Below are 71,878 nucleotides of genomic sequence, written 5' to 3'. Positions count from 1 at the left end.
TCTGTGCTGTATGATTCTATGATTCCCAGGAAGATACACAGTGTCACTGCATGGTTCAGTAAACTTTGAAGTATTGCAACACCACACCCAAACCTGCGACCTCCATCACCTAGAAGGACAAGGGCAGCAGGTGCATGGGAACACCATCATCTCCAAATTCCCCTCCAAGCCACACACCTTCAAGACTTGGACATACATTACCATTCCTTCATTGTTGCTGGATCAAAATGCTGGAACTCCATATCTAATAGAATTGTGGGAGCACCTTCACCACATAGACTGCAGTGGTTCAAGAAGGCAGTTCACCATCACCTTGTAGGGCAACAAATGCTGGTATTGCTAGTGATGCCCATATCCCGAGATTGTGTTTTTTTTTAAAAAACTGGCTTCTTACCAATTGTGTAAGCACAGCATACACTCATTAGCGAACGTTATGCCATTTGTTCCGCAGACTGGGTCCCGAACCCGTGAGCATACTGGGGCAGAGTACTCCACACAGTTAGGCTAAAATCAAAAACAAAAATAGAAGCATGTTCAGCAATACACAAAAAACTGGGATAAAGATCAACCTTCAAGAACAATTTGAAAGCAGGCAGAGCTTAAAAAGCCAGGAAAAGTCAGGCCCATTTAAATAAAATAGTCAGGTCAGGCAGCATCTGAAGAAACTGAAGCCAGTCAGTCAATGTTATGTTTGCCTTTATTAGCCAAGGGGTTTATGCTTGAATTGTATAAAACACTGGTTAGGCCACAGCTGGAGTACTGTTTGCAGTTCTGGTCACCACATTACAGGATTGCACTGGAGAGGGTATAGAGGAGATTTATGAGGATGTTACCAGGAGTGGAGAATCTTAGCTATGAGGCAGATTGGATAGGCTGGGTTTGTTTTCCTTGAAACAGAGGAGGCTGAGGGGAGGGGGAGGGGCAGGGGGAAGGAGACCTTATTGAGGTGTATAAAATTATGGAGGGGCCTAGATATAGTGGATAGAAAAGGCATATTCCCCTCAGCAGAGGGGTCAATAACCAGGGGGCATAGATATAACGTAATTGGTAGAAGGTTTAGAGGGGATTTGAGAGGAAATGTTATCACACAGAGGGTTGTGGGGGTCTGGAACTCACTGCCTGAAAGGGTGGTAGAGGCAGAAACCCTCACCACATTTAAAAAGTACTTGAATGTGTACTTGAAGTGCCGTAACCTGCAGGGTTACGGACCTAGAGCTGGCAAGTGGGATTGGGCTGGATAGCCTCTTGTTAGCCGGCACAGACACGATGGGCCGAAATGGCCTCCTTCCGTGCTGTAAACTTTTATGATTCTACGACTAAGATCCATCAACGGCAGCAACTTGCATTTACATAGGCCCAAAGCTTAGGGCCTAGGTAGCTGAAAGCACAGCCAACAATGGTGGAGGGAAAGAAATTAGGGATGCACAAGAGACCAGAACTGGAGGAGTGCAGAGATCTTGGAGGTTGTAGGGCTAAAGGTGACAGAAAGAGAGGGGCTGGCTATGGAGGGATTTGAACACAAGGATGAACATTTTTTAAATTGAGGCATTGCCGAACCTTAGTCCTGTTTTCTATGCAGAGGCTGCTTGAGCAGTCAGAAAATTACTAGGTGGGGGGGGGGGGGGGGGGGGGTGGGGGGTGGGGGAAAGGGAGAGAAATTCAGGTAATTTACACCGTTAGCATCCCGTCGGGCACAAACAACTTTGCGACCGGGCGCAATGCAATTAAAGACTTCCACTAGATTCTACGTGAGTTTAGCGGCGGCGGTAACACGTAGCGCCCCCCTCCCCCTTCCCACTGTGCTGGCGATGCAGACCTCATCACCGTGCGCAGTGTCCAGTTAGTGCCCTGGGCCGTAAATTGGGTACTGCTCCCTGAAGCTGCCTGGACGATGACAGCAACAGTTTCAGGGGACACGTATTGTCCACCGGCCACTAGTGGGGCAAAAGTTAAAGGGGAGGTGGGCTGCCGTTTGTAAAAAAAAAACACAATGGGCCCGTTGCTGCTTTGGACGCGGGGTCTGTACCTTGATCGGTCAGCCCCTCTCACTGCTCGAGTGCCAGGCTATTGGTGTGGCACCCCCGCTCCCCGGTGGTCCAGGTAGGACCCTTTTTTTTTCCCCTGTAGAGTATGCAGCTCAGGCCCTTCCCTTTAATTCAGGGATGAGCCACTCCTACGCGGCCCAGTGCGTAGTGCTGCTGAGCGTACACACCACTCCAGAGGCGTCCGTCCCGCTTCCGTCCTAGAAAAGGAAGTGGAGCTCTTGATTTAGCGCTCTACTTCCTTTCGGGGGCGCTAACCCCAACATCTCATGGGAAGCTAGACTTCACGCCTGGCGCAAAGTCTCACACGTGTCAGGTGGTACCGAATTTTTACCCCCCGAGCTTCTATAATTAAGGATAGAGTGACTGAACACCTTGAAAATTTTCAGTTGATCAGAGAGAGCCAGCATGGATTTGTGAAAAGTAGGTCAATCCTGACAAACCAAATTACATTTGTGAAGGGGTGACTAAAGTAGCGCACAGGAGAATGTCTATGGATGTTATTTATATGGGCTTCCGGAAGGCATTTGATAAAGTCCCAAATAAGAGACTATTAACGAAGATAGATGCCCATTGAATTGAAAGCAATTATTGACCTGGTTAGGAAATTGGCTGAGCAGTAGGAGACAGAGAGCAGGGATAATGGGCAGTTACTCTCATTAGCAGGATGTGACTAGTAGTGTCCCGCAGGGATGTGTGTTGGAGCCTCAACTATTCACAGTATTTATTAACAACTTAGATGATGGCATAGAAAGCCATATTTCCAAATTTGTTGATGACACAAAGATAGGTGGCATTGCAGGAAGTGTATTTGAAAGCATAAAATTACAAAGGAATATTGATAGATTAAGTGAACAGGCAAAACTGTGGCAAATAAATTTTAATGTAGGCAAATGTGAGATCATCCACCTTGGACCTAAAAAGGATAGAACGGGGTACCTTCGAAATGGTGAAAAGCTAAAACAAACAGCAGAGGTCCAAAGAGACTTGGGGGGTCCAGGTACATAGATCATTAAAATGTCATGAACAGATACAGAAAATAATGAAAAAGGCTAATGGAATGCTCGCCTTTACATCGAGGACTAGAATACAAGAGGGTAGAAGTCATGCTGCAGCTACACAAAGCCCTGGTTGGACCACACCTAGAGTATTGTGGGCAGTTCTGGGCACCACACCTATGGAAGGATATTTGGCCGTGGAAGGATTGCAGCGCAAGTTAGGTCGCAGATCAGCCATGATCTCTTTGAATGTCAGAACAAGCTCGAGGGGCTAAATGGCCTAATCCTGTTCCTATGAGCTGCTGAGTACTTCCAGCTTCTTCTGCCTTTGTTTAAGACTTCAGCATTTATTATTTTGCATTTTGTACATTTTAAAGAGTAAAGTTTTCAGTAAAGTTTCATTCACCAAGAGTACAGAGAACGGGACATTGCGGTCAGTGCATCCTGTTCCAATTTTCTGGTCATAATGACTAGGGGAGGGTGAAGGGAAGAAGGAGAAGGACAGAGCAAAATCCGAGCAGAATCTTACAGTTTGTGTTGTGTATCTGTAAAGCATGCACTCCCATGTTCCGCCACCAGGGAGCTCATCCCCTGAAGGCCCAAGGGATCCCAGCATCCCTTGGGAGCACTGTATATAAGCCGGCCCCCAAGGCCTGTTCCTCACTCTGGAGTGTCTTATTAAATACTGAGGTCACTTATTTTAACCTCATCTGTGTTAGGAACACAATAACTGGCGACGAGAATACGAATCCAACGCAAAGATGCAGCAAACTGTGGGCATCCTGGAGAAGTTCTCGGAGGGTGAGGACTGAGAAGCCTATGTTGAACGGCTAGACCAGTACTTTGTAGCCAACGAGCTGGACGGAGAAGGAAGTGCTGCAAAAAGGAGAGTGGTCCTCCTCAGACTGCGGGGCACCGACCTACAGCCTCAAAGAATCTTCTGGCTCTGGTGAAACCCACAGATAAGTCGTATGAGGAGCTGTGTACACTGGTTCGGGAGCATCTTAACCTGAGGGAGAGCGTGCTGATGGCAAGGTATCAGTTCTACACGTGCCAGCGATCTGAAGGTCAGGAAGTGGCGAGCTACGTCGCCGAGCTAAGGCGACTTGCAGGACAATGTGAGTTTGATGGCTACCTGGAGCAAATACTCAGACTTTTTTGTACTGGGCATTGGCCACGAGACCATCCTATGAACATTTTTGACTGTAGAGGCACCGACCCTCAGTAAGGCCATTGCGATAGCACAGGCGTTTATGTCCACCAGTGATAACACCAAACAAATCTCTCAGCACACAAGTGCTAGCAGTATTCATAAATTAACTGGAACTGTGTTTGCGAGCAGTAATGTACAGGGCAGAACCCACGAGTCTGCAACTGCCAGCAGGACTCAGGTGACCCAGATGACTGAGTCCGCAACAAAGGATGAATGCAAGGCAATTCACACCTCGTTGGTGTTGTGGAGGCTTCCATTCAGCCTATTCATGCCGCTTCAAAGGATATGTTTGCAAGAGCTGTGGAACAATGGGGCACCTCCAACGAGCTTGCAAACGAGCTGCAAGCTCTGCAAAACCTGCTAACCACCATATGGCAGAGGAAGATCGGTCCATGGTGGATCAAAGCAATTTCGCGCCTGAGAGAGGAGGCAGATGCTGAAGTACACGAGGTGCACACATTGGACGAAATGTCCACCTATAATGCTAAACGTAAAATTGAATGGCTTACCCGTAGCCATGGAACTGGACACTGGTGCTAGCCAATCCATCATGAGTAAAAAGATGTTTGAGAGACTGTGGTGCAACAAGACAAAGACATTCAGACCAGCCCTGAGCCCCATCCACACGAAACTGAGAACGTACACCAAAGAGCTTATCACTGTCCTGGGCAGCGCCATGGTCAAGGTCACCTACGAGGGCATGGTGCACGAACTGCCACTCTGGATTGTCCCGGGTGCTGGCCCCGTACTGCTTGGAAGGAGCTGGCTGGGCAAAATCCGCTGGAACTGGGATGACATCCGAGCGCTATCACATGTTGATGAGGCCTCATGAACCCAGGTTCTTAACAAATTTCCTTCCCTTTTTGAGCCAGGCATTGGAAACTTTTCTGAGGCACGACCCATTCACCACAAGGCGTGAGTGGTACCTCACATGATGAGGGAGAGAGTGGAAATCGAGCTCGACAGGCTGAAACGCGAGGGCATCATCTCCCCAGTGGAATTCAGTGAGTGGGCCAGCCCGATTGTTCCAGTACTCAAAAGTGATGGCACGTCAGGATTTGCGGCGATTATAAAGTAACTATCAATCGTTTCTCGCTAAGGACCAATACCCGCTACCTAAGGCAGACGACCTATTTGCGACGCTGGCAGGAGGCAAGACGTTCACCAAGCTCGACCTGACTTCGGCCTACATGACGCAGGAGCTGGAGTCGTCTTCAAAGGGCTTCACCTGCATCAACACGCACAAGGGACTGTTCATCTACAACAGATGCCTGTGTGTTCGGGGTAAAGAAAATGCATCAGTACCTGTTTGGCCTCAAATTTGAGCTGGAAACCGATCACAAGCCCCTCACATCCCTGTTCGCTGAAAACAAGGGCTAAATACTAATGCCTCAGCCCGCATAGAAAGGTGGGCACTCGCGCTATCAGAGTATAACTATACCATCCGCTACAGGCCAGGCACCGAGAACTGCACGGGGGTGGACATGGCGCAGCCTGCAAACTTGTTGATGGTGGCGCAGCCCGCAGGCTTGTTGATGGTCATGGAAGCGTTTGAAAATGATAAATCACTGTGACGGCCCGCCAGATTAGGACTTGGACCAGCTAAGATCCTCTGCTGTCACTAGTAAAAAAAACTGTACTGCATGGGAGCTGGGCCAGCATCCCCGTTGAAATGCAAGAGCCAATCAAGCCATTCCAGCGGCGAAAAGACAAGCTGTCCATTCAGGCAGACTGCCTGTTGTTGGATAACCGCATAGTATTACCAAAAATGGGCAGAGAGACGTTCATCTCGGATCTCCACAGCACACACCCGGATATAGTAATGATGAAAGCGATAGCCAGATCCCACATGTGGTGGTCCGGTATCGACTCTGACTTAGTGTCATGTATCTTCCATTATTATATATAACTGTATCCTAACATGCTATACATGACTGCAATAGGATATGACCTGTAACCACCAGCATACCTTACCACCAGGGGTGCACTTGCAAGAGACAGGTATATAAGGACAGGTCTCAGGCAAGTGCAGCATTCCAGAGCTGTGAAATAAAGGTGCAGGTCCAGAGTGACCTTGACTTCACAACATGCCTCGTGTGAATTTGTACTGAGGGGACAGGACTTTACACTTAGAGTCCTGTGTACGGCAATGCAGCGTATGTGCTCAGTTGAGCAACGCGCCCAGAGAGGCACCACTAAGTTTGTGGTTCTGGCCCTCCAGACCATGGTCGAGGATCCATGTCAACTATGCAGGCCCGTTTCTCAGTAAAATTTTCCTGGTGGTGGTGAATGCTTTTTCAAAATGGATTGAATGTGAAATAATGTCGGGAAGCACCGCCACCGCCACCATTGAAAGCCTGAGGGCCATGTTTGCCACCCACGGCCTGCCTGACATACTGGTCAGTGACAACGGGCCATGTTTCACTAATGCCGAATTTAAAGAATTCATGACCCGCAATGGGATCAAACACCTCAGCCCCGTTTAAACCTGCCTCCAATGGGCAGGCAGAACGGGCAGTACAAACCATCAAACAGAGCCTTAAGCGAGTTACAGAAGGCTCACTCCAAACCCGCCTGTCCTGTAAGGGGTGGTTTGCAGGGGGTCAGCTTTCCCTTCTGACCTTATATGAGCGGTTCCGAATCGCTCCCACACCCTTGGTTCTAGACACTGGAATTATGAAGGGACTGTGGCAGACTTGGACAGACAATCGGTTTCAACGTAGGAAGCAGGTATGGCTTTATTGTGTTTAATAAGTAAAAGGCACACCTTTAATAACACACACACAGACCAATACACACTGAAGGGTACAACGCATTGAATAAAATGTCAAATTACAGCCTGTGGGGAAAAGAATACAGCTTCAACTCTAAATGGGGTAAAAAGGAGAATGCAGATACATTTACACAAGTTATCCCAGCCTCTCCCCTCCCAATTCCCCTAACTAACTAAGTTATAGCTCTGGGGATTCAGGGACCATGCTCACCAATCCCTTTAGACAGTTGCCGGTGAATCACAGTTTCAGGGTTCGCTGCACTTGGCCGGACGGAGAGAACTTCGGACTGCGTCGTCTTCGGTTGGGGTGCGTCCGTTGATGCGCTAAGTTGTGTTTTGGATGTATGGGGTAAGTATCCACTTTCTTTGGTTAGGAATAGTTTTAGTTAGTCCCTTTTGGGAATTTCTCCCCCGTTGGGTTGTTCAGAAGTAGATTGTAGAGTGGTTGTCAATTTGGTTTCTGACAACCTTCCGTTTCGTGGGCCTCGTGCTCGGTCAGTTCCTGATGAGTTCTGGTCGTTTCCTTCACTATTCCATTTCTTCACTGTAGAGCAAACAGGCTGCTTGTGTCTGTCTGTGTTCCTTTCGAGTCTGTGTTCTGCTTCGTTCTGAGTTCTGCTCGTCTGTGTTCTGCTAGCTTTGTGTTCTGCTTCTCTCCTTGTAAAACTGGGGGATAGATATATCCCCAAAAAACGGCTCCGTTATCTCCCATCAAATCTCTTGGGCTCTGTTTAAACTGTTCTGTCCATTGATTTTCAAATGTCTCCTTTGTCAGCAGTAACTCGATTAGGGTGTGAGAATGTGCTATCACTGGTTTTGTATTGTTTTAGGATTGTCCAGTTTTTCTGACCATGATTTCCATTGTGCTTGATTGGGTAATTCGATTATCTCTTAGAGGGTGAATAGCCTGGGATCCTTAATGCAAGAATTTGGCCCCACCTCCTATATTTGGTAACTCTTTTTCGCAGCCAAAATGTTGTAGAATCTTAAAATTGATATGCTCCTTCCCATAGATGTTTAGGGGATCTCAAGCTTCTGTAATTTCGGTCCATTTTGAATTCCCTTTCCTATGAGTCCAAACACTGGGGGGGGGGGGGGGGGGTCTCCATGAATGCATCCCCTTTTATCCCCCGCAGGCTTCGTCTGCCCCTTTAAACTCATTTTAAAAGCCCAGAAAGGGATTCTTCTCCTCTGCAGGGGAAAGGTACCTGGAATCTTTGAGAGATATTGCTAAATTCTACAGTCCCGTGTACTGCTCAGCTACCGCGCGAGACCCCACTCGCTCACAGGGGTGCCCCGAGCTGAGCTATTCATGAAAAGGACACTTAAAACCAGACTCTCGCTGATTCACCCTAACCTGCATGATCAGGTAGAGAGCAGGCAGCAGCAACAAAATGTAAACGATGGTCGCGCCACTGTGTCACGGGAAATTGATCTGAATGACCCTGTGTATGTGCTAAACTATGGACATAGTCCCAAGTGGATCGCGGGCCCGGTGATAGCTAAAGAAGGGAGTAGGGTGTTTGTAGTCAAACTAGATAATGGACAAATTTGCAGAAAGCACCTGGACCAAACGAGGCTGCGGTTCACAGACTGCCCTGAACAACCCACAGCAGACACCACCTCTTTTGAGCCCACAACACACACCCAAAGGATCAACAACACCATGCCGGACCAGGAAATCGAACCCATCACGCCCAACAGCCCAGCAAGGCCAGGCTCGCCTAGCAGCCCTGCAGGGCCAACAACACGCCAGCCCAGCGAGGGCACAGCCATCACACCAGAACAGACATTTGTACCTTTTGGGGGGGGGGGGGGGGAGTGATGTTGTGTATCTGTAAAGCATGCACTCCCATGTTCCGCCACCAGGGAGCTCATCCCCTGAAGTCCCAACGGATTCCAGCATCCCTTGGGAGCACTCAATATAAGCCAGCCCTTAAGGCCTGTTCCTCACTCTGGAGTGTCTTAATAAAGACTGAGGTCACTGTTACTTTAACCTCACTGTGTGCAGCCTCATCTGTGTTAGGAACACAATAGTTTGCTTCTACAATTGAACTATTTATATCATTCATAATTTAAAAAATATGCACTGTAAATAGCAGTATACATCTCCTCACTGAAGTAGCAAGATTTTGAGCAAGGATAAATATTGTTGCAATCCATAACAGTGGGGGGGAGGAGGAGAGGAGAGGAGAGCGTTCGAGCATGCTTGGGGGGGGGGGGGGGGGGGGGGAGATCGAGCGAGCTTGGGGGGGGGTGGGGAGCGGCGAGCGAGCGAGCTTGGGGGGGGGTGGGGAGCGGCGAGCGAGCGAGCTTGGGGGGGGGTGGGGGTGGGAAGCGGAGAGCAAGCGGAGAGCTAGCGAGCTTGGGAGGGGGGGGTGGGGAGCGGGGAGCGAGCGGAGAGCTAGCGAGCTTGGGAAGGGGGGGTGGGGAGCGGAGAGCGCGCGGAGAGCTAGCGAGCTTGGGAAGGGGGGGGTGGGGAGCGGAGAGCGAGCGAGCTTGGGGGGGGAGGAAGGGGAGAGAGAGCGCGAGCTTTGGGGGGGGAGGAAGGGGAGAGAGAGCGCGAGCTTGGGGGGGGGGGGGGGGGAGGAAGGGGAGAGAGAGCGCGAGCTTGGGGGGGGGGGGGGAGGAAGGGGAGAGAGAGAGCGCGAGCTTGGGGGGGAGGAAGGGGAGAGAGAGCGCGAGCTTGGGGGGGGAGGAAGGGGAGAGAGAGCGCGAGCTTGGGGGGGGGAGGAAGGGGAGAGAGAGCGCGCGAGCTTGGGGGGGGGAGGAAGGGGAGAGAGAGCGCGAGCTTGGGGGGGGGGAGGAAGGGGAGAGAGAGCGCGAGCTTGGAGGGGGAGGAAGGGGAGAGAGAGCGCGCGAGCTTGGGGGGGGGGGGGAGGAAGGGGAGAGAGAGCGCGAGCTTGAGGGGGGGAGGAAGGGGAGAGAGAGCGCGAGCTTGGGGGGAGGGGAGGAAGGGGAGAGAGAGCGCGAGCTTGGGGGGGGGGAGGAAGGGGAGAGAGAGCGCGAGCTTGGGGGGGGGGGGGGAGGAAGGGGAGAGAGAGTGCGAGCTTGGGGGGGGGGGGGAAGGAAGGGGAGAGAGAGCGCGAGCTTGGGGGGGGGGGAAGGAAGGGGAGAGAGAGCGCGAGCTTGGGGGGGGGGGAGGAAGGGGAGAGAGAGCGCGAGCTTGGGGGGGGGGGGAGGAAGGGGAGAGAGAGCGAGCTTGGGGAGGGGGGGAAGGGGAGAGCGAGCAAGCTTGGGGAGGGGGGGGAAGGGGAGAGAGAGCGAGCTTGGGGAGGGGGGGGAAGGGGAGAGAGAGCGAGCTTGGGGAGGGGGGGGAAGGGGAGAGAGAGCGAGCTTGGGAGGGGGGAAGTGGAAAGAGAGCGAGCTTGGGGAGGGGGGGGAAGGGGAGAGAGAGCGAGCTTGGGGAGGGGGTGGGAAGGGGAGAGAGAGCGAGCGAGCTTGGGGAGGGGGGGGAAGGGGAGAGAGAGCGAGCTTGGGGAGGGGGGGGAAGGGGAGAGCGAGCGAGCTTGGGGAGGGGGGGGGAAGGGGAGAGCGAGCGAGCGGAGAGGGGGGGAGGGGAGAGCGAGCGAGCTTGGGGAGGGGGGAGGGGAGAGCGAGCGAGCGAGCGAGCTTGGGACGGGGAGGGTAGATGAAGAGAGAGAGCGAGCGAGCTGGGTGGGTGGGCAAAGAGAAAGAGGAATGCTTTTTGAGATGGTCCTTTTCACGAACCTATGATTGCTATGTCTGATAGCTCCCCACATTGAAAACTGGTAGCTTGCATTCGAATGTGAATTTACCCTTTGTGTTTCGCATATCCTCCAACATCCTAGATTTGTTTTAAAACAGCTTAATTGAGCATTGTACAGTTCTTTCACCCCCTTACAAACAACCCTGTGGGTACAATATCCTTAATTATTTCTTAATCCTACTTTATAGAGAGTGGCCCAAACTTATAGCTTTAAAACCATTTAGATTATTAGCTTAATCTCTATGAGCAATACCTTCCATACTCATCTCAGTGGCTTCTAGCCTTGCGGTCACACTTATCTACTGCAGGGTCCCAGATTTTACACGTTGGCTTGATGCAAGGCATTTGACTTCAACGCGCAACTCTATAAGCATTCTGTTGTACTTACGGTTTTAACGGATCTCTCATACTTTGCACCGATTGGCTGAACAGCGAGCACTGGAAACAGATAAAGGCGTTAGTTGGGCCCCGTGTGTATTAGACTCTCATATTCAGCAAGGCTCCCATCCAAATCTAGAAGGCGCATTACCCCATTCAGTGAGAGCTGCATTAAACCAATCACCATTCCTAGCCCGATGACTAATGTGCCCAAACTAAGTGACAATATCCCTTCTCTTGCAATATTAGAGCCCCGGATCAATTGCTCCATTAATCATTACATCCACAGTGATTGTCCCAACCGCTCACAATACAAATATTTGCATATGCATCGCAGAGACGAAATAAATTTATATCCCTCAGTTCCAGCTTCCAGCTTCCACTCTTACACTGTCCATTTAAACACGCCCGTCACCACCAGATCCGATACCTGCAGCAAAAACCACCAACATCACAAATAGCCCCATCCTCAATCCACTGACTGAGCTGCAACGGTGATGCCCGAGGTTCCTTATATCCGGGGAGGCGCGGTCCGAACGCCACGACCCAGCAAATCACACAAAGGCAACGATTGCCAATTGAATTAGATTGACAGGGCGAATGTCAAGGACACATCGACCACAACAAACCAATGTGAAACCTAAAGATCCAGATCTAGCCAGCACCATATTCACAAGACCAGTTTTTTACAAATAACGCAATGGATTATTTCTGAGCCCAATACCGACAACAGGTGACCAGTGGTAATGGTTAACGGGACTAAAAAGAGAAGAAAGACTTGTATTTATATAGCGCCTTTCACAACCTCAGGATGTCCCAATGCACTTTACAGCCAATAAAGTACTTTTGAAGTGTAATGTGGGAAATGTGGCAGGCAATTTTCACACAGCAACCTCCCACAAACAGCAATGTGATAATGACCAGTAAATCTGTTTTAGTGATGTTAGTTGAGGGATAAATATTGCACTGGGGGCACTCCCGAGTTCTTCTTACATTCACCCGCGAGGGCAGATGGTTTTGGTAATGTAATGGGGTTTAACTTCTCATCTAAAAGACGGCACTTCAGGAAATGTGGCACTCCCGCATTTCTGCAACAAAAGTGGCAACCTGGATCATGTGCTCCAGGCACAGGAGTGGGGTTGAAACCCTAATCTTCTGACGCATAGGTGAGGGTGCTAAGGCGAACATCCAATTTTGTATGTGTGATATTTCACTGTTGCCGATTATAAGGCTCAAGTTTCCCCAATGTTGTTTTTTGGCATATTATCAGAGTTAAGCCCGTTTTTTCTGATCCCAGCTACTCCAAAAAAATAAGTACCAAGTTTCCCCATTCTATTTTTTGAAATTGATGCCGCGCAGCCTGGCCTGCAGCTTCGGGGTGGGGGGGGGGGGGGTGGAGCCTAATGTCTGCAACGAAAAAATTGCATTCCCTCTTCTGCGTATGCGCGAAAAAAAAGGACGTTTTTGACATGATTCCTATGGTGCGGATGCCTAGTACAGCTCCGGGTCTGCATTCGGCCATTTTTAAAGAGCCAGTTGTGTGTGAGAACTTTAATTCTCATTGGAAAAATCGGAGCTGCAATACAGGATGCAACGCAGCTCAAGGACCAAGAATTTCTTACAGGATGAAGTGGATGCACTAGTTACTGTGATTGAGAACAGATGGCACGAGCTGAACACCAGCAGAGGTCACATAAAAGTTTCACCAAAAGAAATGAAGAAACGCTGGAACTAACTTGCAGAAGATTACTGTGCAATAGTGACCTCCCCGAGGTCTGGAGGCCAGTGCAAAAAGAAGTGGCAGGACTTTGGCCAAGTAGTTAGTGTAAGTAATATTTTCAATTATTCAATGGAATTGTAACTGTGACCAGCTGTATAGGTCCCACCCAGCAGAAAGACACTGTTGTGTATGGAGAAAGAGTCAGACTGAACACTGTGAGCTCAAAGTAAAGTGTGACTTTAGTCTTTTATTGCAGGTCTCCAGAGTGCCTCTCCAACCTCTGGAGCCTCCTTAAATACCTGTGCTCCCAAGGGATTATGGATGCCTTGGGACTCCACGGGAAGAGGCCTCTGGTGGCTGTACAGAGTAAATACAAGTCCATATATATAACAACACTCCCCCGCAAAAGTCAATAGTGTAACTATTTACAATGTGAGTCGATCTGGGGCCCTTCTTGCCCTGGTTGATCATCTCGGTGTGAAAGCTGGTGTTGTTGAATCATTTGTTGGGTCCTCGCTGGGCTGCTGTGCAGCTGGCCTTGCTGGGCTGCCTGGTGTGTTGGGCCTTGCTGGGCTGCTGTGGATGATGGGTTCTGCTTCGTGGTCAACCGTGGTGCTGGTTGCCACTGGTGTGTATGTTGGGGGATCAAAAAAGGTAGGGTCCAAGGTGGGTTGCTCAGGATAGTCCGTGAATCTGAGTTTGATTTGGTCCAAGTGTTTCCAGTGAATCAGTGCATTTGAAAGTTTGACCCAAAGCACCCTGCTCCCCTCTTTGGCCACGACAGTGCCGGGAAGCTACTTGGGATCTTGTCCATAATTTAATACAAATACAGGATCATTGATTTCAATCTCACGTGACACATTTGCGCTATCATGGTATGCACTTTGCTGAAGCCGCCTGCTCTCTACCTGTTCATGCAGATCAGGGTGAACTAACGAGAGCCTTGTCTTAAGTGCTCTTTTCATGAGCAGTTCAGCAGGTGGGATCCCAGTGAGTGAGTGGGGTCTCGTGCGGTAGCTAAGCAGGACTCGGGATAGGCGCGTCTGCAGTGAGCCTTCAGCTACCCTCTTCAAGCCTTGCTTGATGGTTTGCACTGCTCTCTCTGCCTGACCATTGGACGCTGGTTTAAACGGGGCAGATGTGACATGTTTGATCCCGTTACAGTTCATGAATTCTTTGAACTCAGCACTGGTAAAACATGGCCCGTTGTCGCTCACCAGGACATCGGCTAAGCCGTGAGTGGCAAACATGGCCCGCAGGATTTCAGTAGTGGCAGCAGACGTGCTAGCCGACATTATCTCACATTCAATCCACTTGGAGTACACGTCTACTACCACAAGGAACATTTTACCCAAGAACGGGCCTGCATAGTCGACGTGTACCCTAGACCACGGTTTGGAGGGCCAAGACCATAAACTTAGCGGCACCTCCCTGGGTACATTGCTTAACTGCGAGCATGTATTACATCTGTGAACGCAGGACTCTAAGTCCGCATCGATACCGGGCCACCACACGTGGGATCTGGCTATTGCTTTCATCATTACGATGCTTGGGTGGGTACTGTGGAGGTCATTGATGAAGGTGTCTCTGCCCTTCTTGGAGACCACCACTCATTTGCCCCACAAAAGGCAGTCTGCCTTTATGGACATTTCACCTTTGCGCCGCTGGAACGCTTTATCTCTTCCTGCATTTCCACTGGGACACTGGGCAAGCTCCCGTGAAGCACACAGCTTTTAACTAGAGATTATAAGGGATCCTGGCTTGTCCAGGTTTTGATCTGCTGCTCACTCTCAAATGCTTCCATAACCATGGCTAGATCTGCGGGCTGCGCCATTTCCACCCCCATGGTGGGCAATGGCAGCCTACTGAGAGCATCGGCGCAGTTTTCTGTGCCTGGCCTGTGGCGGATGGCGTAGTTGTATGCGGACAATGTGAGCGCCCATCTCTGGATGCGGGCCGATGCATTGGTATTTATCCTTTTATTCTCGGAAAACAGGGATATAAGTGGCTTATGGTCAGTTTCCAATTCGATTTTTAGTCCAAACAGGTATTGATGCATTTTCTTTACCCCATGGACACATGCTAACGCTTCTTTTTCAATCATGCTGTAGGCTCTCTCGGCCTTAGACAGACTCCTGGATGCATAAGCAACCGGTTGCAGTTTCCCGAAATCATTGGCTTGTTGCAATACATAGCCGATGCCATATGACGACCCATCACATGCTAGTACCAAACGTTTACATGGATCATACAACACAAGCAATTTATTTGAGCATAACAATTTTCTCGCTTTTACAAAGGCATTTTCTTGGTTTTTGCCCCAAACCCATTCGTTCTCTTTTCGTAGTAAGACATGCAGTGGTTCTAGCAGTTTGCTGAGACCTGGTAAGAAGTTATCAAAGTAGTTCGGGAGTCCCAGAAAAGACCGCAGCTCCGTCACGTTGTGTGGTCTCGGTGCATTCTCGATTGCCTCCGTCTTCGTGTTGGTGGGCCTGATGCCGTCCGCTGCAATCCTCTTTCCCAGGAACTCCACTTCAGGTGCCAGGAAAACGCACTTCGAGCGTTTTAACCTGAGCCCCACGCAGTTGAGTCGACTAAGAACCTCCTCCAGGTTCTGCAGGTGCTCAACTGTGTTCCGACCTGTGACCAAGATGTCGTCCTGGAAGACTACGGTGTGCGGGACCGATTTCAGTAAAATTTCCATGTTTCTCTGGAATATCGCCGCCACTGATCAGATTCCAAACGGGCATCTGTTATAAACAAAAAGACCTTTTTGCGTGTTGATGCAGGTGAGGACCTTCAATGATTCCTCCAGTTCGTGCGTCATGTAGGCTGAAGTCAGATCCAGCTTCATGAACGTCTTTCCTCCTGCCAGCGTTGCAAAGAGGTCGTCGGTCTTTGGTAGTGGGTATTGGTCCTGCAGGGAGAAACGATTGAAAGTTACTTTGTAATCGCCACAGATTATGACAGTGGCTTCTCCCTTGAGGACTGGGACAATAGGACTGGCCCACTCGGTGAACTCGATCGGTGAAATGATGCCCTCTCGTTGCAGCCGATCTAGCTCGATTTCTACCATTTCTCTCATCATGTACGGTACTGCTCTCGCCTTGTGATGAAGGGGTCGCGCTTACGGAATTAGGTGGATCTGCACTTTTGCTCCTTGGAATTTCCCGATGCCTGGTTCGAACAGCGAAGGAAATTTGTTCAAGACCTGGGCACACGAAGTGTTGTCAGTGGGCGATAGCGCTCGGACGTCGTCCCAGTTCTAGCGTATCTTTCCCAGCCAGCTCCTGCCAAGCTGCGTGGGACCATCACCCGGTACCACCCAGAGTGGTAGCTTGTGCACCGCTCCATCGTAGGACACCTTTCTGGTAGCACTGCTGATAACAGGAATCAGTTCTTTTGTGTAAGTTCTTAGTTTCGTGCGAACTGGAGTTAAGACTGGCCTTGAGGCCTTGTTGCACCACAACCTTTCGAAAGTCTTTTTGCCCATGATGGACTGACTCGCGCCTGTGTCCAGCTCCATTGACACTGGAAGTCCATTTAGTTCAACATTCTGCATTATCGGGGGACAATTCGTGGTGAAGGTGTGCACCCCATGTACCTCTGCCTCCTCGATCCGAGGCTCTGGTTCGTCGTGATCCTCCGTGAATCTGTCCTTCTCTGCAACATGGTGGCTTTCAGGTTTAACAGACTTTGCAACTCGCCTGCACACTCGTTGGAGGTGTCCCATTATTCCACAGCCCTTCCAAACGTACTCTTTGAATCGCCATGAATGGAAACGATGATCACCCCCGCAGCGCCAACAAAGTGTTGATCACCTTGCATTCATCACCCTTGGACTCTGAGTCATCTGCGGACGTGCAGCTGTAGGTATGTGTGACCTGCCCTGTATGTTACGATTCGAAAACAACATCACTTTGTTCACAGTACTTGTAGCAGTAAAGTTTGAGAAGTATAGTTTTGTGGCCAGTGCCAAGTACGAAAACGTCTCTGAGCATGTGCTCCAAATGTCCTTCAAATTCGCAATGTCCTGCAATGCGTCTTAGCTCGGCGTCATAATTCGCCACTTCCTGGCCTTCAGACCTTTTGTAGGTGTAGAACCGGTGCCTCGCCATCAGAACGCTTTCCTTCGGGTTCAAATGCTCTCGGACCAGTGTGCACAAATCGGCATATGATTTCTCTGTGGGTTTCGCTGGAGTGAGCAGATTCTTCATGAGGCCATATGTTGGTGCCCCACAGACGGTGAGGAGGATCGCCCTTCGTTTGGCAGCGCTCTCTTCCACATCTAGCTCGTTAGCCACGAAGTGTTGGTCGAGTCGCTCCACAAAAGTTTTCCAATCATCTCCCTCCGAAAATTTCTCCAGGATGCCCACTGTTCTCTGCATCTTTGGGTTCGCTATCTGTATCTCGTCGCCAGTTGTTGTGTATGGCAAAAGAGTCAGACTGAAACCTGTGAGCTCAAAGTAAAATGTGACCTTAGTCTTGTATTGCAGGACTCCAGAGTGCCTCTCCAACCTGTGAAGCCGCCTTAAATACCTGTGCTCCCAAGGGATTATGGGATCCCTTGGGACTACAGGGGAAGAGCCCTCTGGTGGCTGTACATAGTAAATACAAATCCACATATAGAACAGACACCCTCCCTAAAATGTTATGTTTTCATCTTTGCAGAGGAAAGTGGCACACAACAAATGGGAAATAACTCGAACAGGAGGAGGCCCAGCAAATTTGCACCCACTGATATCCTTAGAGGAGAGGGTCGCTGCTTTGATGGGTCCTGCCTGGAGAAAAGCAATCACCACTGCACAAGCTGGGCCAACACTCGAGGGAGAGGTTAAGTTCTGCAAATTCCACAGACTGGCTTTGCTAAATGTTAAGTACTGCGTGGGCTAGCCATGCTTCGGTTCATGGGAATGTCTCCGTCAGCTACGCTTCAGTTGATGCAATGTTCTATCATTCATCATGGTCCTTCAAATCAGCTTGCTGCTTGCTCTGTGTGAGCCTACTCATACCACCCACCCTGCCCCCTTCTCTGCTGCTAACCATTTGTCTGTTCTGTTATATTGTGCAGAACTCGAGGCCAACCCTGACGACGCAGAAGAAGATTCAGACGTGGACGAGCCTGAAGAGGAGAACATCTTCCAAGAGCATGGGGGTGAGGGGGAGAAGGAGGGGGAGGGGATGGATGAAGCCACCACTATTACACCCACTTTGGAGGAGGTGCAGGTGCCGCCCATTGAGGTGCCAGTCCTTTTCCTGAGTGGTACGAGCGTTGCTGGGACATTCCATGATTTCCCACAATCCGAGACTGAGGATTCCAGTGGGGTGCAGCGAGGCACACCCAGAGCCCCACTGTCCGAGGCTGAAGGTCCCAATGAGATGCAACAAGCCACACCTAGGATGAGGAGGGGAAGGAGAGCTCGACAGCACTCTCCTGAGGTGCAGGATCTAACAGATGTGGTTCAGATGATGGCAATGTGTGCGGAGAGCAATGACCTTACGCAATCACTCCTGGACACCATCAGTGGGGTGGGTGATGAGGTATCAGGACTGTCGGGAGAAGTAACAACACTCTCACGAGAAATGGGAACACTGTCCGGTAACATGAGGGAGGGAATGTCTCAGGCAGCAGATACAATGTCGGTGCACATGAGGGAGGGAATGTCACAGGTAGCTGGTGCGCTGTCAATGAACATGACGGAGGGAATGTTGTAGGTAGTTGAGATACTGTCAGGGCACATGAGGGAGGGAATGTCGAAGTTAGCTGCTGCAATAAGGAAACACGACTAGACCCCGCGCCCATTGACAGAATCAACTGTCACTCCCACTCCAATCCCCAGACCAGCCTCTGAAGAGGCCCAAGCTGGGGCTTTCCACATTACCGGCTGTTCCCCCCCGCCGCCCCCCCCCCCCACCACCACCACCAATCAAGAAGTGCGCATTACCCAAGATGTTCGAAAGAATAAGCTTGGTACCAACCCGAGAAACGCTACGCCATTGCCTGTGGGCACAGGTGGAGTCAACAAGGCCAAGCGCAGCGGGCGGTCTTAGAATAAGGTGGAGGACAGATGGGTGCAGCCTTTCTTTGCTGCTGTTCTTATTATTATTATTGTTGTTACTGTTGTAACTGTTCTCAAATTAAAAGTTTTTTCTAAGTTATGTAAATTTACAAGTTTAAAAGTTTGTAAGTGTTCATAAAGTTTTTAAATGATCTTAGAGTTTTTAAGTGATCTTAACTGAAAACTTTAAAAGTTTGATACAAGAATATTTTTATTAAAGTTAAGTACAAACAAATGTTTGTTAAACTTTTGAATAAAATATATTTTAAATTATAACTGAATCATTTTGCGTCGTTGACACGATGGGCTGAAATGGCCTTCTTCTGCGCTGTAAATTTCTATGTTTCTATGTTTCTATTATTTGTTCCATTATTAAGACAACATTTTGAAGTAAACAAGAATAATTTTCATTATTTGTTCCATTAACACAACACAACATTATGGAACAGGTCCAAACAGTAAACATGGTCCATTTGGAATAGATGCCGCTGAGTCTTCAGGCAGCAAAGCGTTCCTGGATGAGCTGCTGGAGCAAGGCTCAAACAATCGTGAAAGGGGCATGGCAGCCCGCCCTCCTCCACCATCGTGCTCCGGGTTCCTCGTCCTCGTCTTCCTCCTCCTCCTTCTGCTTGTCATCTGCATCTTCCTCCTCATCATCAGCCACTCTCACCTCAGGCGACTCTTCTACTATCAGCTGCTACTGCCTCATGATGGCTAAGTTATGCAGCATGCAGCACACAGTGAACTGACCGACAATCTCAGGGGAGTATTGCAAATAGCCTCCGGAATGGTCCAGACATCGGAAACGCTGTTTCAAGATGCCAATGGTCCTCTCTATTATGCTGCGCCGTGCAATGTGCAACATGTTGTATTGATGGTCAGCTTCTGCCTGGGTTGCAGGTAAGGGCATCATGAGCCAGGTGGCGAGACCGTACCCTTTGTCTCCCAGTAGCCAGCTCTGCCCTTCTGGCTGCTGCTGAAACATGGAAGATATAACACTCTCAGGTAGAATGAACGCATCATGGGTGCACCCAGGGTATCTTGCATTGACTGACATGATGCGATGCATGTCATCACACATGAGCTGCACATTAACGGAGTGGAAGCCTTTTCTGTTCCTGTACATCTCAGAATCCTCCAAAGGTGATGTGGGTACAATCAATGCAGCCCTGTACCTTTGGGAAGCCAGCAATCCTGGAGAAGCCCACAGCCCTTTCACGCATTGCCTGGGCGGTCATGGGGAACTTTATGTTGTCATTCCTCCGGGCATATAGTGCAGCAGTCTCCTGCTGAATGCAGATATGTGTTGCATGTTGAGAAATGGCGCACACATCCCCAGTTGTGGCCTAGAACGATCTAGATGCATAGAATGAAATTGCAGCTGTAACCTTCACTTCAACTGACAAAGCAGTCCTCCTGATGCTTCTAGGTTGCAGGTTTGCTTTTATTAATTCACAGATCTCAGTTACAACTTCTTTGCGGAAACGCAGCCTCCTGACACATTCTGCATCACTCAGGTGCATATATGAATGCCTGTCTCGATATACCCAACGTGAGTAAGGCCTCCTGCCCATCATCCTAAGTGTTCTGAGGTTCCTCATGCGATGACGTTGAATCAATTGTCTCCTCTGCAGCACCATCTTGCAGATGGCTTGCACAAAGTATGGCATTGTCAGTATTGCCCCCATGATTAAATTGTACCTTTGCAAGAAGCTCAAAATGGCAGGCAGGACAAGCTTCTTTGTTGTCTCTCTCGCCAAGGTCGATGCCCTAGTGTGGACCACACCCAGGTCTGAGCACGCACAATGGGCTTGCTTAGATCGGGTAACCCCCCTCCCCCATTCCCCCCAGGGCTTCATTTGATGTTGCTTGCTGCATAGTGGCATGGTGTAAGGCTTCTCGTGCCTCAGTTCGGCTTCCACCACCCCCGCCCCCCCCCAGCCCCCCGGCTTCTTTTCAAGCCGAGCTCCGAGCCCTTGTGTCCGAGCGAGGGACCGATTCTGCCGGCTGACGCTCTGACCCTCGAGCCCAGTTTGGAGACGTTCGGCGGTGGCATGGCACTTTTTTAAAAATCCAAACTTAAAGAATTGCATGAAACTTCCATTTTCTGCGTTTTCAGTTGGAAAAATTTGAGCTGGATGACGCATATTTATGTGTTCTTGATTCCCTCCAAAACTTCGCCTAAAAACAATGGCGTCTTTCTGCGCCGATATTTTGATGTACGCTGGTTTTTCTTAAGTGCCCAGAGGTTTTTTGGGAGTGGTCACACACGCCGTCCGAGGTGAATTGTAAGTTGGCCAAACTTGCATTATTGTGAAAAACTGGCGCAGACATCAAGTGACGCAAAAAAAAACGAACCTAAAAAAATCGTAACTAGCTGAGTTACGCTGGCGCACAATCTTTAGGGAAACTTGGATTTTTAAATTTAGGCCAAGAAAAAACGGCGCGCGCCAAAAAAACAGTGCAGATCACTGGGGAAAATTGAGCCCTTAGATATCAAGTTAATCATTGTGATGTACTTCCTAGTCTGTACTTCAGTTTAGATCTAAAAACACAATCTTTCTTAAGCCAATGAAACTTTAATCCCCTAAACACTCTGTTATGTCTATAATGTACTTATGAATGAGTCCACAAGGCAATGTGTTGTACTTGAACTGTAGTGACCTTGGTCCTTTATTCCAAACTGCAAGCATGCTGTGCAGCCTTTTATACAGGGCCCTGCCACCAGGGCAGAAAACCCCTGGTCTCCACCAGTTGCACCCTCTTGCCTGCATGTATGTACACGGTGTGAACCTTATTGATAGTACATCAGGTAAACAAATCTCCATCTTGTACAATCTCACAGTGACTAAACATAGAGTACATCCATAGTCAGCATGTACAACATCACTCTCCCCCAAGTTCTTTGTGCCAATTACCTTTGCACGATGTGCTCTGGCTTGGCTCTCCCCAGACGTAAGTGCCAATAGCCCTTGCACCTTGGCTGTGCTTTGGCTTGGCTCTCTCCCTGTTAACCCCCAAGTCCTTTTGCCACAATGTTGGGTAGTGGTTACCAGTTTGGATGGTTCGATGATGCGGTGGAGGCTCCAGTGGGTTCTGGGTGTGATCCATGTGTGTATCCATGGCTACATACATCCATTCTCCCTCCACCACCCCCCCCCCCCCCTAGTGAGATCATGCAGCTGGCCCATTACATTAACATACAGGATCAGATGCAGTGCAAGTACAAAGAAAGGAAGAAAAAAAAAATTCAGTTTGTATCGTGACACCTTGGTTCAGTGATTTACATTCATTACGTTTTACGGTCATGCGCCAGGATTGGATAGATTGCATTTATAGTTTAGTTATGGTCAGTACTGAGGTAGCAGTACGGGTATGCGAGGACACTGGTTCCAGAGCAACCGGACGGGGTCCTAGTCATCTGATGGCAGCGCTGTGCCCCCTGCTAGCGGGGTGGGCTTAGTTTGCTCACCTAGCCAGGACTCAGGGCCTTTGCCGTTGCCTAGTGGTGGGCAGAGCCACAGATGTGTGTGGCCTCCCTGTCCTCCTTTAAAGGCTGCAGAGTCTTCTGCCTGCTCTCTCATGGCGTTGGAAACCTGGCTGTTCCAGGTCGCATTTGGGGAACTCGTTGGTTCTGACCTTTCACTCCCGGACATGGCCGAGGTAGTGACTGGGTCTGGGGGCTGCGCCGTCTCCACCTCGGTGGTGGGCAATGGCGGCCGAATGCGCGTATTGGCGCCATTTTCATTTCCAGGTCCGTGGCGAATGGTGCCATCGGGTGCCTGCAGCATGGGATAGACCTGGGGCAGAGTATCAGGATCAGTGCCTTTACCCTCCCGAATTCGCTAGCTTGCTGCTCTAAGGAACACTCTATTCCCGACATCTCGCAACAAAATTCAGTTCACAATCTTAATCGGTTCGTTACATTGATTGCCATGCATACAATGTCTCTTTAAGTTCAGTTGGTTGCAGGTCTCCTTTAAGAGAACCCTGCTGGCTTTACCCCAATCAGATCCTTTGTTGGACCCCACGTGTTGGTCCCTCAGTGTTGCACCTCGTGATGTTGCCGCGGAATCTTTTTTTTCAGCCACGCTGCTCCTCGCTATCGCAGGGACGCCATCTTGCAGCGGTACGGCTTCCCTTAAAGGGGAGGATGCACTGCCGCTGCCGCCATGTTTTTTTTTGTCGGCCGATTGCCATGTTGGCCCGACAATTATGTCCCCAGGTTTGGCCGGGCCACCAACAGGCAGCCTGGCACCCCCTCTTGGGTGCCAGGTCACTGACCCGACAGAAACCCTCCCTGGTGGCCCAGTGGACCAAAGTTTTAAAATTGCGAAGGCTCTCCCCTTTAAGTGAAGGGGAGAGCCGTGGTGATGCGGCGCCGTAATTACATCATCACGGCGGTCGCTCCGCACCGCCCCCAATTTCAGGTGTTGCCACCGCCGCGTTTCCGCCCCTCTCGTGTACTCACCGCCCCCATTAAGAGCGACTTCCGGATCCAAATAAAAAAACAACAAAGAGCGGAATTTCACTCAAGAGGCGACCTCAACCAGCGCTGTGGTAAAATCCATTGAAACAGGGTGTGGCTCCCTGTTTCAGGTGGGGGGGCAATTTCTACCCCCACATATTCAAATTTGACGATGACACAAAGATAGGCGGCATTGCAGGCAGTAGATGAAAGCCTAAAATTACAAAGGGATATTAATAGATTAAGTGAATGGGCAAAACTGTGGCAAGTGGATTTCAATGTAGGCAAATGTGAGGATGTGAGGTCATCCACTTATTACTATAATTTAACAGTACACTCAGGGAAAAATGTTCAACAGTGATGGGTAAAGTGGGCGGTAGTGGAACGGCCATCTGTTATATATTCCACCTGATTTTCCTTTTCATTAACTTTTGCCCGATGCTACTCTCTGTTTTCCGTCTGTTAACCAAAGGATAGAACAGGCTACTTTCTAATTGGTGAAAAGCTAAAAACAGTCGAGTTTCAAAGGGACGTGGGGGTTCAGGTACATAGCTCATTAAAATTACAGAAAATAATCAAAATGGCTAATATAATGCTGGCTTTTATATCTAGAGGACTAGAATACAAGAGGGTAGAAGTTATGCTACAGCTATACAAAGCCCTGGTTAGACCATACCTGGAGTACTATGAGCAGTTCTGGACACTACACATTAGGAAGGATATACTGGCCTTGGAGGGAGTGCAGCTTAAGTTCACCAGAATTATATCTGGACTCCAGGGGTTAAATTACGAGGAGAGATTACAGAAACTAGGGTTGTATATGTTATATTCATAATAAAGTAATGTAACTGAGTACTGTAGACATGAGTAAGTGTGACCTTAGAATTATTCAAATTCCAGAGTGTTGGTACAGCATGGGAGGCCTACTTATAAACCGTGCTCCCAAGGGATGCTGGAATCCCTTGGGACTCCAACAGGTATTCCCTCTGGTGGTGGTATGATACAGGTTACCTAGGGTTGCATACATAACAGTATACCCTGGAACTTAGAAAGTTACGGGGTAATTTGATCAAAGTTTTTAGGATATTAAGGGAAACAGAAAGGGTAAATAGAGAGAAACTAGTTCTGCTGGTTGGGGTGTCTAGGACTGGGGGCATAGTCTAAAAATTAGAGCCAGACCTTTCAGGAGTGAAATTAGGAAACACTTTTACACACAACAGGTGGTAGAAGTTGGGAACCCTCTTCCCAAATGGCAATTGATGTTAGATCAATTGTTAATTTTAAATCTGAAATTGATAGATTTTTGTTGACCAAATATATTAAGGGATATGGGCCAAAGGCAGGTAAATGGAGTTAGGTTACAGATCAGCCATAATCTCATTGAATAACGGAACAGGCTCGAGGGGCTAAATGGCCTACTCCTGTTTCAATGTTCCTTAAGAAGCAGGAGCAGTGTTTGCTTTGCGGGGACCCCGTGCAAATCCATTGTAGTGGGTTTTGCTTTCCATTATAGGGTGTAAAAATGGGCGGCTGATCCAATCCCATCAGTTTCCTGCTGGGCAGGTTAAGTTAAAATTTCCCCTATCCAATTCCCTGTGGGTAGAAGTATCTGAACCGATGTGTATGAGTGAAAAAGCAAGTGATGCAAGAGGGGCCAGGTAAAGGAGGCTGTGACAGATTAACACAGGGCAAAATCCTGGTCCAAGTTCTCGGGTAAGTTTGATCTCTTACTCATCATCATTCTCCTCGGCATCTTCTTCAGCATCATGGTCAACGAGGATGATTTCCCTTCTCAACTGTTCCCCTCCACCTGCTCCTTCTCTTTATCTCCTTCCTCATTCCTATCATTCGCCTCTCATTGGTGCGATGGATCTGCAGAAAAGGAGGGCACAATATAATAAGGATGAGCAGAATCCCTTATGATTAAGGAGATAGAGGAGGAGATGGAAGTTTGTGGCTATATGCTGCTTCACAGAGTTGGTACCTGTACTGTACCAATCAGTAGGCTGCTTGCTTCCCTCAACAATTTCAATATATTTCCTGCTCTTCATTAGACCAACAGCAACCTAGGTACAGCAACATAGGGAATCAAGGGATATGGAGATTGCCGGGAATATGGATTTGAGGTCGAAGATCGACGATGATGTTAATGAATGGCAGAGCAGGTTCAGGGGGCCATACGGTCTACTCCTGCTCCTAATTCTTATGTTCTTATACTGTAAAACCACAAGGAGCTCAACCTTTTTTTTCTCCCATTACATTAACAAAACCATAGATACACGCTTATCAATGGACTACAATGGATTTGCACTTTTAAAAATTCATCCTTGGGATGTATGTGTCGCTGGTATGTCTAATTTCTATTGCTCATCCCTAAGCCATTTCAGAGGGCAGTTAAGAGTCAAACATGTTGGCAGTATGGATGGAAAATTATAATCTGTGCGTTTTGTAAACTGGACCACCGATATGTGAAGCACTTTCCCTCAAACACAGCTTTCTAGCAGGTATTGCATTGTGCGCCATTTTTCTTCCCTTCCTGTCACTGCACATTCACCATCGCCAAATCAGTAATGCCAACCCCACCGTTTCATAAATCAAGAGACAAAGAGGCCAAAATTGCATCTTCCCTTAAGGCCAGTTACCGCCAGAAATCGGCGGCCACGCTGCGGTGTGCAATGGCTGCCGATTTCTCGTGTAATGGCCGCCATTTTGGAAATTCTGCTCCTGTGGTATCCTGGAGGTGATCCGCTCCCCTGACTACTGCTCTGCTGCTGCCGATCCGTCCTAAGTGCATCATCGACCGGTGTTCGCCTCCGATGGTGAAATTCCGTTGGAAAAATCTTGCTCCTGCCGCATGGAACCAAAAGCTGTTTTTTTTGCCGGAGCAGCGGGGGTTGTAGTCCTTCTAAAATGGAGGTGCGGCTCCCATTAAAGGGGAGGACCTACTGCCACTGCTACCATGTTTTTTTTGTCGGCCGACTGCCATGTTGGCCCGACAATTATGCCCCCGGGTTCGGCCGGGTCGTCAACAGGCAGCCTGGTACGCTTCTTGGGTGCCAGGCTGCTGGCCCAGCCGAAGCCCTCCCTGGTGGCCCAGTGGACTGAACTTAGGGGACAGCCGTGGGCTACGCTGATGACTGACAGCAAAGGCCACAGCACCCGCCCCCAACTTCCGCCCCTCTAGACTGCGAAGTTCCGCTTACCGCTGCACATCAGCCCCCATTATGACCGACTTCCAATTCGCCGGAAAAAAAGCCAAAGAGCGGAGTTTCGCTCAAGAGGCCACCGCATCCACCGCGCCAGTAAAATCAACAGAAACAGGGTAGGTGCGCCCCGTTTCCAGCGGTGGGCAATTTCGGACTTAAATTCTTAAAAATCAAGAGATTTGATTTAAAAATCATGAGTTGCTGTTTTTTTCCCGACCCGACCACTCACCAACTTTTTGCTCCCAGAAAGGAATCGCACTCAGCTGTCACTAACCAATTACTAACATAAGAGCTTAGGAAATAGGAGCAGGAGCAGGCCATACGACCCCGTGAGTCTGTTCCACCATTCGATAAGATCATGGCTGATCTTCCACCTGAACTCCACTTTACCACCCAATCCTCATGTCCCTTGGTTCCCTTAGAGTTCAAAAATCTAGCGATCTCAGTCTTGTATATACTCAACGATTCAGCATCCACAGCCCTTTGTGGTAGAGAATTCCAAAGATTCACAAATACAAAAAGAAAATATTGCGGATGCTGGAAATCTGAAATAAAAACAGAAAATGCTGGAAATATTCAGCAGGTCAGATAGCATCGGTGGAGAGAGAAACGGAGTTAATGTTTCAGGTAGATGACCTTGCATCATAACTAGTAGATTCCAGTTCTGATAAAAGGTCATCGACCTGAAACATTAACTCTGTTTCTCTCTCCACAGATGCTGTCTGACCTGCTGAGTATTTCCAGCATTTTCTGTTTTTATTCTAAACATTCACAATCCTCTGAGTGAAGACATTTCTCCTCATCTCAGTCCAAATTTTTTTTATACAGAACACCTCTGAATTTTCTTTTGCATTTCCTGCTTCTATTTCCAACTATTGATAATGTAAAAGCAACTGAACACTTTGTTTCGTATTTGCCAAATACTGCGTTCATTTAACAGTTCTTTGTGTGACACTGTTGGAGTGAAATTCTTTGGATTTGCCTGAAATGATTCACATTTACATTATATTGCAGTTCATCAAAATAAGAGTTTTATAGATTTGAGTTGGTGTTGACAGCCGAGTCTGGCCTCCTGGAGAGGACGCACTGGTTCAAGTTGCCGCCGTTGCAGAACTCCATGACGAACCACAGGCAGCAGAGCTCACCGGCCCCGAGGATCCGCTCACCTTTCATCGTGCCAGCCTCTGTAACGGACAGCTGCATTGACCAATTGAAGCTTCCCGCTATGTGAACAAAAGCTGCCTCAACGAATCGCAGCACTGCTATTGAGGATTTGCCCATTGAAGCCGATGCTCAAACCTCCAACCGTAAGAGCGCGGTTTTGATTCGCTCAGCCCCCACCTCCCGTGTACACTGTGACAGACAGCTTAGTGAACCAATCGCTGAGTGGCGTTGCCGCGCACTGGCCAATCGGCGTACTGCCATGCTGTTCAACTCCCGCCTAGCATCACTGCATCATGCCGCTTTGATGGACAATCGAGTCGATCCGCTGCTGGGTGCTGGAACCAATGGGAAATGTGTTACTGCAAGTTTAGAAAACAAATCGCGAGATTTCGGTGTTGAATCATGAGATCACAAGTGAGGCTTCATTTCACTCAGAAATCGTGTCCCTCGTGAGAGTTGGCATGTTTGTCAAATGTAGTCATCACTCTTGTGTGATGAATCAAACTTATGGTTGGGTGAGTTAAATTCTCATGTTTGAATATGACACTGTTCCCCTGAGTGTGCAGTAACAACCTGTAGTTTATTTACAGTCAGCACTAATAGCAACACAGGACAGTTTCAGTTCCAGTTCCATAACTGTTGCCATTTTTCCCCACAGTACACAGAGTGCTTCATCGACACTTTGTACACAAGGACACGGCCAGTTGTTATTATTTGTTACATTTAGCTTTAGGGAGGAGTGCAATGAGACAAAGAGCTTGCTGCGTACTCAGTGAATAATTGGCAACTCTGGGTGGCCTTCAAGTGATTGTGTCCTTGTAGGTTCATGCTGTGCCTGGATCTGTGCGTTGTTTAACACTGTAGCACATGTTCCAGTTTATTACCATTAACTGTTGCCTCACACACACTCTCGGCCATCCTTAGTCCATATTTAACCCCTGTGTGTTTCACATTGCTCAATGAGTCACTGAGCAGCCTTCCCTTTATATAAACCAGCTCCATCGTGTGCTGCGTAACACTGAGAGACAAGTGTCAATACAAGAAGACAACTGCACACTACTGACCCAGGGCTCTGCTGCAGGAGAATGAAACCATTCTCAGCTTTAGCTCTTCTCTCCATGTTCCTCCTCTGCGCCGTGGGTAAGTTCCTCTTAATGTCACTGTTTAGGGTCATGGACTTCCATTTCTCCCATCGCTTATTTTTATTTAGTTATAATTTTATGTCCTGATTTGCCCCACTCCAAGACTTGAGTTCAAATCCACACCAACACTTCAGTGCATTACTGAGGAAGGTGTCATTCTCCAGATCAGCCATTATACCAAAGCCCTGTCTGTCCTGGTGCAGCAGATAGATTGGGAAGGTCCATGGAACTTTTCAAAGATGAGCAGAGCCAATATTCTTCCTTACATAGATGAACTTGTCATTTATAAGAACCTAAGAACAAAAGAATTAGGAGCAGGAGTAGGCCATTTGCTCTTCGAGCCTGCTCCACCATTCAATAAGATCATAGCTGATCATAGACCTCAACGCCACTTTCCACCCGATCTCCATATACCTTGATTCCCCTAGAGTCCAAAAATCTATCCAGCTCAACCTATAATACTCAACTACTCAGCATCCACAGTTGTTGAGGTAGAGATCCAAAGATTCACAAACCTCTGAGTGTAGAAATTCCTCCTCATCTCAGTCCTAAATCATCCTCACCCCTTATCCTGAGACTATGCCCCCTAGTTCTAGACTCTCCAGCCAGGGGAAATAAACTCTCAGCATCTACCAGAATCCCCCTCAGAATCTTAAATGTTTCAATGAGATCTTCTCTGATTCTTCTAAAATGCAGAGAGTATGGGTCCAATCTACTCAATCTCTCCTCATAGGACAGCCCACTCATCCCAGGGATCAATCACTGCCTCGAAGACATGTATATTCTTCCTCAGATAAGGAGACCAAAACTGTCCACAGTACTCCTGGTGTGGTCTTACCAAAGCCCTGTACAACTGTAGTAAGATTTCCTTACTCTTGTCCTATAACCACCTTGCAATAAAGGCCAACATGCCATTTGCCTTCCTTATTGCTTGCTTTACCTGCATGCGAGCTTTCTGTGTTTCTTGCACAAGGACACCCACATCACTCTGAACACCAACATTTAATAGTTTCTCACCATTTAAAAAATATTCTGTTTTTTTATTCTTCCTACCAAAGTGAATAACCTCACATTTCCGCACATTATGCGCCATCTGACACTTTATTGCCCACTCACTTATCCTATCCATATCCCTTTGTGTCCTCCTCACAGCTTACTTTTCCATCTAGCTTTGTATCGTCAGCACACTTGGATACATTACACTCGGTCCCTTCATCTAGATCATTAATATAGATTGTAAAAAGCTGAGGCCCCAGCACCGATCCTTGTGGCACTCCACTAGTTACAGCCTGCCAACCTGAAAATCAGCCGTTTATCCCTACACTCTGTTTTCTGTCCAAAACCAATCCTCTATCCATGCTAATATATTATCCCTAACCCCATGAGCCCTTCTCTTGCGTAGCATCATCATCATCATAGGCAGTCCCTCGGAATCGAGGAAGACTTGCTTCCACTCTAAAAATGAGTCCTTAGAAACATAGAAAAACATAGAAACATAGAAAATAGGTGCAGGAGTAGGCCTTTTGGCCCTTCTAGCCTGTACCGCCATTCAATGAGTTCATGGCTGAACATGCAACTTAATACCCTATTCCTGCTTTCTCGCCATACCCCTTGATCCCCTTAGTAGTAAGGACTACATCTAACTCCTTTTTGAATATATTTAGTGAATTGGCCTCAACAACTTTCTGTGGTAGAGAATTCCACAGGTTCACCACTCTCTGGGTGAAGAAGTTTCTCCTCATCTCGGTCCTAAATGGCTTACCCCTTATCCTTAGACTGTGACCCCTGGTTCTGGACTTCCCCAACATTGGGAACATTCTTCCTGCATCTAACCTGTCTAAACCCATCAGAATTTTAAACGTTTCTATAAGGTCCCCTCTCATTCTTCTGAACTCTAGTGAATACAAGCCCAGTTGATTCAGTCTTTCTTGATAGGTCAGTCCCGCCATCCCAGGAATCAGTCTGGTGAACCTTCGCTGCACTCCCTCAATAACAAGAATGTCCTTCCTCAGGTTAGGAGACCAAAACTGTACACAATACTCCAGGTGTGGCCTCACCAAGGCCCTGTACAACTGTAGCAACACCTCCCTACCCCTGTACTCAAATGCCCTCGCTATGAAGGCCAACATGCCATTTGCTTTCTTAACCGCCTGCTGTACCTGCATGCCAACCTTCAATGACTGATGTACCATGACACCCAGGTCTCGTTGCACCTCCCCTTTTCCTAATCTGTCACCATTCAGATAATAGTCTGTCTCTCTGTTTTTACCACCAAAGTGGACAACCTCACATTTATCCACATTATACTTCATCTGCCATGCATTTGCCCACTCACCTAACCTATCCAAGTCGCTCTGCAGCCTCATAGCATCCTCCTCGCAGCTCACACTGCCACCTAACTTAGTGTCATCCGCAAATTTGGAGATACTACATTTAATCCCCTCGTCTAAATCATTAATATACAGTGTAAACAGCTGGGGCCCCAGTACAGAACCTTGCGGTATCCCACTAGTCACCGCCTGCCATTCTGAAAAGTACCCATTTACTCCTACTCTTTGCTTCCTGTCCATGCTGACTTGGACCTATCATGTCATCTCTTTCCAAATGCGTTGCTATGACATCCTTAATAATTGATTCCATCATCTTACCCACTACCGATGTCAGCACACTACCCCCAATCCCATGTGCTTTAACTTTGCACATTAATCTCTTGTGTGGAACCTTGTCGAAAGCCTTCTGAAATCCAAATATACCACATCAAATGGTTCTCCCTTGTCCACTCTACTGGAAACATCCTCAAAAAATTCCAGAAGATTTGTCAAGCATGATTTCCCTTTCACAAATCCATGCTGACTTGGACCTATCATGTCACCTCTTTCCAAATGCGTTGCTATGACATCCTTAATAATTGATTCCATCATCTTACCCACTACCGATGTCAGGCTGACCGGTCTATAATTCCCTGTTTTCTCTCTCCCTCCTTTTTTAAAAAGTGGGGTTACATTGGCTACCCTCCACTCAATAGGAACTGATCCAGAGTCAATGGAATGTTGGAAAATGACTGTCAATGCATCCGCTATTTCCAAGGCCACCTCCTTAAGTACTCTGGGATGCAGTCCATCAGGCCCTGGAGATTTATCGGCCTTCAATCCCATCAATTTCCCCAACACAATTTCCCGACTAATAAGGATTTCCCTCAGTTCCTCCTCCTTACCAGACCCTCTGACCCTTCTTATATCCGGAATGTTGTTAGTGTCCTCCTTAGTGAATACCGAACCAAAGTACTTGTTCAATTGGTCCGCCATATCTTTGTTCCCTGTTATGACTTCCCCTGATTCTGACTGCAGGGGACCTACATTTGTCTTTACTAACCTTTTTCTCTTTACATATCTATAGAAGCTTTTGCAATCCGTCTTAATGTTCCCTGCAAGCTTCTTCTCATACTCCATTTTCCCTGCCCTAATCAAATCCTTTGTCCTCCTCTGCTGAGTTCTAAATTTCTCCCAGTCTCCGGGTTCGCTGCTATTTCTGGCCAATTTGTATGCCACTTCCTTGGCTTTAATACTATCCCTGATTTCCCTTGATAGCCACGGTTGAGCCACCTTCGCTTTTTTATTTTTATGCCAGACAGGAATGTACAATTGTTGTCGTTCATCCATGCGGTCTCTAAATGTCTGCCATTGCCCATCCACAGTCAACCCCTTAAGTATCATTCGCCAATCAATCCTAGCCAATTCACGCCTCATACCTTCAAGGTTACCCTTCTTTAAGTTCTGGACCATGGTCTCTGAATTAACTGTTTCATTCTCCATCCTAATGCAGAATTCCACCATATTATGGTCACTCTTCCCCAAGGGGCCTCGCACAATGAGATTGCTAATTAATCCTCTCTCATTACACAACACCCAGTCTAAGATGGCCTCTCCCCTAGTTGGTTCCTCGACATATTGTTCTAGAAAACCATCCCTTATGCACTCCAGGAAATCCTCCTCCACCGTATTGTTTCCAGTTTGGTTAGCCCAATCTATGTGCATATTAAAGTCACCCATTATAACTGCTGCACCCTTATTGCATGCACCCCTAATTTCCTGTTTGATGCCCTCCCCAACATCACTACTGCTGTTTGGAGGTCTGTACACAACTCCCACTAACGTTTTTTGCCCGTTAGTGTTCTGCAGCTCTACCCATATACATTCCACATCATTCAAGCTTATGTCATTCCTAACTATTGCATTAATCTCCTCTTTTACCAGCAATGCTACCCCATCTCCTTTTCCTTTTATTCTATCCTTCCTGAATGTTGAATACCCCTGGATGTTGAGTTCCCAGCCCTGATCATCCTGCAGTCACGTCTCCGTAATCCCAATCACATCATATTTGTTAACATCTATTTGCAGTTAATTCATCCACCTTATTACGGATACTCCTTGCATTAAGACACAAAGCCTTCAGGCTTGTTTTTTTAACACCCTTTGTCCTTTTAGAATTTTCTTGTACAGAGGCCCTTTTTGTTCTTTGTCTTGCGTTTCTCTGCCCTCCACTTTTCCTCATCTCCTTTCTGTTTTTTACTTTTGTCTCCTTTTTGTTTCCCTCTTTCTCCCTCCATTGGTTCCCATCCCCCTGCCATATTAGTTTAACTCCTCCCCAACAGCACTAGCAAACATTCCCCCTAGGACATTGATTCCGGTCCTGCCCAGGTGCAGACCGTCCGGTTTGTACTGGTCCCACCTCCCCCAGAACCGGTTCCAATGCCCCAGGAATTTGAATCCCTCCCTGCTGCACCACTGCTCAAGCCACGTATTCATCTGCGCTATCCTGCGATTCCTACTCTGACTAGCACGTGGTACTGGTAGCAATCCCGAGATTACTACTTTTGAGGTCCTACTTTTTAATTTAGCTCCTAGCTCCTTAAATTCGTTTCGTAGGACCTCATCCCTTTTTTTTAACCTATGTCGTTGGTACCAATGTGCACCACGACAACAGGCTGTTCTCCCTCCCTTTTTAGAATGTCCTGCACCCGCTCTGAGACATCCTTGACCCTTGCACCAGGGAGGCAACATACCATCCTGGAGTCTCGGTTGCGGCCGCAGAAACGCCTATCTATTCCCCTAACAATTGAATCCCCTATCACTATCGCTCTTCCACTCTTTTTCCTGCCCTCCTGTGCAACAGAGCCACCCACGGTGCCATTAACTTGGCTGCTGCTGCCCTCCCCTGATGAGTCATCTCCCTCAACAGTACTCAAAGTAGTGTATCTATTTTGCAGGGGGATGACCACAGGGGACCCTTGCACTACCTTCTTTGCACTGCTCTTCCTGCTGGTCTTCCATTCCCTATCTGGCTGTGGACCCTTCTCCTGTGGTATGACCAACTCGCTACACGTGTTACTCACGTCATTCTCAGCATCATGGATGCTCCAAAGTGAATCCACCCTCAGCTCCAACTCCGCAACGCGGACCGTCAGGAGCTGGAGGTGGATACACTTCCCGCACATGTAGTCGTCAGGGACACTGGAGTGGTCCGTGAGTTCCCACATGGTACAGGAGGAGCATAACACACGACTTAGGTGGCTGAACAGTCCAATACGAAAACCACAGTCCCTGTAACAGGTGGGACAGATAATCGTTGAGGGAAGGGGTGGGTGGGACTGGTTTGCCGCACACTCTTTCCGCTGCCTGTGCTTGATTTCTGCATGCTCTCGGCGACGAGACTCGAGGTGCTCAGCACCCTCCCGGATGCACTTCCTCCACTTAGGGCGGTCTTTGGCCAGGGACTTCCGGGTGTCAGTGGGGATGTTGCACTTTATCAGGGAGGCTTTGAGGGTGTCCTTGTAACGTCTCCTCTGCCCATCTTTGGCTCATTTGCATAGCAACCTTTTATTCATGAGCCATTGGCACCATTCGTCTCAGTGTTGTCAATGAGACCTTGCTGTGTGCTAAATTGCTCCCACATTTGCCTACAAAATAATAGCGACTGCTTTCATAAAGTACTTCATTGGATGCAAAGTGTTTTGAGATGTGATCAGGTGATATATAAATATAATAGCCTCAGGAGTGGGGGTTACTTTCTCCTATACTCCCCTGCACTACACACTCTGGAGTGGGGATTACTCCTTTCTATACCCCCATGTACTACAGTTTCTGGGGTGGGGATTAATCTCTGCTATACACCCCTGAACAACATTTTACTCACTCCTGTACTACTCTCAGGAATAGAGGTTACTCTCTCCTCTAACCCCCTTGTACTATACTCTGTGGAGTGGGGGTCATGCTCTCCTATAACTCCCTTGTCCTGCACTCTATGGAGCGGGGGAGGTGGGGGTGGGGGGGGGGGGTTACTCTGTCCTATAACCCCCTTGTCCTGCACTCTATGGAGTAGGGGGTGGGGGTTACTCTGTCCTATAATCCCGTCGTACTACACTCTCGGACGGTGCAGCATTTAGATGAGAAATCGGAGCATGACCAAGGATAGATTCATGGGGGAAATCCAGAGGTAGTCGCGGGTAGGCAGAAAGAGAAGCCATTGCAGCTGGTTCTCTGGCTATGACTGGTAAGTAAGTGTGGAATTAAGTGAGGCCACTCCCATGCAGCTGAACAACAGTCCCTGGAGGAGGATAGTGTGGTCAGCCATGTCAAAGGCTGCAGAGAGGTCCAGAAGGATGATGAGGGAAAGGATATCACATAAGGATGTCATTTCTGACTTTGATTAGGTTTGTTTCAGTACTGTGGCAGGGGCAGAAATCTGAATGGAAATGTTTAAATATGGAGTGGAGAGTAAAATGGCGCTAATTTTGGAGGTGAGAACATGTTCAAGGACTTTGGAGAGGAAAGGGAGGTTGGAGTTGGTGCAGTAGTTTGCAAGGACTGAAGGATCAAGGGTGAGTTTTTTGAGGGGGGAGAGCTGATAGCTGGTTTGAAAAGGAGGGAACAGTAACTGAGGAGAGGGAACCATTTACAACATCAGCTAACATGCTAGCATGGAGTCAGGAAGAGAAGTTGGATGGTCAGCAGTTTAGTGGCAATAGGGTTGAGATAGCAGTTAGGTTTCATGGGGAAGCTGAGCTTGGTGAGAGTTTAGGGGAGATAGCAGAGAAACTAGAGAAAGATGGGAGTTCAGGGCTGGGGCATGGGGGAAGCTTGGGGCAAGCTTGGCTTGGTGGACTAGGGGAAATGAGGGAAGCAGCATTGGCAGCTGAAAAGATGGTCTCAATCTTAGTGACAAAGAAGTCCATGAGCTCATTGCATTTACATAATAACATAACAACATAAGAAATAAGAGCAGGAATAGGCCATTTGGTCCCTTGAGCCTGCACCGCCATTCAAAAAGATCATGGCAGATCTGATCTTGGCCTCAACTCCACTTTCCTACCCGCTCCCCATAACCCTTGATTCCTCTTATTGGAGGTGAGGTTGGAGAGGGCAGGGGAGCGGGGTTAAGGCAATGGTTGGTAGTGGAGCAAAGAAGCCGGGGGTTATCTTTGCATTCCAGGATGATCCTGGAGTAGTGAACAGTTTTGGCAGAGGAGAGAAGGGCCTGATAGTGCTACAAGATCTGGCGATGAATGGCTAGACTAGTTGTGAGTCCTATATAAGGGAGCGAAGGAGAGGGTTGTACCAGGGAGGATGGCTAGGGCTAGAGAGAGTCTGTTTTATTGGGGACAAGGACATCAAAGGCAGAGCTGAGGGTGTAATTGAGCAGATTGAAAGCTGTAGAAGTATTGTGGCGAACGAACAAATGGCCAAAGGCTAGACAGCTGGCAGTTTGGAAGTGCCGGTGAGTGACTTAAGTGAGAGATTTTCATGGGGCAGAAGGAAATCAGGTTGGTAGGGGAAAGTGGGGATGTGAATGGATAGGGATACGAAAAGGTAATCAGAGATGGCCTTGTGTATGATTGAGACGATAGGAATAGAGAGACCAACGATGTGGTCATGAATATGGGTGAGAGAGGGAAGGAGAAGTTTAGGGAGGACAGGAGGATAGAAAACTCAGAGGATAGAGGGCAAGGTGAGTTTAGATGGAGATATAAATCATCGAAAATGAGAAATTATTCAGTGCAGAGGCGGAGGCAGGAAAGCAGTGAGGCTATCTCAGTGAGAAAGTTGGGGTGGAGCTTGGGTGGACAGTAGAGAATCGAGATGAGTTGAATAGGGGGAGGTGCTCAAAGGAGGAGAAGGTGCCACAGGAGTAGGGGGACAGACCAAGGGTAAGATTTGGTAATAAGGGCCTCACCGCCACCGTGGTGGTTTGGGCGGGACAGTTAGTGGAAAGTATAGCCAAGCAAGGAGGCTTCAGTAAGGGGCAAGATGTCATCACCCATGAGCCAATTTTCTGCCAAGCCATGATGTCAATGCAATCATCCACAGTAAGGCCATGGATGGCAAGTGCCTTGTTTGCAAATGAGCGGGCATTCTGAAGGGAGATGTGAAGAGGCGTGGTGATTGTGGCAGAGTCCATGGAGTCAGTGATGGGAGGGGTGAGTGGGACGGGAAGGAGATTGGCAAGATTACCCCCATCAGGCGCGCTGTGTGAGATAGTTGACGAGAGAAAAGGATGGGGTAGTTGGAGTTGCTGCTCGTATGGAGGCAACGGCAAGTACCTTGATGGACTATTCGGACAATGCCGAAAAAAGCACAGACGGAAGCTGTGGACTTATCCTAGAGAAAGAAATATTTGCATATATATAGCACCTTTCAAAACCTCAGGACGTCCCAAAGCACTATACAGCCAATGAAGTGTAGTCACTTGTAATGTACGAAACATGGCAGCCAATATGCGCACAGCAAGGTCCCACAAACAGCAATGAGGTATTGAGTAGATAATCTGTTTTAGTGATTGAGGGATAAATATTGGTCAGTACACCGGGGCTAACTCCTCTCCTTTTCTCCAAAATAATGCCATGGCATCTTTTGCGTCCACCTGCGAGGGCAGACGGGGCTTCACTTTAACGTCTCATCTGAAAGACGGCACCTCTGACAGTGCAGCAGTCCCTCAGTACTGCACTGGAGTGTCAGCCTAGATTTTTGTGTTTAAGTCTGTGGAGAGAGAGTTAAGCCTGGGATGATGACACGTGAGGAGGAAAGTTGAGGGATAGTGAAATGTTGGTTTTGGAGGCAAAGTACCTGAGAAGGGAGAAATTAAAGGAGGCATTACTGGGTAACAGGAATGGGAGGAGTCAGGAGGGAAGGGTTCAAATGGGATAAAGAGAAGAGAAAGGAAAAGGGAGATTGGAGTAACGGGCCTCGGTATAGAGCAGCAGCCAAAATGTGAATGTGAATGAATACAGGGAAACTCAGGTTACATAGGCATTAAAAAGATTAGGATATATATGTCCTGGTTGTAAATGAAGAATAGGGAGGAGACAAGAAGAGAGAGTCTACAGTTAAAGTCAGAGGTCCTGAGGTGGGATGAAGTTGACACAGATAGTGTGGAGTCAGCTTGGAGCACCGCTGAATTGATGTTCAGGTTTGGAGACAGGTGTGTATGTTCTAGTAATTCGAAGAGCTGTTTGAGGGGCAGGGCATTAGTGGGCGAACTGCTAGAGGTATTTCCTTGGAAAATGGTGAGCCAAGGAGGTATGGAGAATCGTCCATGTGCTAGCGTAGGTTGATCCAGGTGTCCAGCGGAGGTGAGTCGAGGGCTTGGTGATTAGTCGTGCACACTCGCAGATCCAGTACACCAGTGGAGGGGTGAATGGAGTCAGTAGCAATGGGAAGCAGGTTGAAAGCGGCAGAGCAAAGGTTATTCATCAGCAGTGGAGCAGAATCGGGAGTAATGGAGCAGAAACCGATCAAATTCCTGGCAAAGGACCAGAAAACTGTGGATGCAGCAGCAGACCAGATATTAGAATTAAGATAACAACTTGTTTTTATATGGTATCTTTATACAGATATTTTTCCCAATGTGTTTCACAGAGGCATAACGCAAAATGGAAGCTGTGAAGGACTGAGAAATTGAGAAGTGACAAAAACTTGGTCAGTAGCTGGGCTTTAAGAATGGTCTTACAGGAAGAGCGGGAAGTGGATAAGTGGAGGGATTTATTCAACGTATTCCAAAGAGTGGGGCCTAGGTGCTGCAAGAAATTGCTAGCAAAGATGGGGCAAAGGGAGGAGGGGGTGTTCAAGAGGCCAGAGTCAGAGAAATGGCCATTCAGGAGGGACTGTAAGTGCTGAAGGAAGTTACAGAGATTGGAATCGAGAGGGACAAGGGATTTAAATTGGAGGGTGAGAACTTTAAATCGGAAGAATCAATGTAGGTTAGTGAGGACAGGGGTGATGGGCAGGCAGGACTTGGTGTGAGATAAGGTACAGGCAGCCTGGTTTTAGATGAGCTGAATTTTATGGATGGGTTGAAGATGGGAGTTTGGCCAAGAGAACATTGGAGTATTTGAGTCTGGAAATGGAAGTAGGTCTTTCTGATGGTGGGCCTACGGGGTTGGAAGCCCATCTCAGCGTTGAACAGAATGCTGAGGTTGTGAACAGTCCGGTTCAGCCTAAGGCAGTAGCTAGGGAGAGGGATGGATGCGGTGGCGAGGGTACGAAGTTTGTGGCCGGAACTGAAGATAAGGGGCTAGAAATTGGCCTCCTTTGTGCCTCCCATTAATGCCTCTAGGGGCGATAACGGGGCACTATCGGCTCGGAGACCGTCATCCGGCTACACAGCTCCCCGGTAGTGCCCCGGATCCGAACTTCGGTTCCGTCCCTTACAGCATCGCCAGGTATCTATACTGGCAGCTGCAGGAGGCGTTGTTAGGGAGACCGGCCACTAGGGGAGCGCTATTTAAAGGTGATGATGGTCAGGTAAGTAAAAAATGTCTTTTCAGCACTTACTTTTTTTACAATTTGATCTACCACGATTGATCAGCCCTGCACTCTGTCAGAGTGCTTGGGGCTGATCGTCACAGATCACGGCTGCTGTCGGCAACGAGGGAGATTGTTGTTATGCAGAGCCTGCAGAACTGGCCTTTCCCTTCAAGGGAGGGAAGGAGCCTCGGATCCCGGCACTCGACTTTGGGTAGCGCTGCATCGCTACTGCCCCTCTTGCCGGCTTTAGCATTCCAAAGGAAGTGGTAGCACTTGCTTTAGCACTCCACTTGCTCCTTGGAGCGCTAAACCGGAAGTTCGCATCGGATTCATTCGGGGCGCGCCCGGTGATACTTTTGCGCTCACGGAAAAGTTATCGCCCCCAACGCAATTTCTCCCCCATGTCCTCCGTTTTCTCAATATTTATCTGGAGATGTGATAGAGAGGTAGAGATGGTTGTCATTGGCATACATGTGGAAGCTGACCCATGTTTTCATAAGGAGCAACACTTAAGTGAATAAGTGAGATAATGTCTCTATTCAAAGAGCAAACAAGGGAATTCATACAATCAAGTTAAATGTTCAGCTGCTGATCGTTGTACAATTGTGATTCCAAATTTGAAATTAACTGGAAATTTGTTATTTTATTAAATTCCTGGTAGAATAACTCTAACACTAATTTGTAAAACATTGGTTTTGTTTAAATGACTTAGCACTATGTGAAACTTTAGAGATACAGTTAAAGACAGCATGTACTTCGTATTTTTCTGATAGTCGCTGATCTTTATTGTGCAATAATTTTTTTTGTTATTTTGATTCTTCCAGTTGTAGTGAGCGAACTACTCATGGAGGTAAGATGTGCACATTTTATTCCCCTTTTCTGAATGTTCATAATGCCAGTCTGGGATTTTGAACTGCTACAATTGCTTCTGTCTTCAGATCCAGCCATACTGTAAACAGATACCCAAGAAGATCCCACTATGCGATAACAACTATGCACCGGTCTGTGGAACTAACGGGGTGACGTATGGCAATGAATGTCGACTCTGCGCCGCAGTTTGGTAAAATTACATCTTTTGTGTTCTTTTAAAAGCAGAAACCTGAGGGGTATCTTTATAGAGCTTCACACCGAGCCCAGTGCTGAATGCGGTAAGAGGTTAGAGAAAGGGCTAGAACACTATGTGGGTGAAATTAATCTTGGGCAGTATAACACCAGACAGAGTGTAAAACGGGCTGCCGAAGCACTATCGCCCATTTTTGCACTACTGCCCAATGCATATTTCACTGGGGGCACACTCAACAAGCCTGCACTCCTAGCACAGATACTCACTGGGTGGGAGCACAGGCCAGACAACTGGTGCTACTGTGTTACAGCCCTAGCTCTGACTCACGCTCCCTGAGGGAGTACTGCATAGTTAGACATGCTATCTTTCCATTGAAGCCCTGGCCTGCCTGTTCAGGTGGAGATAAACAACCCCATAGCGTTACTTAAAGAAGAAAGGTGAGTAATCCTGGTCAACATTCCTCCATCACAAAAATAGATGAACTGATCACTCATTCAGTTGAGTGCTGTGTTTACCTACACAACAGTAAATGTTCTTCAAAAGTAATGCATTGGATGTGAAGCACTTTGGGATGTTCTGAGGATGTGATAGGGTGCTATATAATTAGAAGTTCTTTCTTTAATTGAACTTGTCTATTCCACATATATTGGGGTAGATTTTGACCTTGTACGATAATATAAAATGGATGATAGCGAATCAGCATCCCATTTTACATCTCTCCCAATTTTCATTTACACAATCGCACAAAGTCAAAATGTTCCCATTAATATTTCAAGCAGTCATTCCTGGCCATCAATCAGCTTTTGTCTTAATTAATTTATAAGCAGCAACGTTGACATGAAATCCATCCATGATAGACATCTGTCTTTGCTAGGGACTGATTCTGGAGCTAATTATGTAGAATGGTCATCATTGCCACTGAAACAATGAACTTCATCCAGTGACGTGGGTGGTCAAAGCCAATTTTAGATCACGTTTACCCTGTATGTCTATAGTCATATAAATTAAATACAGACATCCACATATTGTCACCATGGCATTGGCTTGAGAGCCAGCAGTTATCATGCGTGACTTTAATCTGCATATAGATTGGGCTAACCAAACTGGTAGCAATACGGTGGAGGAGGATTTCCTGGAGTGTACAAGGGATGGTTTTCTAGACCAATACGTTGAGGAACCAACGAGAGAGCTGGCCGTCCTAGACTGGGTGTTGTGTAACGAAAGAGGATTAATTATCAATCTTGTTGTGCGAGGCCCCTTGGGGAAGAGTGACCATAATATGGTAGAATTCTTCATTAAGATGGAGAGTGACACAGTTAATTCAGAGACTAGAGTCCTGAACTTAAAGAAAGGTAACTTCGATGGTATGAGATGTGAATTGGCTAGGATAGACTGGCGAATGATACTTAAAGGGTTGATGATGGATAGGCAATGGCAGACATTTAAAGATCACATGGATGAACTTCAACAATTGTACATCACTGTCAGGCATAAAAATAAAACGGGGAAGGTGGCTCAACCGTGGATGACAAGGGAAATTAGGGATAGTGTTAAATCCAAGGAAGAGGCATGTAAATTGGCCAGAAAAAACAGCAAACCTGAGGACTGGGAGACATTTAGAATTCAGCAGAGGAGGACAAAGAGTTTAATTTGGAGGGGGAAAATAAGAGTATGAGAGTAAGCTTGCTAGGAACATAAAAACTGACTGCAAAAGCTTCTATAAATATGTGAAGAGAAAAAGATTAGTCAAGACAAATGTAGGTCACTTGCAGTCAGAATCAGGGGAATTTATAATGGGGAACAAAGAAATAGCAAACCAATTGAACAAATACCTTGATTCTGCCTTCACGAAAGAAGACACAAATAATCTTCCGGAAATACTAGGGGACCGAGGGTCTAGCGAGAAGGAGGAACTAAAGGAAATCCTTATTAGTCAGGAAATTGTGTTAGGAAAATTGATGGAACTGAAGGACGATAAATCCCCAGGGCCTGATAGTCTGCATCCCAGAGTACTTAAGGAAGTGGCCCGAGAAATAGTGAATGCATCAGTAGTCATTTTCCAACATTCTATCGACTCTAGATCAGTTCCTATGGATTCGAGGGTAGCTAATGTAATCCCACTTTTTAAAAAAGGAGGGAGAGAGAAAACAGGAAATTATAGACCAGTTAGCCTGAAATCGGTAATGGGGAAAATGTTGGAATCAATTATTAAAGATGTAATAGCAGCACATTTGGAAAGCAGTGACAAGATCAGTCCAAGTCAGCTTGGATTTATGAAAGGGAAATCATGCTTGACAAATCTTCTAGAATTATTTGAGGATGTAACTAGTAGAGTGGACAAGGGAGAACCAGTGGATGTGGTGTATTTGAACTTTCAAAAGACTTTTGACAAGGTCCCACACAAAAGATTAGTGCGCAAAATTAAAGCACATGGCATTGGGGGTAATGTACTGACGTGGATAGAGAACTGGTTGGCAGACAAGAAGCAAAGAGTAGGAACATAAGAATTAGGAACAGGAGTAGGCCATCTAGCCCCTCGAGCCTGCTCCACCACTCAACAAGATCACGGCTGATCTGGCCGTGGACTCAGCTCCACTTACCTGCCCGCTCACCATGGGTCCTTTTCAGAATGGCAGGCAGTGGCTAGTGGGGTACCGCAAGGTTCAGTGCTGGGACCCCAGTTATTTACAATATACATTAATGATTTAGACAAAGGAATTGAATGTAATATCTCCAAGTTTGCAGATGACACTAAGCTGAGTGGCAGTGTGAGCTGTGAGGAGGATGCTAAGAGGCTGCAGAGTGACTTGGACAAGTTAGGTGAGTGGGCAAATGCATGGCAGATGAAGTATAATGTAGATAAATGTGAGGTTGTCCACTTTGGTGACAAAAACAGGAAGGCAGAATATTATCTGAATGGTGACAGGTTAGGAAAAAGGGAGGTGCAACGAGACCTGGGTGTCATGGTACATCAGTCATTGAAAGTTGGCATGCAGGTACAGCAGGCGGTGAAGAAGGCAAATGGCATGTTGGCCTTCATAGCGAGAGGATTTGAGTATAGGAGCAGGGAGGTCCTACAGCAGTTGTACAGGGCCTTGGTGAGGCCACATCTTGAATATTGTGTACAGTTTTGGTCTCCTAATCTGAGGAAGGACATTCTTGCTATTGAGGAAGTACAGCGAAGGTTCACCAGACTGATTCCTGGGATGGCGGGACTGACATATGAAGAATGACTGGATTGACTAGGCTTATATTCACTGGAATTTAGAAGAATGAGAGGGGATCTCATGGAAATATATAACATTCTGACGGGATTGGACAGGTTAGATGCAGGAAGAATGTTCCCGATGTTGGGGAAGTGCAGAACCAGGGGTCACAGTCTAAGGGTAAGGGGTAAGCCATTTAGGAGCGAGATGAGGAGAAACTTCTTCACTCAGAGAATTGTGAACCTGTGGAATTCTCTACCACAGAAAGTTGTTGATGCCAGTTTGTTAGATATATTCAAAAGGGAGTTAGATGTGGCCCTTATGGCTAAAGGGATCAAGGGGTGTGCAGGAATGGGGTACTAAAGTTGCAAAAATGATCAGCCATGATCATATTGAATGGTGGTGCAGGCTCGAAGGGCCGAATGGACTACTCCTGCACCTATTTTCTATGTTTCTATGTTTCTATCCTAATCCGTGATGACTACTTGTAAGTTACTTGCTGTTGGGACTCCCATAATATCTGACTCACAGCAGAGCTTCTGGCATCTATGAAGTTTGTAAATTCCTGTCTCAGGGTTGTCTCTTAGTATGTTGAAACCAACCAAGACAGCATCGTTAGGATGGTGAACCTTATGCCTATTTAGCAGAAGAGTTCTCACTGTAACTGTGACTTGCACCACTGAGAGATCCACTGCAGATGCCATAAGAGGTGCCACACACTCCAGGACAGCTCACAGTGCAGGCTATCATTCGTCTCTTGTGTGCAGATCTGTGCATTGTCTCGTCGCCAGACCTTGCAGTGTAGTCTGCCAGAATACAAGTAGCTCATGTAGATGATCTTGCTTGGCAGCGTACTTCATTCCTCGGCAGACCTGGTGAGATTTTGAATCCCTCAGAACTACGGCAGAGATAGGAACTGTGATAGACTCCAATCAGCAAGTACCTAGCCTCAAGCAGCTAACACCACTTGCTCCGTCTCACCTGAGCACATGACTCCCTCTGTACATTCTCCTTAACTTTACTTTCTACATTCTTTAGAGTGTGTGTAATCCTGCAGGTGTGTGGCAGAGTAGTGATAGTGGCACATGGTGCTCTGAGATGCTCTATGATCACTGGCTGTGGCTAGAGTCTTCTTCCCTTCCTAAAAATGAACGGAAGACTTGCATTTATATAGCGCCTTTCATGAACGCCGGATGTCTCAAAGCACTTCACAGCCAATGAAGTATTTTTGGAGTGTAGTCACTGTTGTAATGTGGGAAATGCAACAGCCAATTTGTGCACAGCAAACTCCCACCAACAGCAATGTGACAGTGACCAGATAATCTGTTGTTTTATTATGTTGATTGAGGGATAAATATTGGTCAGGACACCAGGGATAACTTCCCTGCTCTTCTTCGAAATAGTGCTGTGGAATCTTTTACATGCACCTGAGAGAGCAGACACGACCTCGGTTTAATGTCTCGTCTGAAAGACAGCACCTCTGACAGTGCAGCACTGCGCTAGATTGTCAGCCTAGATTTTTTTATGTGCTCAAGTCCCTGGAATGGGTCTTGAACCCAGAACCTTCTGACTCGGAGGCAAGTGTGCCACCCACTGAGCCACAGCTGACACTAAGAAAACAAGAGAACAGTGTCAAAATGCTGCTGCAGTTAACAAACTTCAAGCAGTACCTTGACGCTCTGTGATGGAGTTTAATTTGAGTTGTGTAAAAGTCCCTAATGAGATTATGATGCTGACCATGAGGCCATGAGGGGGTCTCTGGCTTCACCAACCCACCACTACTTCAGTCCTGTCCCACCCACTGATGTACACGATAACCTCCTCAAATTGGGTCTTGAATTTGGATTGTTTAGGGGCACCATGTGTGTGATACTGTTTATGCCATAGTACAGAAATATTGAAAGTATTCAGACAACAGCTTCGGATCACCCTTGCATTTCCAACCTGCCTGTTGTTCATACATAGAGACAAGATTAAGATTTTCCCTTCTTTCCACTATTGCTATAACACAAAAAACCTAAGCGAAAGGATGCTTGGATAGCTTGACCATTTAAATCATCTTAAAGCATTCTAACATAGCATAAAACAAGGAAAATAACTCCGGTACTTCCAGTAAGGGTATGGGTAAAAGAGGTGTGAAATGGGAGTACAGATGAATAGCTAATACTACCGCAGCCACAATAAGCTTTATGGCCTCCTTCTGTGCCAAAATGTCTATGTAGGGCTAGACTTTCAGCACATCATTGCACATTTAGCACCTATATATGTGCTGAGATGCAGGCTATCGCCCATATTTGCTGAAAAGTGGAAACTAGCGCCTGATTATAGCCCATTTATCGCCAGCGCGACATTCGGCATATATGAATAAGCTGCATCGCCCGAGCTTTTTAAAAAAAAAGAGGTCATCCTCCTGCAAGACTGAGAATAGTGTTTATAATGAACGCTACTTTCGGCATTTCGCCCATAATTCGCCCAAATGATCGCTGGCCCAAAAAGACGCTGAAGAAAAGCTGCAATCACCTGACCTTAACTTGGTACCATGGATGCCATTTTGTAACTCGGAAGATCTTTAATAAAAGACTACTAGTAGTGCTTGTCAGGCGAAGCAATTTGTGAATGATTTTAAGGGCGTTTTGGTCTCTTGCCAATCATCTAATCACATTTGTATTTGTTGAGGACAAATTAAGGGCATTTATAGTGATTTATAGTGATGTGGCCTGTAATTTCTCAACCAGTATTGATGACTAATCACATGCTGCAGAATAGATATGGGAGAAGGTTTATTGAAGAGCATTATGTGCCCAATCAAAGAGGTGGCAGACTGCTGGGGAGAAGGAGACGTTACACCCAACACATTTACAGGGATAAGCGATCATACCTGGACTTGTCCGATAACACGTGCGTTAGAAAGCTGCGCTTCCAAAAGGATGTCATCAGTGGAATATGTCAGCTAATTAAGGGAGATCTGCAGCTTACCAGCACCATCAGGATCGCACTGCCCATTGAGGTTAAGGTTACTGCGGCACTTTCCTTCTATGCATCAGACTCCTTTCAGGCTTCAGCTGGCGACATTTGCGGTATCTCTCAGCACGCCACACATTGCTGCATTCAACAGGTGACTGAAGCCCTTTATGCACACAGGATAGACTTTATAAACTTCCCTATGACCAGGGAGGCACAAACTGAGAGGGCTTTGGCTTTCTTAAGAATAGCAAACTTCCCCAAGGTGCAGGGAGCAATAGACTGTATGCACGTCACTCTGCGAGCACCTTTACAGGATGCAGAGGTGTTTCAAAACCGAAAGAGATTCCACTCCCTGAATGTGCAGCTCGTTGTCAACCACAAGCAAATAATCATGGCAGTAAATGCAAATTTTCCAGAGAGTAGTCATGATGCGCACATCTTGCGTGAGAGCACTGTCTCTGACCTGTTTAAGAGTCAGCCACAAGGTCACGGTTGCATGCTAGAGGATAAAGGATATGGCCTTGCCAGCTGGCTCATGACCCCCCCTGTGTTAGCCCCAGACAGAAGCCGAGAAGCGCTACAATGAAAGCCATATAGCCACACGCAATATCGTCGAAAAGATGCCTGGGCCTCCCAGGAGGCAACCTACAATACCACCCTGAGCAGGTCGTTGAGTTCATTGTGGTGTGCTGCATGTTGCATAACCTAGCTATCAGGAGAGGACAATAATTGCCAGATGGGACCGCCGGTCCACCTCAGCAGAGAGGGGAGGCAGAAGAGGAGGACGAGGAGGTGAACGAGGACCTCGAGGAGGACAATCAACCTGGTGATGAACCCATGCCCCCATGCCACCCCACAACATTGCAAATGCCCCATGGTAGTTACGCAGCTGCAAAACTCTTGCGTCAGCAGCTCATAAATGCGTGAAGTTACGTTGGTGACAGTTACAGTTGCGTTACATTTCATTCTGGCCTGGCCATGGCCATTGTTTCCAACCAGTGTATTGATGTTTTACCTTACGTTATTAGAAGACACTTCACAACAATTGTAAACTTAAATAAATATGTTTAATAATTGAACACATAATTTAAATTTTTTTTAACAGACATAGATAACACCCCTCCCCCCCAAACAGTCAACAACATATTTAACAGAACAATATAACAATACCCACCCACCATCCCCAACAGTGAACATTCAACAATTTTCTTTTATAACACAATATACAGCTCCCCCTCCCCACCCCATACCTGTGGCCACGCTTCCCTCCTGTACCTTGACCCCCCCCGCCCTTGTCGTAACCTCCCCGTTTCCCACTAACTCCCCGTGTAATGGGACCAAGACGTCTTGCAGCAGAGCACCTCAAGGCCTGCTGCTGTGGCGGTTGGGGGGGGGGTGTATGTTGGCAGAATGACCTCAGTGGCTGGAGGAGAAGATTTTTGCGAAGAAACATCTTCCGGGTCAAAAGGAAGTTCTTCCTCCTGTTTCGCATCTGTCGTGGTGGTTGGTGGTATGGCACCTTGGGGTGCAGCGCCATATCCCGAAACTATCGCATGCCGCAAAGCATCGACAGGGTCGGTCGTTCGCCCCATTGACACAACTATCCGCTCCATGCCCTCTGTTATTCATGCGGACATTGTGGCAATGTTGCCAGTCAACCCACCAAGTGCCTGGAGGAGCTCTCGACCTATGTCGGCGCTCGCTCTTGACAGTGAGACAACCTGCAGCGGTACAGGTGTTGGTGCAAGGGCCTCCCTTTGTGCCTGGGGAGTCTGGGGAGCTGCAAAACATAATTGAGCTTATTAGAAGAGAAGGGGAGACATGAAAATGTTTGTGCCGCGCTGGCATATGTACGAGGAGCAACACTACTGCAATAAATGTGAAATGGAGACGTTACATAAGATTTTTAACCAATAAGGGAATTAAGGGTTATGGGGAGCGGGCGGGTAAGTGGAGCTGAGTCCACGGCCAGATCAGCCATGATCTTTTTGAATGGCGGAGCAGGCTCGAGGGGCTAGATGACCGACTCCTGTTCTTAATTCTTATGTTAAATTAATTCTTATGTTATTGGTTAAAAATCTATCTATCTGTGATTTGAATACATTCAATGAGCTAGCCTCAACTGCTTCCTTGGGCAGAGAATTCCACAGATTCACAATCCTCTGGGAGAAGAAATTCCTTCTCAACTCGGTTTTAAATTGGCTCCCCCGTATTTTGAAGCTGTGCCCCCTAGTTCTAGTCTCCCCGACCAGTGGAAACAACCTCTCCGCCTCTATCCTGTCTATCCCTTTCATTATTTTAAATGTTTCTATAAGATCACCCCTCATCTTTCTGAACTCCAACGAGTAAAGACCCAGTCTACTCAATCTATCATCATGTTCTTATGTTTATGAACTAATGCTTGACACCAAACATCTCGCGTACAATCGCCAGGAAAGGCCCCATCCATGGGCCGTTGCATTCGGTGCCTGAGGGGTGGTAGGTGGTTTATTTGAATTGATGGAGGTCCCCCAGGGGGTGGAATCGGGACCACTGGTGTGTTCGGCAATGACAGGACTGTAATGGGAGGTGGCACCGTGTCCATGGGCTGTGCTCGGAGACTCCCGTGTGGCCGGAGCTAATGTCCCAAAGTGTCCCAGGGCAGACAGTGAGCCAGGGCAGCTCACCCCCAGTCCAGAGGCTCACAGTCTGGGTAAAGGTGACCGGACCTCTCAGTGCTCAGTCGTGTCCCATCCATCAATGTAACCAAAAAAGAGACTGTGCCCAAGTTAAGGACTTGCTCACAGCATACAAAAATTCTCCTTCTAAACTAAAGTGCTAGAAATGCCGAATGTTTGCGGTCTGTCTGTTTCCAGTCATTCCTTTAAATAATAATAATTAATATTGTTGATTAAATGTCAGGCATCTCAGCAAAATTAGACTTAAAGGGCGCAGGTTCCGACCCCAGTCCAAATCTTAGCAGGGAAGCTACCCAAGATTACCCAGCTTAAATACAATCCGGCAGATTTACATTCTAATTAATGAATCAGTACATCATTACAATTTAAAATGTAATAATTTAATACTTACTCTTGCCGAAGCAACCAGGCTGTTCCACCTCTTGTGGCACTGTCTGCCTCACGCCTATCGTGGGCCACTGATGATACTACGGCGGCAATATCGCCCCATATTTTTTGATATGTCCAGGGGGAAGGTTTCCCATGCCCACCCTGGATTAATTGGCCCCACCTATTCTCAACCTCATTAACAAGGGCCTCATTGGCCTCATCGAAGAAGGCTTTCGCCCCCCTTCTCCTTGTCCGCTCCTGCTGCATACTGCTATCACTGGACATTTTTTTACCTCCAGACAGCTTCCCTTCTCTCTCCTCCGCCCTCTCCCTCTCAGTCTTCTGAGCATGAGCTGATGACCCCTGAACTCCCGAATCGCGGGAAACGTTCTTTGCTAAATAAAACCGCGCATGCGCAGAACGGCCGTTGCTATGGACGCCAGCCTTGCACGACTGAATACATCGCCAAGGTCCATTTCACATCGCTAAGGCTATTGCCGAAATGAAAAAGACGAAACAAGCGGTTTTTAAAATGGGCGATATTCCAGCGATCCTGAAAAATAAAAAAAGCACTAAGGCTGGAAATATCACCCATTTTTTGGATGATAGCGATCATAGTGGAAAGTCTAGCCCATTATTCTATGGCAATGCAGTTCCCCACATCAGTAAGTCATGGGAGCAAGGAAGCAAAAAGTTACGTGGCCCTGAAGAAGAGTGGCAAATTGAAAATATTTATATAGTGCATAATCATTGTGTGAAGCCTAGTTAAGAACTGTTGCTGTGCGCCTTATAATTACACCAAACATCCACACATCCCAAGTGACTGCACCTTGGCAGTCCATCATTAAAGAAACAGTAGCAGGACATTTAGAAAATCAAAAAGCAGTCAAGCAGAGTCAGCATGGTTTTATGAAAGGGAAATCAAGTTTGACAAATTTGCTGGAGTTCTTTGAGGATGTAACGAGCAGGGTGGAGAAAGGGAAACCAGTAGATGTTGTGTATTTGGATTTCCAGAAAAGGTTACAACACAAGATAAGAGCTCACAGGGTTGGGGGTAATAGATTAGCATGGATACAGGATTGGCTAACTAACAGAAAACAGAGAGTCGGGATAAACGGGTCATTTTCAGGTTGGCAAACTGTAACTATTGGGGTGTCACAGGGATCAGTGCTGGGGCCTCAACTATTTTCAATTTATATTAATGACTTGGATGAAGAGACCGAGTGTAACAGCCAAATTTGCTGATGATACAAAGATAGGTGAAGAGGCCATGAAGAATCAGTGAGTGGGCAAAAATTTGGCATATGGAGTATAATGCGGGAAAATGTGAGGTCATCCACTTTGGTAGGAAAAATAAAAAAGCAAATTACTATTTAAATGGGGAGAGATTACAAAATGCTGCAGTACAGAGGGATCTGAGGGTTCTTGTACATGAAACACAAAAAGTTAGCATGCAGGTACAGCAAGTAACCAGGAAGGCAAAATGGAATGTTGGCTTTTATTGCAAGGGGTTGGAGTATAAAAGAAGGGAAATCCTGCTCCAACTATATAGGGTGTTGGTAAGACTACACCTGGAGTACGGAGACATGGCTCCAGGGTGACCAAGGCTGGGAACTCAATATCCAGGGGTATTCACTATTCAGGAAGGATAGACAGAAAGGAAAAGGATGTGGGGTAGCGTTGCTGGTTAAAGAGGAGATTAACACAATAGTAAGGAAGGACATTAGCTTGGATGATGTTAAGTCGGTATGGGTAGAGCTGCGGAACGCCAAAAGGCAGAAAACGCCAGTGGGAGCTGTGTACAGACCCCCAAATAGTAGTAGTAAGGTTGGGGATGGCATCAAACAGGAAATTAGGGATGTGTGCAATAAAGGTACAGCAGTTATCATGAGTGACTTTAATCAACATATAGATTGGGCTAACCAAACTGGTAGCAACACGGTGGAGGAAGATTTCCTGGAGTGTATAAGGGATGGATTTCTAGACCAATATGTTGAGGAACCAACTAGAGAGCAGGCCATCCTAGACTGGGTCTTGTGAGAGGATTATTAACAATCTTGTTATGCAAGGCCCCTTGGGGAAGAGTGACCATGATATGGTAGAATTCTTTATTAAGATGGAGAGTGACACAGTTAATTCAGAGACTAGGGTCATGAACTTAAACAAAGGTAACTTCGATGGTATGAGACGTGAATTGTCTAGGATAGACTGGTGAATGATACTTAAAGGGTTGACGGTGCATAGGCAATGGCAGACATTTAAAGATCACATGGATAAGCTTCAACGATTGTACATCCCTGTCTGGCGTAAAAATAAAACGGGGAAGGTGGCTCAACTGTGGTAACAAGGGAAATTAGGGATAGTGTTAAATCCAAGGAAGAGGCATATAAATTAGCCAGAAAAAGCAGAAAACCTGAGGACTGGGAGAACTATGGGCTAGACTTTCCACTTCACATCGCCCATCTAAGGCCCACCTATGGCCCAAAATGGACCTCTATCGCCCATTTTGAGCAAAAAGTGGAAACTAGGCCCAAAATATTGCTGGAAAAATAGGCCCCCAAGTTTCCACTTTGATCACTGAGATGATCGCCCACACAAGGCCCATCCCAAGTTTCAGCACTTAATATGCACTTCACTGGGCCATTGCAAGGCCCAAAAGAGTGCTCAAAAATAATTGCTTTTTCAGGGCCTTAGAGAGGGAAATGGGCACTACGGACGCCATTTTTAGCCTCTGAGGAAGGGTGGAAAATTGTTCTGAGTTATTTAGAGAGTAAAATTGATGCAAATTGTACTCAGAAATTTGAGACAGGGAATATAAATAGGTATTATCACCTTATTTATGCATATATTGGAATTATTTATTAAATAGCTTTTACATAATGAAGTTATTCAATGATTTTCTGTGGGGAAACAGAATAAACAAACAAATCTGCATGAAGAACTATACGTTGTAAAACTTATGTAAGTAAGAGAGAAGGTTCAAAAGTTGTAGAAATTTTTTTTTTATTAACAAACAAAGAACTAATGAACAACACCCTCCCTCCAACCCCCCACCCACCGCACCAACCCACCCTTCCCTCAAAATCCCCAAAACGTTACAAGAAGAAGAAATGAACATTTTACAGAACAAGTGACCATTTCAGTCATGATAACAAGTGACCATTTCAGTGACGATAACTAGTGACCATTTCAGTTATGATAACAATTGACCATTTCAGTCACGCTAACAAGTGACCATTTCAGTCATGATAACAAGTGACCATTTCAGTGACGATAACTAGTGACCATTTCAGTCATGCCAACAAGTGACCATCTCAGTGATGACAACAAGTGACCATTTCAGAAATAATGGAAAGTGAACAGTTAAGTAATGATAACAAGTGAACAAGTGAACATTTAACTATTGAATACAATTGGCCAATTTAGTAACAATAACAAGAGTATAATAAATTGGTAATAACAAGTGAACATTTTAAAACAAGTGAACTATAGAGAAGCACTCCCCCCTCCCTACCTGCAGCCACGTTTCCCTCCAGATCCTGTCCCACCCCGTGTTCGCACCCCACCTGCCCATTTTGGCCTACGCAAACCAACACCAAGACGTTGTGCAGAGTGGGATGTCAAGACTTCCTGCCGTGGTGGAGGTGGCAGAGAGGAAGCGGAAGCCTGAGTCTCCACCTCCGAGTCCAGAGGAACTGTGTCCTCCGTACTCGCTTGCGTGCTCGGGGTCTCGCTGCGAACAGACACGACACCTTGGGGTGCAGCGCCATGTTCAGCCATCAACGCATGCCGTAGGGCATTGGTTACGGCTGTCTGCTTCCGAATCGCCTCCAAGGTCTCCCGAGCAGTCTGCGACTGCTCAGAAGACCAGTTCGGGAAGTTCTGGCAGAACTTGCTCCAGAATGCTGGAAACTAGCTCCAGTTTGCAGAGAACTGGCTCCAGTTCGCAGAGAATCCAGCGAACCCCTGGATAAGGTCACGACCAATCATGACCGTCTCCCTGCACAGGGAAATCAAGCTCTCTGTCTGGCCCTCCATGGTAGGCGATTGCTCGCCACGCTGACCAGACCTCCGTGGGGTCGGCGTTTGCAATGTGACACGCCTTAGCTTTGCCACCTGCACACCGCTTGGTCCCGGTGCTTCTTCTATCTCAACTGAGATGGCCGCAGGTTGTTCCCCCCCCCCCCCCCCACAAAAATCTCTTCCTCTTCTTCCGTCTCGTCAATCTCCTCCTCCTCCTGCTGATATACCACAGCAGCAGGAGTCCGCAGTGGCTCCCCTTCCTCCTCAGTCCCCTGCGATCTCGGTGAAGTTTCAGTGGTGGTGGTAATGGATTCCACCGACTCGACGATCACTTGACCTTTAATTTGACAAACAACGTTTAACAATTCAAATCATTACATTACAATTTTTCTCCAATTGAAAACATTGCAATGCTTTCCATTACCCCATATGCACAAGTGATCACAAGGTTTAACATGACCTCATTCGAAGATCTATAGTACATCACAATTATATATCAGATTATATTATAATTGCATAACATTACATGCGTAACTGTGATATTTTCAATATTTACTAATGATTCACACATTGCTCACAATGCACATTTCTCATTACTCACATGTCTCAAGGGTGGGTTCGGCCACACCACGGGATGTGACCGAATGGCTTTCTGGCCCCACCAAGGCCACCGCGAGCTCCTCGTACTGGCTTAGTGTGTGCATCATGGCAGCACCCCCACCCTTCTTCTGTAAATTAAACGATAACATTGCATGGCATAAGCAAATGGATCAGGCAATTTAAGACATTGAAGACATTTAAGATTTAAATGCTGTATTACAAATTAGCATTACGTTGCATATTTCGCACTACAACATTTAACTTTATGCTGGGTTGCGTAAAATGTAGTTATGTTTAAATGTAACACAATAACATTGCAGATGCTAGTTACTATTTAGATCATTAAATAATACATAAATATAAATTTCAACTTACTCTCGCAGCTACCAGTAGACTGTTCCGCCGTTTGCGGCACTGGTCCGGTGTGCGCGTTTCATTGGAGGTCGATGTGACTACGTCGGTTATTTCGGACCAATTCCTGCGATATGCACGGGGTGAAGGTATCCCCTGCCCACCCCGTGTCAGATCCTCCCACCTGGAGCTGACAGCATTTATGAGGGCCTCATTTGCATCTTCGCTGAAGGGTTTGGCCCTTCTCTCTCCTGCACCTCCCTCTAATCTTTAAATTTATCTGTAATTTGGATAAGACTTTCTGACCTGCCTCCTTTCTGCTCTCTCTCTCTCTCTCTCTCTCCAAGATCCACCCAGAGCTTCTGAGCATGTGTGAAGATCCTTGACCTCTCAAAATGTGGGAAGAAGCATCAAACTGAAAAAAAAATCAACCTGCACATGCGCAGCAATGCGTTACTAGCGAAGCTTTTTTTTTCATTCACTTCCGTTTTCTTTGAGCGATCAGGAGCTCGCCGAGAAATGACATCGCCCATTTGACATCGCTGAGCTAAGGCCGAGTGGAAAATCGCAAAAATGGGCCTTGAGCCGGTGATCAGCACGGGCGATAGATCTCGCATCGCTGGAACAAGGCCCATTTTTTTCGGCCTTAGCCTGAAAGTGGAAAATCTAGCCCTTAGAATTCAGCAGAGGAGGACAAAGGGTCTAATTAGGAGGGGGAAAATAGAGTATGAGAGTAAGCTTGCGGGGAACATATAAACTGACTGCAAAAGCTTCTATAGATGTGTGAAGAGAAAACGATTAGTGAAGACAAATGTAGGTCTGTTGCAATCAGAATCAGGTGAATTTATAATGGGGAACAAAGAAATGGCAGACCAATTGAACAAATACTTTGGTTCTGTCTTCACGAAGGAAGACACAAATAACCTTCCGGAAATACTATGGGACCGAGAGTCTAGCGAGAAGGAGGAACTGAAGAAAATCCTTATTAGTCAGGAAATTGTGTTCGGGAAATTGATGGGATTGAAGGCCGATAAATCCCCAGGGCATGATAGTCTGCATCCCAGAGTACTTAAGGAAGTGGCCCTAGAAATAGTGGATGCATCGGTGGTCATTTTCCAACATTCTATAGACTCTGGATCAGTTCCTATGGATTGGAGGGTAGCTAATGTAACCCCACTTTTTAAAAAAGGAGGGAGAGAGAAAACAGGGAATTATAGACTGGTTAGCCTGACATCAGTAGTGGGGAAAATGTTGGAATCAATTTTAATAAAGATGTAATAGCAGCGCATTTGGAAAGCAGTGACAGGATTGGTCCAAGTCAGCATGGATTTATGAAAGGGAAATCATGCTTGACAAACCTTCTAGAATTTTTTGAGGCTGTAACTTGTAGAGTGGACAAGGGAGAACCAGTGGATGTGGTGTATTTCGACTTTCAAAAGGCTTTTGACAAGGTCCTACACAAGAGATTAGTGTGCAAAATTAAAGCACATGGTATTGGGGGTAATGTATTGACATGGATAGAGAAACATAGAAAATAGGTGCAGGAGTAGACATTTGGCCCTTTGAGCTTGCACCACTATTCAATAAGATCATGGCTGATCATTCACCTCAGTACCCATCTCCTGCTTTCTCTCCATACCCCTTGATCCTTTTAGCCGTAAGGGCCATATCTAACTCCCTCTTGAATATATCCAATGAACTGGCATCAACAACTCTCTGCGGTAGAGAATTCCACAGGTTAACAACTCTCTGAGTGAAGAAGTTTCTCCTCATCTCAGTCCTAAATGGCTTACCCTTATCCTTAGACTGAATCCCCTGGTTCTGGACTTCCCCAACATCGGGAACATTCTTCCTGCATCTAATCTGTCCAGTCCCGTCAGAATTTTATTTTTTTCTATGAGATCCCCTCTCATTCTTCTAAACTCCAGTCAATACAGGCCAGTCGATCCAGTCTCTCCTCATATGTCAGTCCTGCCATCCCGCGAATGAGTCTGGTGAACCTTCGCTGCACTCCCTCAATAGCAAGAATGTCCTTCCTCAGATTAGGAGACCAAAACTGAACACAATATTCCAGGTGAGGCCTCACCAAGGCCCTGTACAACTGCAGTAAGACCTCCTTGCTCCTATTCTCAAATCCCCTAGCATTGAAGGCCAACATACCATTTGTCTTCTTCACCACCTGCTGTATCTGCATGCCAACTTTCAATGACTGATGTACCATGACATGCAGGTCTCATTGCACCTCCCCTTTTCCTAATCTGCCGCCATTCAGATAATAATCTGCCTTCGTGTTTTTGCCACCAAAGTGGATAACCTCACATTTATCCACATTATACTGCATCTGCCATGCATTTGCCCACTCATCTTACCTGTCCAAGTCACCCTGTAGTCTCTTAGCATCCCCCTCACAGCTCACATTGCCACCCAGCTCAGTGTCATCTGCAAACATGGAGATATTACATTCAATTCCTTCATCTAAATCATCTAAATGTATATTGTAAATAGCTGGGGTCCCAGCACTGAGCCCTGCGGCACCCCACTAGTCACTGCCTGCCTTTCTGAAAAGAACCCGTTTATCCCGACTCTCTGCTTCCTGTCTGCCAACCAGTTCTCTATCCACGTCAATACATTATCCCCAGTACCATGTGCTTTAATTTTGCACACCAATCTCTTGCGTTGGACCTTGTCAAAAGCCTTTTGAAAGTCCAAATACATCACATCCACTGGTTCTCCCTTGTTCACTCTACTAGTTACATCGTCAAAAAATTCTAGAAGATTTGTCAAGCATGATTTCCCTTTCATAAATCCATGCTGACTTGGACCGATCCTGTTACTGCTTTCCAAATGCGCTGCTATTTCATCTTTAATAATTGATTCCAACATTTTCTCCACTACTGATGTCAGTCTAACCGGTCTATAATTACCCGTTTTCTCTCTCCCTCCTTTTTTAAAAAGTGGTGTTACATTAGCTACTCTCCAGTCCATAGGAACTGATCCAGAGTCGATAGACTGTTGGAAAATGATCATCAATGCATCCACTATTTCTAGGGCCACTTCCGTAAGTACTCTGGAATGCAGACTATCAGGCCCTGGTGATTTATCGGCCTTAAATCCCATCAATTTCCCTAACACAATTTCCCGCCGAATAATGATTTCCTTCAGTTCCTCCTTCTCACTAGACCCTCGGTCCCCTAGTATTTCCGGAAGGTTATTTGTGTCTTCCTTCGTGAAGATGGAACCAAAGTATTTGTTCAACTGATCTGCCATTTCTTTGTTCTCCATTGTAAATTCCCCTGATTCTGACTGCAAAGGACCCATGTTTGTCTTCACTAATCTTTTCCTCTTCACACATCTATCGAAGCTCTTGCGGTCAATGTTTATGTTCCCAGCAAGCTTCCTCTCATACTCTATCTTCCCCCTCCTTGTTAAACCCTTTGTCCTCCTCTGCTGAATTCTAAATTACTCCCAGTCCTCAGGTTTGCTGCTTTTTCTGGCCAATTTATATGCCTCTTCCTTGGATTTAACACTGTCCTTAATTTCCCTTGTTAGCCACGGTTGAGTCACCTTCCCCGTTTTATTTTTACTCCAGACAGGGATGTACAATTGTTGAAGTTCATCCTTGTGATCTTTAAATGTTTGCCATTGCCTATCCACCGTCAACCCTTTAAGTATCATTCGTCAGCCCATTCTAGCCAATTCACGTCACATACCATCAAAGTTACCTTTCCTTAAGTTCAGGACCCTAGTCTCTGAATTAACTGTGTCACTCTGCATCTTAAAAAGAATTCTAACATATTATGGTCACTCTTCCCCAAGGGGCCTTGCACTACAAGATTGCTAATTAGCCCTTTCTCATTACACATCACTCAGTCTAGGATGGCCAGCCCTCTCGTTGGTTCCTCGATATATTGGTCTAGAAAACCATCCCTAATAAACTCCAGGAAATCCTCCTCCACTGTATTGCTACCAGTTTGGTTAGCCCAATCTATATGTAGATTAAAGTCGCCCATGATAACTGCTGTACCTTTATTGCGTGCATCCCTAATTTCTTGTTTGATGCTGTCCCCAACCTCACTACTACAGTTTGGTGGTCTGTACACAACTCCCACTAGCGTTTTCTGCCATTTGGTATTCTGCATGTCCACCCATACAGATTCCACATCATCCAAGAATTGGTTGGCAAACAGGAAGCAAAGAGTAGGAATAAACGGGTCCTTTTCAGAATGGCAGGCAGTGACTAGTGTGGTACTGTAAGGTTCAGTGCTGGGCCCCCAGCTATTTACAATATACATTAATGATTTGGACGAAGGAATTAAATGCAATATCTCCAAGTTTGCAGATGACACTAAGCTGGGTGGCGGTGTGAGCTGTCAGGAGGATGCTAAGAGGCTGCAGGGTGACTTGGACTGGTTCGGTGAGTGGGCAATTGCAGTATAATGTGGATAAATGTGAGGTTATCCACTTTGGTGGCAAAAACAGGGAGGCAAAATATTATCTGATGGGTGACAGATTCGGAAAAGTGGAGGCGCAACGAGACCTGGGTATCATGGTACATCAGTCATTGAAAGTTGGCATGCAGGTACAGCAGGCGATGAAGAAGGCAAATGGCATGTTGACCTTCATCGCGAGATGATTTGAGTATAGGAGCAGGGAGGTCTTGGTGCAGTTGGACAGGGCATTGGTGAGACCACATCTTGAGTATTGTGTGCAGTTTTGGTCTCCTAATCTGAGGAAGGACATTTTTGCTCTTGAGGGAGTGCAGCGAAGGTTCACCAGACTGATTCCCGGCATGACAGGACTGACATATGAAGAAAGACTGGATCGACTAGGCTTATACTCACCGGAATTTAGAAGAATGAGAGGGGATCTCATAGAAACATATAAAATTCTGACGGGATTGGACAGGTTAGATGCAGAATGAATGTTCCCGATGTTTGGGAAGTGCAGAACCAGGGGTCACAGTCTAAAGGTAAGGGGTAAGCCATTTAGGACCGAGATGAGGAGAAACCTCTTCACTCAGAGAGTTGTGAACCTGTGGAATTCTCTACCACAGAAAGTTGTTGAGGCCAGTTCATTAGATATATTCAAAAGGGAGTTCAATATGGCCCTTACGGTTGAAGGGATCAAGTGATATGGAGAGAAAGCAGAAATGGGGTACTGAAGTTACATGATCAGCCATGATCATATTGATTGGTGGTGCAGGCTCGAAGGGCCGAATGGCCTACTATTGCACTTATTTTCTATGGTTCTATGTTTCTATGTACAGCTTTGGTCTCCTTATTTAAGGAGGGATATATTTGCATTGGAGGCAGTTCAGAGAAGGTTCACTAGGTTGATTCCTGAGATGAATGGCATTGTCATATGAAGAAAGGTTGAGCAAGTTGGGCCTATACTCATTGGAGTTTAGAAGAATGAGAGCTGATGAGGAGGAATTTCTTCTCTCAGAGGGTCGTGAATCTGTGGAATTCTCTACTCCAGGGAGCTGTGGAGGCTGGGTCATTGAATATATTTAAGGTGGAGATAGACAGATTTTTGAGCGATAAAGAGTGTCAAGGGTTATGGGGTGCTGGTGGGGAAGTGGAGTTGAAGCCAGGATCAGATCAGCCATGATCTTATTGAATGGCGGAGCAGGCACGATGGGCCAAATGGTCTACTCCTGCTCCTATTTCTTATGTTCTTATGACGTAAGGGGAAAGCTTGCGTGCTCCTCTGACTCTGAGAGCTATGCTGGCTAAAGTATAACTTCTGATCGAACCACCAAGCCAGACAGATCAAAACGTAGGAGCCAGACTAAAAGCCTGTCCTCCTGGTAGTGGACTGTGAGTCAGGCTAGCGACCTGTCCACATAAAAATGCCTTTAATTATGGAAACAACCCAGAGACAAGTCTGTTACAGACTGGTAAATATAAACATCAACTGTGGAGAACAACGATTTGCTTGATGTTAGGCAAGATGATCCTCCAATTGCAGACAAATATTTTGTTCTGGATAGACAGCAAGTTGAAGAAATCGGATGCCACATGTGCCACTAGACACAGAAGAATCTAACTAACTAACTCAAGATCCACAATCTGCACATTCTTGCCTGATTCTATTATGCTAGTGCTGGAGTGGGAAACATTTTCGTAGTGCTTGTCAAGCATAAATACATCATGGGCTGGACCTCTGCCCAGCAGATGGTTGGCCCGGAGCAGCCAATACCACTTGTTCGTTTTCACCTATGTACTGCGATACATGCTATACATACCCCTGAACCTCTCATCTAAATCTTCCAGATAATGGCCCAGATTTCACCAGAAAGAGGGGCTGGATGAAGAGCTCGGTCTGCCAGTTTGCTCTCAGCTCCTACAGCCAAGCCAACTATTCCATCTGTTACATTGTCAATGTTAATTGTAACTATTTCTCTCTCTGTTTTAAGTAATTTATCTTGCTTCCAAAGAATGCTGAGTCATGCATCCTCCTCACAGATAGGACCCTCGGCTGCCTGCATGGTACTCAACATTCCTTAGGTGATAACTGTATGAAATTCTGACGTGTTGTAAAAATGAATCTTTCAAGTTGTTTGGCTGATTAGATCAAGGTAGAGTGATGACAACTTAAAAACCAAGCAACCACCTGCTCTGTCATCTATGTCTTTGATCTCAGAATACCCTGATGCTTTTTACATTTCAGGGCCATCAGGTCGAAAATCCTGATTCAAAAGTATGGACCTTGTTGAATTCATCTTCACGGCGACTAGCAAAGGCTCCTACTAAACATCACTACTGTCAATCAAACTGATGTGATCATTTGATCAATCCAATTGACAACCATTTACTCTTCAACAGAATTAATGACACTATTCAATTGTTGTTACTGCCAACTGTGAAGTTGCTCAACCAAATATCTTGTACCAACAGCTCCATGAAAACTTTTGTGATCTTTTGTTAAAAAAGTTTTGCAAAATTTATATATATGTATATATATATATTTGGGCCATAAATTGTTAAGTGCTTTACTGCTTCAACCTGTAGTCTCTTTGTATGCAATGTTCGTTTTTTCAAAATAAAACATCCAAAAAAGTTGCTGTCTCTTATCAACCTATGATTCCTCGGGAAGAGCAAGAGAAGGAACAGATTTGCATTTATATAGCGCCTTATCATATCTTTCAGAAACTTCCAAAACTGTTTCATATACAATGAACTACAGTCTTTGTTATGCAGGCAACGATAACAACCACTTATGCATAGCAAGGTCACACAAACAGCAAATGAGCTGAGAAACTAATTTATCTGTTATTGGTGGTATTGAGGAAGAAATGTTGGTCAGGACACTGGGAGAATGCCCAGCTCATCTTCAAATAGTTCTGGAGGTTTCTTAACATCAACCTAAACAATGCCGAAAGATGGCACTTCGAACCGTGCAGCAGTCCCTCGGTACTGCACTGAAGTCTAGATTATGTGCTGTGACTATATGAGCTAATAAACATGGGAATACAAGAAGCTCCATAGTATCGACAAGCCATTCATAGTTGCAATGCCTACTGAACAGCTGAAAGGTCACAACCCAGTGACCTATGGGAGGTTGTGGCAGGGAAGTAGTTAAACCTGAGCCAAAAAAAAGAGAGCTTGTAAGAATGTTTCTCAAAGATTTTCTTCCTGAGATTAAGGACCAAATCCTCCAGGTTAGTGATGAGCCTTCTGAATATAGCATTAGGGAGAAGGCCTATGAAGCTTGTTGGATTAAAGTCCCTACTTCTGAACCAGTACCATGGGTCCTCCCTCTGGGAGGGGAAACTTCTTGGTGAAAGGTAAACTCTGCTTGTAACACCACTGACATTCTCTGCGGACTCAACTGAGGAGCTGCTTTACTCTAAACAGACTCTCCATATTGACTCTGCCAGCTACTCTCTTTTCTCTCTCCTCTCTTCCATAAGGCTTCTCAGCTTGTCTTAGTGCTGCTTATCATGAAGCAATTTTTATTACTGGATGTCAACTCTATCAGTTTATACAATCCCATGATGGTTGTGGTATAGTGGTTATTTTCCCTTGAGAGATATAACCGATTATATGAGAGATATAATTGATAACAGAAAACTCTAGTCCTCAAAAAGACCACTGCAGACTGCTTCAGAAATTTCCACAATAAAAGCAATGGCATTGGTCATAGAAATCATAGAAAAATTACGACACTGAAGGAGCCCATTCAGCCCATCGTGTCTGTGCTGGTCAAAAAAGAGCTATCCAGCCTAATCCCACCTTCCAACGCGAGATCCATAGCCCTGTAGGTTACGATTCTTTGAGTGCACATCCAAGTACCTTTTAAATGTGATGAGGGTTTCTGCCTCTACCACCCTTTCAGGCAGTGAGTTCCAGACTCCCACCACCCTCTGGGTGAAGCAATGTTTCCTCATTGCCCCGCTAATCCTTCTACCAACTACTTTAAATATATGCCCCCTGGTTATTGACCCCTGTGCTAAGGGAAATAGGTCCTTCCTATCCACTGATGCATAAATGTTCCTCGGTGCCATAAAAAATATCCTATCTGCTGCTGATCTTTCATTGCCCTCACCCCCCGCCAAGGATTACTTCCTCCCCTGCTCCCCCCCACCCCCCCACCAAGACAATATTTCTGGTTCGGCTCCACAAAGGAAGTGCCAGATTTCCTGCCCCCTCCAATTGATGAGCTGCCTGTTAACATATCTAGGGTACCAGCAGCTTGCTTACATCTTGGGTCATGCAATCAGTCCACCTACCATTGTGCCCTAGTAAAATTAAAGTCAATGGGAATCAGGGGGAAAAATCTCCACTGGCTGGAGTCATACCTAGCACAAAGGAACATAAGAACATGAGAAATAGGAGCAGGATTAGGCCATTTGGCCCCTCGAGCCTGCTCCACCATTCAATAAGATCATGGCTGATCCGATCATGGACTCAGTTCCACTTTCCTGCCCGCTCCCCATAACCCTTTACTCCCTTATCGCTCAAAAAACTGTCTATCTCCACCTTAAATATATTCAATGACCCAGCTCTCTGGGGCAGAGAATTCCACAGAGTTACAACCCTCTGAGAGAAGAAATTTTTCCTCATCTCAGTTTTAAATGGGCGGCCCCTTATTCTGAGACTATGCCTCCTAATTTTAGTTTCCCCTATGAGCGGAAATATCCTCTCTGCATCCACCTTGTCGAGCCCCCTCATTATCTTATAAGTTTCAATAAGATCACCTCTCATTCTTCTGAACTCCAATGTGTATAGGTGCAACCTACTCAACCTAGCCTGATAAGTCAACCCCCTTATCTCCGGAATCAACTTAGTGAACCTTCTCTGAACAGCCTCTAATGCAAGTATATTCTTCCTTAAATACGTAGACCAAAACTGTACACAGTACTCCAGGTAGACGGTTGTGGTGGTTAGAGGTCAATGATCACACCCTCAGGACATCGCTGCTGGTGTTCCTCAGGGCAGTGTCCTAGACCCAACCATCTTCAGCTGGTTCATCAATGACCTGCCCTCCATCTTAAGATCAGAAGTGGGGATGTTCGCTGATGACTGCACAGTGTTCAGTGCCATGACTCCTCATGTAATGAAGCAGTCCATGCCCACATGCAGCAAGACCTGGACGACATTCAAGCTTGGGTTGATAAGTGGCAAGTAACATTTGCACCACACAAGTGCCAGGCAATGACTATCTCCAACCACCGTCCCTTGACATTCAACGGCATTACCATCGCCGAATCCCTCACCAACATTCTGGGGATCACCATTGACCAGAAACTTAACCGGACCAGCCACATAAATACAAAAGCAAAATACTGTGGATGCTGGAATCTGAAATAAAAACAGAAAATGCTGGAAATCTCAGTGGGTCAGACAACATCTGTGGAGAGAGAAACAGAGTTAACGTTTCAGGTCGATGACTTTCCGTCAGAACTGGCGAATGTTCGAAATGAACAGATTCTTAAGGAGCACCGAAAGGAGGAGGGGAGGAAAGTGCAAAAGGGAAGGTCTGTGATAGGGTGGAAGACAGGAGCGATTAGAGAGACAAAAGGGATGATGGGCCGACTTGAGATGGTAATGGCAGAAGTTAGAAAAAGATTAATCTAGATATGGCGTGAATAGTGGAATAATTACCAGCTACCATGGTACCATGGGAAACAGAGAGAAAAATTTTTACATAAGATCGGGGGGAGGGGAAGGGGGGTTTTAACAAAGGAGGAAAAGGAGCAAAATACTGTGGCAACAAAAGCAGGTCAGAAGCTGGGCATTCTGACAGGAGTGTCTCACCTCCTGACTCTCCAAAGCCTTTCCACCATCTACAAGGTACAATCAGGAGTGTGATGGAATACTCCCCACTTGCCTGGATGAGTGCAGCTCCAACACTCAAGAAGCTCAACACCATCCAGGTCAAAGCAGCCGCTTGATTGGCACCCCATCCACCACCTTCAACATTCACTCCCTCCACCACCGGCGCACCGTGGCTACAGTGTGTACCATCTAGAAGATGCACTGCAGCAACTCGCCAAGGTTTCTTCAGCAGCACCTCCCAACCCCACAACTTCTACCACCTAGAAGGACAAGGGCAGCAGGCACATGGGAACATCACCACCTCCAAGTTCCCCTCCAAGTCACACACCATCCTGACTGGGAAGTATATTGCATTCCTTCATCGTCGCTGGGTCAAAATCATGGAACTCCCTCCCTAATGGCATTATGGGAGTACCTTCACCACAAGGACCGCAGCACTTCAAGAAGGCAGTTCACCACCACCTGCTTAAGGGCAATTAGGGATGGGCAATAAATATTGGCCTTTCCAGCGATGCCCACATCCCGGGAACGAAAAAAAAATGAAAACCGGCCCAAGCGCATTCAAATTCTGGATACCAGCTGTCAAAAAAAAGTTCAGAATGTAATGAACGAGGTTAAATTTCTTGGCCCTGAAATTGTGGCTCCCCGCGGGCGGATGCCTCTGACGGCAATTTTTTTAAAGAAAGTACCTAGTGGTCCTGGAGCTATGAAAACCTCTAGTCCTGGGCCTAGATGTGCAGCCGGGCGCAGAGGCCCACGAATCCCATCAACGTATGCGTTTCATACACATCAGTGTGATCAGGTGGGCCGGGCCAACCTATCAAAATGGAGTCTTGAAATTTATGGTGAATTCCTTTTATATGGAGCTGCCATAGCTGTGAATGTGGATACCCCCAAAAACACAGAAACACAGTAAATACATTTTTAAAAACACATCACATAATTAAAATTAATTAAAAGTTTTAGACAAAAAATAATTTTTTTGAATTCTTTTGAGATATATTTTAACAGGGGTAAAAATAAACTTAGCTTAATGTCCAGGGTGTTTAATATAAAAATTTGTGATAACATTTTATTTTTCTATCATTTATAACAGGCAGGCCATTTGCTACAAATAGCCCAACTTTCTGCCCACAGAGGCCTGTCTCCTGGGAATGCGTGTAATCTCTCAAAATAAATCTTGACAGATTGCAACTTCTGGGTTTAGGCGCACGCGCAGTGCATACCTAAACCTGGAATTTGCACGGCCCCTACAGGCGCGTGCACACCTCGTACGCCCCCGTAGGGGGGCGCAATTTCAGGCCCACTAAATATGTAAGGAATATCAAAGAGTTTTGGATTCATCTTTTTTCCCTTTTGCACACTTTCACAGCAGAGAATTGGAGTGGAGAGTTCCTATTCATGTCTAAGGTTCATAAAATGGCAAACATGTTCTTCTTTGAACTGTCTGACATAGAATCATACAGAAGGAGTCCATTCGGTCCATTGTGCCTGCAGCGTCTCTTTATAAGAGCTGTCCAATTAGGAACATAGGAATAGGAGTAGACTATTCAGTCCCTTGAGCCTGTTCCGCCACTCAATTAGATCATGGCTGATCTGTACCCTAACTCTATTTACCCGCCTTGGTTCTATATCCTTTAAAACCCTTGCCTAACAAAAATCTCAGTTTTTAAATTGATTGATGTCATGATCTGCCTGCTCTGCATGCTGCTGGTGGACATTAATCTGTGGAATTCGCTGCCTCAGAGAGCTGTGGAAGCTGGGACATTGAATAAATTTAAGACAGAAATTGACAGTTTCTTAAACGATAAGGGGATAAGGGGTTATGAGGAGCGAGCAGGGAAGTGGAGCTGAGTCCATGATCAGATCAGCTATGATCTTATTGAATGGCGGAGCAGGCTCGAAGGGTCGTATGGCCTACTCCTGTTCCTATTTCTTATGTTCTTATGTTTATTAACACCTTTATGGAGATGGCACTTCGTAGGAGCCATTTTCGACACTTAATGGTCCTGATAGTGTCCAAAAAACAGGCACTGCAGAGCCTAAATTTGCCCCCCACCCTTAATTATATTGCCTCTTAATCTTCTATTCTCGAGGGAATATAAGCCTAGTCAATGCAAGCTTTCATCATAATTTAGCCCTTTTAGGTCTGGTATTATTCTGGTGAATCTGCACTGCACCCCCTCCAAGGCCAGCATATCCTTCCTGAAGTGCAGTTCCCAGAACTGAATGCAGTACTCCAGATTCAGTCTAACCAGAGCTTTATACAACTGTAGCATAACTTCCACCTATGTGTATTCAAGCACCATTGAGAGGAACACTAACATTCAATTAGCCTTTTAAATTATTTTTTGCACCTGCCCACTAACTTTTAGTGAATTCTGTACAAGGACCCCTAAATCTCGCCGCTCCTCTACAGTTCCTAACGTCTCACCATTTGGAAAACACTCTGATCTATCTTTCTTCGGTCCAAAGTGGATGACCTCGCACTTCCTTGCGTTGAACTCTATCTGCCACTGTTTTGCCCACTCATTTAATGTCCCTTTGCAATTAGTCCCACTCCTTTGCTCTTTCCCTTTAGCCCTGCAATGTTTTTCATTTTCAAGTATATATCTAATTCCCTTTTGAAAGTTACTATTTGAATCAGCTTCCACCATCCTTTCAGGCAGTGCATTCCAGAACATAGCAACTCGCTGTGTAAAATAAATTCTCCTCATCTCCCTTCTGATTCTTTTACCAATTATCTTAAATCTGTGTCCCCTGGTTACCAATCCATCTGATTTAAGTCACAACGTCGCCATTTTGTCCAGCATGGAGCTGCTAGTTACCGGCAGCGCAAAGGTACGGACAAAAGCACCAGCCGCCGCAGGAACTGCCCGCAGCTTGCGAAAGAGCAGCCACCGCCGTTTTAGCGCCATTTAATGCCGCTACAGAGTGGCGCTAAGGCCATGAATTTCTAGCCCATTTAATGACTTTGAAAGAAATAAAATGGAAGTCGTAGACAGGATAAAAGGTCTCAAAAATATATCCTCATGGATAAATAACATTTATCCTTGAGAGCTGAGAGAGATTAGTAGGGAAATTTGTGATCTATTGACACTCTTTATCTGGGAATGATTAAACTCTGGGAGATACCAATAACCTGTAAACAGGCTAATTTGGCGTTCATAAAAGAGATGGAAAAACAGACAGAGGCAACTACAGACCCAGTAATCCCTTCCATGGCAACACAAGGACTGGAGTGTTTTGTGGACACCAGAACCAATATTATAATTTAGTTTTATATGTTTCCTTTTGTTTTGTTGATTTTATGGTAAAGTTCTTTTGTTAGTTGCGTCCTTTTACAAAAGAAGGATTTAAAATTGGATTTTGTTGATGATACTGGGGCAACCCAATGTATCCTCATGGATTGTTAGAAAACATCAGATGCAATAGTCTTGCTTCCATTCCATGCAAATTAACGGAATTAATTATCAAGAGTAAACCTGAGGGTCAGCAATTTGTTGGGTAACAGCGGTCAGCATGGACTCAGAAGGGAAAGATCCTGCCTGACCAACCTCCCAAACTTATGTTCTTACAACTTCTTTCAGGAAGTAACATCTCAACTAGTCTGTGGGAAGGCCTACAACATGGTGTAACTGGACTTCCAAAAGACATTTGGCAAAGTTCCACATGAAAAGCTAATAACTAAACTAAATGTTATGGTGATTGAAGATAATATTTTGGAGTGGGTAAGAAATTGGCTGAAGGGTAGAAATCAGTACTGAGTGGAGTGCTTCATTGTTGGGACCACTGCTGTTTCTAATTTACATAGAATCATAAGGGGGAATTTTTCAGGGGGTCAGCAGTTTGGTGGCGGGTTGGATGGGAAAATGTGTTTTTTTTGATATTGGGTCAGGACCCTGCTGTCAATCTGCCACCACACGCCTTTCACAAATGTTGGTTCAGTCAGAGCTGAGCAGTCCCGATACACAGCGGCGTGGGAGGCAGTTGAACCAATTATTGACTTATTTAGAACCCATTAACAATTATATTTTACTCACCTTTTAACTTTACCATGGTCGCCCACAGATTTCACACTGCTCCTGGACCCTGTCTGTTGACCTGAGGTGCAGTTTGAGTGGCCATTGAAGCAAATGATTGGTGACAGTGTTAAAACTTGTACAAAACGTCACAATTTACACCTGTGCAAGTTCCAAGCCCAGGGATTCTTTGGCTTCCCCCCTTGGAATACAGATTGTGCTTTGAGTCAGAAGGTTGTGAGTTCAAGTCCCACTCCAAGGACTTGAGCACAAAAAAACCTAGGCAGCCACTCCAGTGCAGTGCTGAGGGAGCGCTGCACTGTCGAAGGTGCCATCTTTCGGATGAGATGTTAAACCGAGGTTCCATCTGCTCTCTCAAGTGGACTTAAAAGATTCCATGGCACTATTTCGAAGCAGAGAAGGCAAGTTATGTCTGCTATCCTGACCAATATTTATCCCTAAATCAACATAACAAAAAAACAGATTTTCTGGTCATTATCACATTGCTGTTTGTGGGAGCTTGTGTGCAAATTGGCTGCTGCGTTTTCTACATTACAACAGTGACTAAACTTCAAATGTACTTAATTGGCTGTAAAGCGCTTTGAGACATATGGTGGTCATTAAAGGCGCTATATAAATGCAAGTCTTTCTTTCTTCTTGCTTTCTTTCTTTCTTGCTTTCTTTCTTTCCTCTACAACCAGGCTCACCTCATTGCGGCGACCTCTCTCACCTTTGACAGAATGCTACTGTCATCTTACCTTCAAGTGATATCTACTCCATCAGGATGGGAACCAATTACACTCTATCACCTTAGCCATCAGAATCTGACCCGATGAACCCCAATACCAGCATCACCAGGCACACCAGCAGCACCAACAACAACACCAACCTTCTTTGCAGTCAACTGATGCTGCACAGGACACAAGGCATCAGCACTCGATCACATTGCTGCCCGGGACGCCAGGGATGGCCTCACCATGGCCAGATTTACTTCACTTGAGGCTGTACACCCTGACTGCCACATGATGTGCCAGGTTGGCACCACCTCACACCAACACCATAAAGCATCCCTGCAATGCCCAAGCCATTCCTTTCACATTCATCACCATTGAGGAAGGTACCGTTATGTCTCACCATTCACTGCAATTCACTAAGCCACTCTCAAAGGTGCACACAGATCTGTCCAAGAACGCAAAGTAGTGAAAATAAAGGTTTCAATGTTTGACACCACATTAACAAAAACTTTACATGAACATTGCATAAAACACCCAATTGCCTATCCTTGTGTGTTGTTAGTTGATATGATTGAACTGGGATGAGGATGAGTGTGAGGGGTGGCTAGTGAGATGGGGAAGTGATAATGTAAATAGAGAGGGATGGGTGGAGGTGCAAGGTAAGTTGGTGTGAGTAAGGATGTGCAGGGGTAGAGTAGGAAAGGCAGAGTGATGGGGACATGATGAGTGGCACAGCAGGATGAGGTTGAGTGTGGCTTTGCAGTAACGTTTCATGATCTACTGAGATCATTGAAAGGTTTGGTATCCTGGGCTTTATAAATAGAGGCATAGAGTACAAAAGCAAGGAAGTTATGATGAACCTGTATAAAACACTGGTATCGCCTCAACTGGAGTATTGTGTCCAATTCTGGGCACAGCACTTTAAGAAGGATGTGAAGACCTTGGAGAGGGTGCAGAAAAGATTTATGAGAATGTTTCCAGGGATGAGGGATTTCCGTTACATGGATAGACTAGAGAAGCTGGGGTTGTTCTCCTTAGAGCAGAGAAGGCTGAGAGGAGATTTGATAGAGTTATCCACTGCCTGATGCTGAACAAGACTCGTCGCAACCTCGGTGTTTTATTTGACCCTGAGCTGAGCTTCCAACCCCATTTCCTCTTCATCACTTGCTGCAAGTCCCACTTACCCATCACCCCTGTGCTCGCTGACCTATATTGGCTTCCAACTCCGCAAAGTCCTAAATTTAAAATTCTCATTCTTGTGTTTAAATCCCTCCATGGCCTCGCCCTCCCTATTTCTATAACCTTATCCAGCCCTACAATCCTCCAAGAACTCTGCATTCCTCCAATTTTGGTCTCTTATGCAATCTGATTTTCATCACCCCACCATTGGCAGCAGTGCGTTCAGCTTTCCAGGCCCTAAGCTTTGGAATTCCCTCCCTAAACCTCTCCGCCTCTCTACATCTCTCTCTTCCTTTAAGGTGCTCATTAAAACCTACCTCTTTGACAAAGATTTGGATCACCTGTCCTAATCTCTCCTTGTGTGGCTCTGTGTCAAATTCTGTTTATAACGCTCCTGTGAAGGTCTTGGGCTGTTTTACTACATTAAAGGAGCTACATCGATGTTGTTATTGTTGCTTTTCCCTTTAACATCCATAATAGGAAAAGTCTTCGAAATACATTTGAGATCCAGTGAATGGACATTTGTAAAAACATGAATTGTTAAAATGTCAATCTGTTGGATTCACAAGGAAAAGGAGACTACATTTAACTACCCTATTGCAGATTTGCTGTTAGCTTCCACATTGGAATGTTAGCCTAGATTATGTAATTATCTTGTCTCTGAACCCGATACCTTCTGATTTAGAGGCAAGATTACAACCAACTGAATTATGT

General features: G+C 46.4%; 2 protein-coding genes and 1 long non-coding RNA gene across 3 annotated transcripts in view; 1 reads left to right on the top strand and 2 right to left on the bottom strand.

Annotated features, from left to right (window-relative positions):
• The window catches only part of LOC139280654 (trypsin inhibitor ClTI-1-like), an 18,644-nt gene extending 6,986 nt beyond the window's left edge, over positions 1-11,658 (bottom strand). The window contains exons 1-3 of the mRNA XM_070900282.1: positions 11,565-11,658; positions 11,145-11,194; positions 395-504 (exon numbers count right to left, since the gene is read on the bottom strand). Of these exons, the coding sequence (XP_070756383.1) occupies positions 395-504; positions 11,145-11,194; positions 11,565-11,601 (197 nt within the window). The 5' untranslated portion in view covers positions 11,602-11,658. The remainder of the gene's footprint in view (positions 1-394; positions 505-11,144; positions 11,195-11,564) is intronic.
• A 10,462-nt stretch (positions 11,659-22,120) lies between these two features.
• LOC139280608 (uncharacterized) lies at positions 22,121-27,868 on the bottom strand. The gene is made up of 3 exons (XR_011596728.1): positions 27,754-27,868; positions 25,113-25,253; positions 22,121-23,595 (listed from the first exon to the last, which is right to left on the bottom strand). It is a non-coding gene; the product is annotated as an uncharacterized lncRNA (long non-coding RNA).
• An 806-nt stretch (positions 27,869-28,674) lies between these two features.
• On the top strand, positions 28,675-61,964 carry LOC139280552 (serine protease inhibitor Kazal-type 1-like). The gene is made up of 4 exons (XM_070900080.1): positions 28,675-28,891; positions 40,517-40,542; positions 40,631-40,752; positions 61,619-61,964. Exons 1-4 carry the CDS (start codon positions 28,837-28,839, stop codon positions 61,662-61,664), a joined length of 249 nt encoding a protein of 82 aa, XP_070756181.1. The 5' UTR covers positions 28,675-28,836; the 3' UTR covers positions 61,665-61,964.
• Positions 61,965-71,878: the final 9,914 nt, after the last annotated feature.

This window comes from Pristiophorus japonicus, chromosome 1 (assembly GCF_044704955.1).
Source record: "Pristiophorus japonicus isolate sPriJap1 chromosome 1, sPriJap1.hap1, whole genome shotgun sequence".
NCBI lineage: Eukaryota > Metazoa > Chordata > Chondrichthyes > Pristiophoridae > Pristiophorus > Pristiophorus japonicus.
Note: the sequence above shows the minus strand (reverse complement) of the source record. Positions and strands in the feature narration are given on the sequence as shown.

What these genes read in the sequence shown, in the direction of transcription:
- LOC139280552 (XM_070900080.1), top strand. Translation starts at nt 28,837, where the DNA reads ATGAAACCATTCTCAGCTTTAGCTCTTCTCTCCATGTTCCTCCTCTGC. An exon ending in GTTCCTCCTCTGCGCCGTGG is followed by an intron (nt 28,892 to 40,516) that starts GTAAGTTCCTCT and finishes TGATTCTTCCAG; the next exon opens with TTGTAGTGAGCGAACTACTC. An exon ending in CGACTCTGCGCCGCAGTTTG is followed by an intron (nt 40,753 to 61,618) that starts GTAAAATTACAT and finishes TTTACATTTCAG; the next exon opens with GGCCATCAGGTCGAAAATCC.